The sequence below is a fragment of the Manacus candei genome, unplaced genomic scaffold (genome assembly GCF_025592945.1).
Source record: "Manacus candei isolate 608988 ecotype Guabito, Panama unplaced genomic scaffold, ASM2559294v1 h1tg000046l, whole genome shotgun sequence".
NCBI lineage: Eukaryota > Metazoa > Chordata > Aves > Passeriformes > Pipridae > Manacus > Manacus candei.
Genome location: NW_026138094.1, coordinates 3,235,839 through 3,290,535, shown reverse-complemented (window position 1 = coordinate 3,290,535; position 54,697 = coordinate 3,235,839). Strand labels below are relative to the sequence as shown.

At 40.2% G+C, this 54,697-nt stretch overlaps 2 protein-coding genes across 2 annotated transcripts; one reads left to right on the top strand and one right to left on the bottom strand.

Annotated features, from left to right (window-relative positions):
* The first annotated feature begins 21,603 nt into the window (after positions 1 to 21,603).
* On the top strand, positions 21,604 to 46,994 carry TEX9 (testis expressed 9). Its single transcript, XM_051797056.1, is given in 13 exon segments — positions 21,604 to 21,777; positions 21,779 to 21,836; positions 21,919 to 22,004; positions 22,791 to 22,854; positions 24,012 to 24,082; positions 27,779 to 27,836; positions 28,838 to 28,923; positions 30,389 to 30,567; positions 34,399 to 34,481; positions 36,822 to 36,995; positions 40,815 to 40,949; positions 41,414 to 41,548; positions 44,472 to 46,994. Coding segments are annotated over 13 exon segments (1,278 nt in total). The 5' UTR covers positions 21,604 to 21,706; the 3' UTR covers positions 44,550 to 46,994.
* MNS1 (meiosis specific nuclear structural 1) lies at positions 45,910 to 52,837 on the bottom strand. The gene is made up of 10 exons (XM_051797055.1): positions 52,748 to 52,837; positions 52,579 to 52,668; positions 52,267 to 52,394; positions 51,661 to 51,763; positions 50,620 to 50,849; positions 49,784 to 50,000; positions 49,597 to 49,704; positions 48,536 to 48,793; positions 47,662 to 47,787; positions 45,910 to 46,046 (listed from the first exon to the last, which is right to left on the bottom strand). The coding sequence occupies exons 1-10, from the start codon at positions 52,748 to 52,750 to the stop codon at positions 45,948 to 45,950; spliced, it is 1,362 nt and encodes a 453-aa protein (XP_051653015.1). The 5' UTR covers positions 52,751 to 52,837; the 3' UTR covers positions 45,910 to 45,947.
* Between the last annotated feature and the right edge of the window lie 1,860 nt (positions 52,838 to 54,697).

The following is a 54,697-nucleotide window of genomic DNA, read 5'->3' as shown; positions in this document are numbered from 1 at the left end:
TTCTTGGCAACCACAGCTCCAGTTCTCTGCTTTGCCATCCCACCAACCTTGCATGGCAGTTTTAGGGTGCTAATGGAGAGGTGTGCAGCCCTTTCTCTGGGCAGATGGGGATGATCATCAGGTGCAATGGCCCAGGCTCCCATCCTGGCTATAGCTCACCATGCCTGGTCAGATGAGGATAATGGCATTTTGTTGGGGTAAGACACAGGTCATTTGCATTCCATATGTCACGATAACGAGATTAAATTCCCAAGGTCCATCCATGTTCTTTGATGACACAGATAGTTTGAAACTTCATTTCTGTAGATTGCCTTCTCTGAACAGTACAGTAAATCTTTGTCTCAAAGTAATGTTGAATGGGCTCAGCTGCTGAGCTTGAAAAACTGGAGTATCGTGTTCCTAGATACTGCATGCTTGTCTTCAAGCTGGAAAAAGTCAATAAGGTAGAAAAAGGCACCAACTACTAGAGCCTAAGAAACCTACTTAGAAGGAGACAGTGGGTCATGAAAGTGGTGATTCAGACTGTCCTGTACAAGTCTAATGAATAGGAAGGAAGGGCTGTCACTGAAAGAAATACCAGTTTGGTACTTGACTGAATGAGGTTTTAAACAGAGACATCCTTCAGTTTTCAGGGTTGTTGAATATTTGATGCTCCTGCAGGTAGAAGCTAGGGGGGAAAATATTTACAGTCAGACCCCTATGCAGATGCCTGATCTTGTCAGTTGTATCTTGTACTGACTCAGAGACTTGGTTTTGATGAGATTCTGACAGAATCATGGCCAAAGAGGGAGAAATATATGCAAGTGTCATGTAACAAAGCAATCAACCCTTTGGTCTTTTTGTGATTCTCTTCCCTTTTGAGATCCAGTAGTAAACTGGAAATGCACAAGCATTCAGAATCCAACATTGCCTACCTGCAGAATGGCTTGAATGCAAGGAAGGGGCCAGCCGCAGTTTGCAGGGGCCTTGCCACCTGCACAAAATCATGACCCAAACAAGCCTGACATGGTAATGCAGTGGCTCCAGGTATCTGATAGCAGGGGGTGGGAGAGCACCAAATTCCCAAACGCAGAGCCACATGGCACAGGAACCATGAATTTTAGCTACATTGGTCCAAGTTCTGGATCCCCAGATAAACTATGGGTGTCCTTAATCTTACTGCTGCCTGAAGGAATTCTGGAAGATTTCCAAGTCATAGAGCCTCTTGAGAAATTTGTTTACATTTTCTCCTGTATGCAAATTGGCGAGGCAGCAGCAATACACAAGCGTTTGCAATTGTGGCATTGCTCCTGTTTCATTCCCATCTTGGGAGCAGGCAGCATCTTGAAAGATCAAACACCTGATCAAAGCCTCAGGACACATTAAGGATTTTTGTTCTCAGAGAAGTTTCCCCCAGAAATGGGGGAAAGGAAAATGCTACCTGCACATGGTGACTGTAGAGCAGACAGTTAAATACACACAACAGCATGATGCTATAGGCTTCCACTTTGTCTTCTTTCAACTCTCTATCCCTCATAAGACAGTGGGGTGTGCTGTCAAAGACCAAAGCAATCACAGAATCAACCAGGTTGGGAAAGACCTCTGAGATCATCAAGTCCAACCCATGACCCAACACCACCCTGAATCACATCTCCTCACTACTGGTTTATGCCCATGTGGCTTTAACCCTTCAGTTCCTCTTGGTCAAAACTCCAGTCCTTCCCCTGCTCATCTTCTGGCTGGCAGCTCCACCACCCCTGAGCACCGCCTCAGGACCCTCCTTTCCACAAAGGCTTTTGCCCCAACGGCTGCTGCATGGACTCTCCACAACCCTTCTGCCAGCAGTGCCTGCCCCTCCAGCCTGGGTGGCTGCTGGAGGCATCACTGCCGTGCCTGGGAGCAGTGCTATCAGTGCCTCATCAGGACGCAGCAGGAAGCGTCTGGCCTCCGCTCCACGACCATCTGCTAAAACCAGGCCTCCTCTGGCGGGAGTCCAATGCAAAGTAAACAGAGTTTCACAGCCAGATTTCAAACAGCAAAATAACTGAGAAATGTGGCTCACTGCTTCTGGTTTTCAAATTCAAAACATGGAAGTCCCTAGAAGCACAAATCCTTTATGGATCCTAAGACCTCTTGGTTGCCAAATGGATCCACTGCAGCTAACACTGGGGAGAAAGTGCAGTGATGTAGCAGTATTAGTTAGCTACACCTAATTAGTTCAATTTATGCATTTGGTAATTTTTAAGATGATTTCTTTCTCAAGATCAGTGATGGAGAAAAATAAATTTGTTAAACTGCAGATTTCAGCTTGCAATATTTGTGTGGGTAACAGTACAGAGAGAAGAATTCTGAATCTTGCTACTGTACAATATTTTTCATGGTATAGGAGAGAGAGAGAGAAGGACTCAATGAAGTGTGAAGGATTTTTTAAAAGAACAGATTGCCATGTCTTTTAAAATAGGTCAAGTTTTTGGCCTAGTTTCCTTTAGAGTATCCCTTAAAGCAATGGGCTTTGAATATCCATGATGGTGCTGTTGCTTTTTTGTTTTTAGCCATGTCTATGTGTGGCTGTAGTTGTAAGGCAGAAATGTTCCAGCGTAAACTGCAATGGCACAGATCACGTGTCTGAAGCAGTATTTGTGAACAAGTTACAATGAACAGTAAAATTTCAGCAGTGGCTGCATTTCATCCTTATGTGTAATATTATTCTGAAAGAAGTGACTGAGAAAAAACAATTAAAAAAGGTGATGGCCAGTGAAGCCAACACCTGCAAACCCAAATCCTGTCAAACGTGACCTATTAACTCTCCAAATTTCAGGAAGGTTTGCACCATTGTTTGTTTTCCATCTTTAAATTGATTAAATCAATTGATTAACTTGATTTAAGTAGAAAGAAGAAATATAATAATGACGTTTAGATTGAAGATACACAAGATAGCACTTATAAGAACAACCAAGGCCACCTATGTTGACTGGAGATAAAATACATCAATCAGTTGTGTCAAAGCAAAAAGAATCTGTATGTGTATATTTAGATTCTGAAAAAGGATGCTCAAGATATTTAAAGAGGGAGGAAATTCTGCATGCAAAATTAATTAATATAGAATAAATACCATCTGTCTTCCATGCACAGAGCAGTCTGGTGCGTATATTTATGGGAGCATCTTTGCTCTGTGAACACAACAGGTATAATACACATGTATTCATGATGTTACACAGACTTCATTATTCCACACAACACAGATACCAGTAATTGCAGCTGACCTTCATGCAGCTATATGGAGTGAAGCAGGCCATGAGGATTTCCTCTATCCCAGAGCCCTGGAAGAAGGCCAGGTACAAATCAAGGGTGGTTGTGTTTGGGGAATACAAGGACAGGACTTGTCACTTTACCTACTCTCCCCTGAGGCTGAGGTGGGAGCTCAGCACATCCCTATTAAGATGCAGGTTCCTCTTCCCACTAAGCTGATCCATAAGGACAGTGCCTCTCAGGCACAGCCCTTGAGAACATGCCTTGTGATGAAACTGTGGACTGACCTATTGCACAGCCAATAATAAACGTCAGCTGGCTTACAGCGCTGTACAGTAATAAACACACTGAGGAGCTTGCCAGTGCACACTTTGGGAAAGCAGTACAGCCTGGGACAACATACACCATACACTAGGAATACAAATCTTCTGCAGGCTGTACACTTTATTATGAAAACTTTGTGATTCCAATTAAGCTGTGAGTGAAGGCAATGCAAAGGCTTTGTGTGGTATTCATCTCACTGTAGTGTGGAAAGATAAATCAGCCTTTAACAGTGGAAAGAGTTTTAAGAATACCTTTGTTTTAACGATTATCATTATTTTGCACTGAGATTTGTAGTTGTAACCACCATCAGGGCTGGAACCTTTGTTTGGTACCTGATCCTACTCTACATCCTTTGCTGAATGAACAGTGTGAGCTGCTACACACATGGCTTTGTGTGCACACTTTGTGTCATAAAAAGGCTCAAGAAGGGGAAAGAGGAAGTTTCTTTTTGCAGAATATCAAAAAGTGCAGGAAAAGTCATCTAGAGAGCTCCTAAGGATACTGATTTGTGAACAACTCTTTTTCACATATTACCCCCACTACTTCCTGCGAGACAAGAATATTACATACACAGGTCTGGTTTGACTTTTCACACTGGCAGTTCCTCCCAATGCTGCTCAAGTATCAAAACCACTTTCACTTCATAAGAGATCATAAATTCTTCCAGTTATAATTCTAAGAATATAATCTTTGTCTGCTACACTTTAAATAATTAACAAAGATACTAGGCAGATTTGTGATGCATTTGATAAGTAGCAAGAAAATGTTAGTGTCTCTGCAATGATCGTAATTCCAATAGCTGGTAAACACTTATCCTGCAAACAATCTCACTGACAAGTTTTCCTCAGCATGGATATGTGATTGCAGAATTCCTCAGTAAGGAGTGGTGGACTAAATCTCATTAATTTATAGTCTGAATCAAGGTGGTAAAAAGTAATTTTAATCTATTTGCATGAATTTATAAGCTTCACACAGAATTTTAGTCACCAGCACAGAGCTGGAGCACAGACATTTTCTCTTATCAGGGTGAAATATAAGAAAAGAAAGATTTGTTTATTTATGATAGGTACAAAGGTCCAGATTCCTAATGCCTTCATCTGCCTTTGTAAGGCACTGTGTGGTCCTGATGTCAGCAGCACATTCAGATCCCAGGGGCAAAACAGAAGCCCTGGGTGGAATGCCTGCTCTGTGGAACATACAGAACAATTACACTGAAGGCAAAGTAAGGCAACTGGCTCAGCTGCCTGAAGGATGGGACTTTGTTCTGTTGGGCTGAAGCAATCTTCTGTGGGGTTGAAGCCAAGAATGTTGAAAAGAAAATGTTCAAAATTCCATCTAGCTGAAATCTTACACTTATCCTATCTAGGTACTGGATGTAGCTCAGAGCCAAAATTGGGCTATCAAGAGAGGTTCCCCACTGAGAGAGGGATGAAGCCAGAGAGCTGTTGAGGGAACCTGGTCCATGGGCAGATAACAACACGTGAATAGGGGTGGGAGGGAAAGGCTGGTTTGCAGTTTCCATGTCAGATGACATGGCAGTGACTGAGTTAGCACTGGTGGTTACAGCCTTCTCAGCACCCACAGGCATCTTTGTGGTCTTAACCAGTGTTTGGGTTGGATGCTCAACCTAGCAAAAAACCCAGTATCAAGTTTAGATAGGAGAAGAATGGCATGCTTTATTAAGATGCTTTATCAATGTCTTAATTAGCTGAACAGTTACAGTATCACTACTCTTACAAATCAATACCATGTACAGCCAAAAACCAGCTGTTCCCACACTGTCATGTTTCTAACATTGCTCTAATAATTCAAAGGAAAAAGAAACTAAGGTATGAACCTCAGTACAGGAGAGCACTTCACATCCTCTGCTGTTTTGAAATGAACCTAAGAGATTACTTGTATTTAAATAGCTTTTTAATATATATAATGTGTGAAATTATGGAAATTTAGATAAAAGATGCCATTTTAGAACTGGTATGATCTGGGAATAGAAGGAAAGTGGGGGGCTTATAAGTAATAAAATCCTAGACTTTACTATTTGGGATGGTGCTCATGGTTTTTCAGCAGTTTTAATGTGAACAGCCTCTAGTAGAGCAGCTCTGTTTACAAACCAGAGCACTTTGCATCTGGATGTTTTATACCACCATGCAAAGAGTAAAACTAATAAATTGGTAGGTCACCTTCCTAACTTGATGTTCCTGAGACAGATAATTTTCTTTCCTTCATGAAGCAAGGAAAGCATCAGGAAGAAGGGAAGTAGAGGCAGATTTCACTCTACTCGTTCACTTTAAATCCTAGAATGAGTTGATCGCATTTTGTTCATACAAATTTCCCATGTTGAGGAATTTCTTCATTTGCTTATCTTAGTTTCTCCCCTTTCAGTTTTTAAAAAGTCGAATTCGAGCAGAACCCAAGCTCAAAAATCCGACTGTCTAACCCCAGTTTCAGAATATTGCTTTTTACACGATGTTGTAAGGGCCAATTACCCAAATGTCATATCAACCCAGGAGAAAGGCTTGTCTCAGACACAGGCTGTGTTCTGTCCACATGCAAGAGGTAGGAGAAGTAATGTTTAGTCCTTTTATTAACTTACCAGGCACCCAACTTAGAGCTGTGCCTGTTTAGGCTTCTAAAAACAGTTTGCACTGAACATGCCCTCTGGCTTCCTGGAAGGGCTACTCCCATACCAGTAACTTGATATACTCACTCATGGTCACCATAACACCAGCCAAGCACATGGAAAGAAAAGCATCTTTAGAAAATACTTCAATGGGTTAAAAAAGCCAGCAGGGCACAGCTACCAAAGCCATGTCTGGGATTGTTCCCTCTGCAACACAGGGAGGGGGCTTGGTACCTTCTGGTTGTTTGCTGCTTGAAGAGGAAAAAGATGATTGTGCAGATGGCAACTTCTTACACAGAAAATCTGTTTTCAGAATTGCAGCAATTGGCTAGTTTGAGTTGCTTTATTTCTCCAGCATCAAGCTAAGGGAGGGGGTAGAAAGGTATCAGCTCTGCTAATGGCACACAGTGTGATTAACTAAATGTTACAGGCCCAGATTCTGCCCTCACTGTGCTGGTGATGCAGTTGCACAGCCATGTTAGAGGACAAACACAGCCACAGCTGAGTTACAGAGCTTTATTGCTAGTAATTTAACTGTCAAAAAGGAAACAATATACTGCATAAATGCCTGGTAAATGGTTAGAAAAGATTTTTTTTTTAACCTTATCCACAGTGTATTTAATCTCAAATCACAGATGCAGATAGAACATGCTGCTATTACTTTTAAGCATGCAAGACCTGCCTCTCTGTAAGACAGAGTGGGGATTTTTTCTGATTTTGTTTTCATTCTGAGGGATTTCTTGAATAGAAATTTCAACAATCACAGTACACAGTTGTCTGTTGTAAAAAATACTACTATGCTTTTCAGCAATTTCCTCCCTTTCTGAAAGCATAGACAAATTAATGAAGGATAATCATAGCTTAGTCATGAAAACAATCTGTCAATATTTACATGGTGCTCTTTCATTTCTTGGTCTTTCTTTGCTGGTTTGATACTTCCACTAAGCCCAGTAAGCATCATCAAACCCCGGATCTAATAACTTGGGAAGGTGATATTTTGAGATGCATTTGCATTAGCAAGTGAAAATCCAAAGGCAGTGAGTAAAACTGTCCTCAGCATGAATCAAAATAATTGCTGAATGAGGGGTCAGGATATAATAGGATGGAAAAAAAAAGCAAAGAAAAAAAAAAGCAGGCGACCACACTGCAACTAGTGAGTCTGGTGAGTCGAGCTGAGTGTGCAGCAACGAGGTCTGTGGTGCACTGTGACCTTCCTCAGATGCTGACTGTAAAAATTTAGATTAATTTATACTTCTGTCCAAATAAAGATGCAGCTAATACATAGTTATGTCAGGTCCATTTTAAATTCTTTTGCTTACCTCAGGTTTTGATATCACTTTTTTAGAGGTCTAAGGAGATTCTTCTGAGAAACAGAATTGGGCCTTGAAAACTCCCATCTACAACAGCTGGTGCCCCAGGCACCGTCTGGAAGAAAGAGCAGTTTAAGAGCTATCAGATTGCTTTTCCATCTCACTGGCATTACAGCTTCATAGTTCTGACTTACTGGGGATCAAACATGGATATTGATAGCTATTTCAGCATCAATGTGATTTCTCACCTCAGAAATGGGGGCTGTTAGTGCAGCAGGAGCAGGTCAAAGCTTTCGCAGGGGCATTGAACACTTTGTTTTGTGGCAAGTCCGTAGGAGCTGCTGCTTCTGAAACCCAACTGCTCTTGTATTGCAAAGAATAACTCAGAGCGAGTCTGAAACCAAAAGTACTGCCACATAGACACAGCACATTTCTTTCAGAAGGGTTTTACCCAAAAGCATGACTGTCAGCTATAAAAGTCTCTCATTCATGCTTTTTGGGTTTGTCTTTTTTTTTATCATTCTTGCAAAACTGCAGCCTGGGGACTAAGCGAACAAATTTTATACCTGGACCAGCTTTATCTCAACTGATTAAATGAGCATCCACTCTATTTTTCCAAATTGAAAATCTCTCAAGAAGTTTACAGGTATTTGGGCTGGCAATAATGCACAGTCAGAGAAGGTACCTGGAACACAGCATGATGGAGGTGCTTTCAGGGGCAGCACACCTGAAATCACCCACTGAACTGGTGTCTGAATCTTCCAGTTCAGGGAGCAAAAATATGACACACAGTATCCCAAATCCCACAATTGGTTCCAAATAGTTTGTTTCCCAAACATTTCCAAGCGGTTTACTTGTTTTGAATTTCTCAGACACTTATGGATGACACAATCTTAGCATCAAATTATTGCCAAGTGTGCACAAGCCTCTTCCCAGAAGATCTGGCCCGGGGGTGAATAATGTACTTGGTGCATTTACAACACAATTACAAGGCAGAGCACAGAGCATGCACTGCCCTGCTCTGCCTGTCTGCCTCAGTTCAGACACTCTCACTCAAGCTACTCGGGTAAAAGCAGCAGCTTTACAATTTTTCCCACAGTACACTTCCCTCCTAAAAATCTCCCACACATGCATTCTTACTCCTGCAGCTCCACCAGTGCTAGCACGTGTGGGAGGGCTGGCATTTTTGGTACAAGAACATTTGGACCCCCTCTATAGTGTCTGCTCTGCTCCCTTGAATACATTTGCAATTAATCAGAGGAACGTATGACAAAGGGTGGGCTGCTGTGAAAGGTGCCCAGTGCACTTGGACTTAATAACCCCTCATTTCATGCGGATAATGACGCTCTCTTCCCCCCCAGACTTCCTTTTTTTCCTCCAAACTGAAAAACAATAAAAGTTCTGATCTGCTTAGGAAAAGTGCTGTAAGAGAGCCAGGCTCTATATTATTATATTGTCTAATATACTGTAATAAAACATTATTAAAATTGAAGCAGTTGAGTTCATTTTGAAATAGATGATGTCTGCAGATAAGTGTTCTTCAGATTATTCTCATTAATATTTTCACATATGTTATACTGGTTTTCATATAAACATTGTATGATCTTATGTGGTATGGAGTCAAATAGCTGGAATCCATTAAAACCATGCTCCAGCTGTGCAATCACTGTCCTCACAAAGATACATTTTTACATGTGGTTAATGCCAGGAAGAATCCACAGCTTCAATTATGGGAACATCAAAATATGTTGTTTATTGCAGAAAAAAAAGCATTTGCAGCAATTTAAAATATCCAGTCAACACCACACTGCTAAATCTAGATAATAGAAATCCCAGAGAAATTTGAGCTAAATCTGTCTGGATTATAGCAGTGGGATTATCTGAATGCTAAATTACTGTATATGTTTTACTCACAAACATGAGCACAGGCACTATAGGAAGATGGATGACTATGCAGATCGCAATAAAACCCATCCCCAAGAGACTTTTTCATATACTAGGTAAACAACCCCTCTCAATTTATCAAGCATTCTGGATTGAATTAATGCTGTCATTTACTTTGCTGTTGCTGTGTAGAGGAATATGGTTTAACGTGAACAGCTCCTTTAGCACCAGACAAATAACAAAGGTTTTCTCTGTGCACCCTTCACAACACATAGTGTGCAGGAATATGAATTGGCTGCCGTGTTTGTATAACTGAATTAAAGAAAATACAACTGCAGTTTAGTGTGTAATCAGAAAACCGAGTTATAGGCAATATTGAAAGAAAAGATTAACGCTGGTTGTCTTGTTAAACCTTCCCTTCCCCTCCCCCCTTGTTTACACACCAGTGTCTCTGGCTTTCTAAGGACATACAGTGGATGAACCTGGACTGACCTGACACATAGCATCTCTCAAACTTTCCCCTTGAATGATTCACAAATGTGTGAGCTGGGACCAAAAAAAGCAAAGAGGAAAAACACAGGGTACTGCACAGGCTGAGCGAATCTGAAAGAGGTGAGACTGTCCAAGTGTGCCACAGAGCCCCTCCCCTGCCACAAGTGCACAGCTACTGACTGCAAACACACACTCCTGACCTCGCCATTTAGCTCCATTTGACAACTGCAAGAGAAATCACCTTCAGTTCTGTTCATGCAGGAATTATTCTAATTCTTATTAATCTATTCAAAAACTAGTTTCTATTGCTCTCTGATGCTTTTCTTGATATTCTGTGTGCCCCTGCACTGCACAGTTACGTGGCATGGGAAGCAGTTGGGAGGGCTTTCCCGGGAAGAAGGCTAGACAGTAATTGCTGCTTCCTGTGAACAGCTACCAGCTGATGTAGATATGGCCACTTTCGTTTCCCTCTTTCTCATTCAAATAATATACGTAGCTCTGTAAACAGATTAAACACAATTCTGGATCCTGGGAAACTGTCAGTGTAATCCTTTGGTCAAAGTACAAACAAACAAACGGACCAGCCAGGGAGTTCGGCCGAATCCAAATTTTAAGATACATAGTTTTTGGCAGAAAACAAATTTAGAAAGGTCACCAAAACCTTGCTTTTTTACTGAGAAGGAGGGATTATTATGAATAAATGCCATAGAAATTTGGGCATGATAGCTGTTACTGTCAAACGTGTGCATGTGCCAACAGACTCGCAATGTCAGCACTCTCTGGTGTCTGAGATAACGAAACGCCCCTTCCATTCTTCAGTTTTTCTCCCTCAACCAAAGGAGCAATTTCTCACTACTTCTGCCACTGTTTCATCTGCTTTTGTGATGAATGTCTGAACACTTGTTGACCTAGAACACAGAAGTTTAGTTGTTACATGCACTGTCTGTAGCCCGGTGCTCTCACGGAGCTGAACCAGCGCTGGCAACAAGAAGCTATTTTAAGAGTGAAAGGTTAAAGTCACCTAGACACAAATATCACAGCATGAGTGGAAAGCTGAGTTAGTGAGCTCAGGTCTACTCTGTGTCAATGACTGCAATTCCCATTGCAGAGACCCCAGATCACACAGCACCCATCCCAAGGTGGGTCTCTGCATCTTAGTCTCTGCCACAAAAATAAGGTACAGAATAGAAAAACTTGAAAGATAGGTAAGGCAAGCAAAGAAGTGAAGGTTGGAAACTGCTAACAGGAACACTTTTTTTAAAAATGGAGATAAAGCATGAACAAAAGCAAATTCTAAAAGAACTTGGCAAGACCCAGTATTGTTTCATGCCATGTTACTAATTTAAAGGATAAACATTTTGATGGACTGAAACATTACAAACAGATTTAAAGCAAAAGAAGAAATATTCTGATTTCAAACAGTGCAGCACAGCCATAGTTAAAACAATAAAACAGGGTACCTCACATTACTTGCAGGAACTAGATATGCTTCTTCCATCTCTTTTATATTCATTATGAATTTTTTTTCTACTGTAGCCCAGACACAATTTAAACTATTCCCTCTGTCAGGAGAAACCAAACTATAAAGGCAAATATTAACTCACATAGCATGTCATTCAGGAAAAATAAATATGTTTTGATTAGCATGAGCAATATTTCAGGAGATGGATTGATTCCCACTCAAATGGAGATTAAAAAAATTGAGAAATTTCATTCAGCAATGTAGTTAGATAACAGCTAACATGCTTATTACTATATATGAGCTTAACCACTTTCCTGAAACAGAATTCCAACATTAGAATGAATCTCCAACAAAACTCAAATCTCTGTAAAACACTGAATGCTCAGACACACAAGTACTTGGCACTTATCTAACAGTTGTTCAATGCAACCCAGAAAGGAGGTAGTTAATTTTCATTTCCTGTTGGACAGCTGACCACATAAGGAAAAACAACATTGTACATGGCATGGAACAACATTCCATGCAGCTTCACGGCTAATGTCAACACAGTTGGATAGGCTGCATGAAAATAAACCACAACCTTACTGGAGGTGGTTTCTCTACTACAGGCCAGCACTTGGTCATGGTGCCAGAGGAGCACAGGGGAAGGATGCATGATTGCTGTTCATGCTGTACTGACTTCAAAAATAAAAAGGAAAAATGAACTTATTTTCCCTGCCATTACCTACTTTTTTCCTCTTTCACAAGCGATATGTTACAAAGATTTTTCCAGTCCTTATTTTCCCATTGTATGCCAGTTAAGTGATGTCTTCTCTACAGCCTTCTATATTTTTGACTTTAAAGAGTCCTCAGAAAAACCTCCACTAACTCTGCTCATTGCACTCACAACTTAATGTGCTGAACTCTTAATAGCTCTTTCTTCACTGTCCCAGTCTGGCTTGGGAGACCCTTTCCTTAGATCATTCACCAAGGTTAAATGAGCTCTGACAAAGCTTTCTGGGGATGTTTTCCTTTTGCTCACTTTGTGTGATCTCCAGCATCATCTCCCAGATCAGTCAGCGAAAGTTCCTTCTCTGATTTCCTCTGCACATGGGACAGACTGTGTTGTTCTGTGCCTCAGGCCAAGGAATGGAGCAGAAGAACATGAGTAACTCAGGCCTACTGCAAAGTTGTTACACAGCAAGAGAACAGACACCAGGGATGCTGTGAGCAAACCCCTGAGAGTCTGACACTCAGAAACCCATGCTGCTCTGCTAAGTTAGCTTGCTAGGAAATATGAAGATGATTTTATTGTATTCAGTATCTCCTTAACCTGATTTTAGTTTAAAACTATTCCGCTTCTAATTGAACTAATTCACCTTCTAATATTTAAAACAAGGAGAAAGACTAATTAAGAGACTTCAGCAACCTTACATGACCAGCATCACCCATTCCTTTTAACTAGATGGTTCCTAAGAAAAGCCTCGATGTTTGTTGCCACTGAATGCATTAAAATTCACATCAGAGGTAATGCCTTCCTGTATAAACAGTGCCTTTACAGTGAGTGCAGCAGCTTTTCATGCCTCACAGTGTCAGCTGTGGGGGGGTTCAGTGCATTTTTGGACTAAGTTTGCACTAAGGCTATCTCCTGCAGTACAGCTGTTAGTTCAGCCTGGTTAAGCAGTGATAGGCAGGTGATCCTCACAGAAGTGAAGCCACTGTTCTGGAAGTGTGACATCAGTTTATGACAATCTCAGTCCAGAATTTATTACTTTAAGTTTTAATTCTATTTAAGTACATTTTAAGACTCAATTTACAACGTAAAGAGGCACAACCTAATTATGCTTATAACCAGAGCTTTTACAGGTTTATTCTTGCATCAAAAAAATTATCAAATGCAACTTTACACTTATGTGTAAATTTTTCAATTTACTGATACCAGCATAATTCTACAATTAATATTTTCACACTTCAAGTTATCTTTTTACAGTGAGAATTCTTTGATGAAAACATTTGCTTTTATCTCTACATTCAACTTGCTGCTTTTTATGCAGTGGCACGATCTTACAGAATCTGAGTTGCCAGCACTGAAGGAGAATGTCCAAATCTAAGTAAACAAAATAGCTGTTCCAACGGATCTTTTTCTTTTCATCAGGTTCTAGTGAAAAGAACCCACAACCTAGTCTTTGAACTTAAATGCCTTTGGAGTGCTCTTTTTACTCAGGACAGCCAAAGGCATAAAAGCTGATCTGTTCAAAATTAACTTCAGCCAGTTTTTTCTTCTTTCCTACCTTGTTAACGAAAGGTTCAGAACATTTGAACACAGAAATTCACTTAAAAATGCTAATAAGCCAGTTGACAAGAAATTTTAAATGATTGAAGAGCCTTTAACCTGTCACTGCATCGCTTGTACATCTGTTCTGTAACACTCAATGAATATACAATACCTAAATTAAGTAGTGATTAAACTTTGTTTAGGAAAGAGAACAGTAAGGGGCAATGGGAAGGAAGCAAGGGCATTTTACTTTGTCTATACATGCAACTAATACATTTTGTATTTATGTACTTGTTTTTGTTAGGGAGTTGACATCTTAGGTGTTTTGGTATTGTTAACTGTTGCCTGATGAGGCATGAATCCTAGCAAAACCTTAGCTGCAATAAGGGAAAAAACCCACTTTGACCACGCAACAGAAACCTTTAAACCTCTCTCAGATGGGCCTGGCCTGGGAACTGAGCTCAGTGTCTGGGGTTATTTTTGCATAGAGAGTTTCTTCAATAGACAGATGTTTCCCTGTCCCCAAGTGTCCCACAGCAGCTATGTCCAATCTTACCTCTGCATTCCCTCTCACAAAGTGATTCCCATTACAGACACCCTGCTTTAGTTTAGGCTGACTTGCACCTTACTACTAAGGCTGATTGCAGAGGTGGAAGTTTGGCAAAGTTTAAGAACATATTCAACATATGCACCTTCCAAAAGACTCAGTCCAATTTGTGTTGGAGTATAGAAAACAAGGCCTCTGTGCTTTTCCTGGTGATTGTGCTCACATCAGAGATGTTCCTTAATGTTGTTGGGATCTTGAATGTGAGGGACTCCTCAGAGTGCTGTGGGGCATCTGCAGCAAGAGGTGACTTCAAGAGAAATTATGGGGGCTCAGCATGCCTAAAAATGGGGCTTTGTATTTTTAAAAGCTATCAAACATTCTGTTGTTAAAATAACATCTCTTTTTTGTGTGGCAGAACAACAAAAAGAAACCCCCTATGAATTTCTGCTGGCTCTGCAAAAACAACAATTGCTGTTGGCATTTGTTTATGAAAACAGGCGAGAGATAACAAACCAGAGTTTTCCCCCAGCTGACTCAGAGCTACACATCTTTTACTGCAGCGAGAAAAACTTCATACCTCCTCTAAGCTGGAGCAATTTTCCAGTGCAGTTTAATGCACAAACAGGTGTGTTCATACTGGTGGTTTACACAGGGGCACAGAGCTTGACTTTTAATTCCTTTTCTTACACTGGCACAAGTTTTCTAACAGAGAGCAGGCATTATCAGGGAAGCCAAGGGCTGAACTGACACTACAAACTCAATTAGCATTTCTTTTATCAAGTAACACAGAATATGCAAAAGCATGTGTTATATTAGGTTAAGGCTACCATTGAATGCCAACACTGACATTTTAAAATATTATAACTTGTTTGTACTTGTTACATCATATTAATTTGCTTGGTGATAGCACACTATAGTCACTGAATATTTCAAAACCAATATGCCTTACTCTGCACTGAATGAAAAATTAATAAAAATATGCAATTGGATAGTAAAGACCAGACCTGTTGTGGTGCTGTCAACACAGCAAAGTAACTCTGAAAGCCCTCACCTGCATTCACCCTTGCTATGCACACTCAAATATATAATGTGGCAAAGCCCACATAAAAAAGTGTTTTCCTAATGACTTTTATGCTCTGTAGCAGAACATAATCTTCCAGGTGAAGAGGAACTGGTTGCAAGTGCTGACACATCTACGCAAATGAAATATTCATGATGAGCAGAAGAGTATTTGGCTGTTTCTGGCTCTGGGGTTCTGGTTCTAAACACTGGACTGGATTTCTTACTGACAACAGCAGGGACACGAACAACAAATGCAGCCCAGTGATGCAGGCTGGGATGAACAGGAGCAGAATGGAGAGATTTGCACTTGCTCCCGTTATAACTGCAGGGCCCTGCATTTTGGTGACAAGATTGTTCCTTTTCCCAAATCTGCCTTGTCAATAGAATGCCTCTCTGTTGGAAATGAGTGCCTTTTTAGCTCTCTTTAATAGAAGTGAGGTGGAGTTGTCTTCCTGAGATGGAGATCTAACACGTAAAGTGACAGTCTTTTGGAGTCCCAGTGCTCAAATATAGAGGAATATATTCAGCTCAATTTTATTTCTAGTTTGCAATAAGTAAAATAAAAATTGTGAAGGAGGAGTCACTGATTTGTTTCAACTTATGCTGCCTTTGTTTAAAACAGGATGAGGAAATTATTTCTTTTAGGAAAAAACTGTATACTTCCAGAGCAGACCAATGAACATTGAACAAAACTGTCTGGTAGGAGGGCCTAAGGGACTGATTTTGGTCCATGGATGACATGTAAAACTCTTTCCTTTTTTTCTCATTTAACTTCACACAGTATTTCAGGCAGGAAGTGGCATAAGATTTCCAGCTGCAGTAAAATGAATTATCCCTCTGTAGCTTTGGGAACAAGCTAGGAGACAGCACTTGTATATCTTACAGCAGCCCTTTAAGGGTACCCTCCATTAGAAATGTTGCATCTTACACAGTAGGAGGAATTTCCATCATCAGTGAAAGGTATTTCTCCTTTACTTCAACATTGCCGTGTTCTCAAATCCTCTGACTGTCTGTACTGGAGGACCATGTGCTTTTTTATTAATTTTCAATGCGAGATAAACTAATTCCTCTGCTTTTTCCAAAAATACCAGCTACCACTACAACAAAACAATCATACAATTGTCATAACAACCTGGTAATATTACAGTGGCCACTTTGAAGAGTGGTCTGAAGAGTATTTGCCAAACCTTTTGATCCCTAGTAATCAGAACAGAAGTGCCCAAAATCCACAGATTAAAGGATTAGGCCTCAAGAAAGACTTGTGGTATTTCAAGAAAATGTGACTGATGCTCACCACTTATTTTTTACAGTGCTGATGAGATTTAGTGTTTAAGGTCCTTTCCTGTTCAGACATAAAAGCTGCTGTAATCAGAGTATTACTAGGGAAAACTACTCTGGTTGGGGATTCAATATGTTTAAATTGTTGAGCCAAGGTTATTGTTTGGATTAGGTTAGGAGGGATGACACTGAAATAAGTAAGCCCCAATAGTGCAGTGAAGCAGAGAAGAACAAAGAAAAATGTTTGTATTTTTAAATAGGAATCTGGATAGCCCAAGTATGCTGGTTATAGCTATATAAAAAAATAACTTAGATCAGCCTAGAAACTAGGTATTGTATATGTCTACACAGCTACTAGAAACAAAATAAACATTTCCATGGCACTGAAATCCATATGAAAGCAAAACTGGAGACACTGGAGATGGAAGAGACTTAATAGGTCAGCTTGCCCATCCCCCAGCCCTGTTGTCCCTCAAAATCTGTGGGCCTGGTTCCCACACACCTTCTGCCACACAGAAGTTGGCACAAGCACTAACATCCATCAGGGTCATTCTGCTAGGAAACAAGAGATACCAGGTCATACTGGTGGTAAACCAGTTTAGGGTTATCTGTCAGTAAGGGCTAAAGATCTTGCACAGACTTCATAGATCCAAACAGCAGCTTTTTCACAGGACATTCATGGCTATGAATAATACTTGGTCTTCTTTGTATTTTAGGGAGTCATTGAGATGCATGAGAAAATATCAGCACAAAAAAACAGTCCAATTTACAATCATGCCATTTCAAACACCATTGGATTATTATTACTGATTAGGGGGAAAAATCCAACAGCTGTCTGAGGAATTCCCTTCAATGTCTGGATTATTGATTTAATACCTACATATTGTCTAGATCCTACCATTCCACTAATGTTTGAAAATGCTGTACATGAGTTTACATTATTTTTGTCCTGTGATTGCACAATAATAATGTATTTTAGCCTGATTTTTAGGTGAATTTGTTAGCTGTTATACATGCCACACAACAGGAGTATGAAATAGCAATTGCATCTTTTAAAGTAAAAACCAAGATGAGTATTTAAAGCTAAAAAAAAAAATAAAATCCAGGTTTTCAGACAGCTGCTAAGTATTAAATTCCACTTACAATTCATTCCAAAATTCTGCTGTTCCTTCTCTCCCCTCCAGAAAATTGGAACTAGAAAAAGGAAGGAGAAATTTAAGGTAGAGAAACTATTCAAGTGTGAAGAGGCTGTAATGGTTACAGTTGCTCAGGTTACAGTGATATGCTTTGGATTTAAGTTTTGACATCCTCTCTAGCACATTTAGAATAAATAAGTAAACAAACAACTGCCTGGGAGCTTTAAATTATTTGCCTTCATCTGCTAGTGCTGCCTGTCTCTGGTTTACTTCCACCTGGCTGGGCTGAGCCTGCCCAGGCTGTGGGGTTTGTTCTGTGCATGCCCTGCTCCCTGGGGCAACACACACCTCCTGCAAGGGTGCAGGGCACTGCTGCAGAGCCCTGTGCCTACAAACAGGGGTGCTGACCGAGAAAAGTACCTGTGTTCAGGCCTGGGAGTGTAAACGTGGGGCGGGAAACGCTCCCTCGGTGACCGCTTGACCCGGAGCAGGGTAATCTGAGCAGCACAGATGGGCCTGGGCAAACAACCTCGCTGACAAGGGAGAATGAAACACTTTGTGTCACGTTGCCTCAGCGAAGCATCCCTCTTTCCTAGGATGGAGGTATGGCAGGCAGCAACAAGTCCTGTAAAAGGTTTTTTCTTCCAGAGGTGGAATCAACAGAGGAAATACAGATAAATGAGAGGCCTGTAGTAACAGAATTTTAATTGACTTTAGCTCTACCACACACTGAAGACAATATATGGCTCTTAACATGATTCTTGGTCTAAAAATGGTAAGCATTTGTGCATCAATATGATGCTTTTTATTTGTTTACAGTGGGCCTTACAAAAAAACCAAAGAGAACAAAAGCTTGAGCCAGCATATCAGCTGTTGTCTCTTTGGTCTGATACATTTGCAATGATTTTTATGGAAGAAAACAATGTGCCAAACCACTACTGTTCCCCTGTTCCTGACAAGTAATGTGATATACAGTGAAATCCTGTCCTGTACTACAGTGTTGGCTGTTGACAGTATATGAGGTCTCTACTAAATATCACAACTTTCATGAGAAGAGCAGAAAATTCTGCATAATGAATCTTTAAGCCAATAAGAAGTTATTATGAACAAAAAATGTGTCTAGAAGTGTAGAGATAATAGCTTCATACTAAAATCTCATGTTTTTATATTTTTATTGGGGGAGGAAACAGAGATCACACAAAAATTTGTGCCTATAGAAGGAAGAGGGCCATAGGAAAAAACTAAATAACACATGTGCTTTGGTCTAATCAAAGTTAAACACTGTATATTGACTCTGAGCAATCTTCTGCACTAACTACTGTAACAGCTCAGCAGCCACACACATCCCTCTGTCCCAACCACTCCTGCCAGCTGTACTGATCAAGCTCTTCTGTTCTGTGATCTACCTCCTCCTTTGCTGGAAGAGAAACAAAGGCAACACAGTGAACAATTTCGTTTTGAGTCTAACATTTCTGTTAGGGTAATTCAATTCTGGGATCTTATGATCCTCAGAAAACAAAAATTGAAACACTTGAAAAATACTGCTCTAATCACAGAGGTCCCAAGCAATAGGTCCCAATACAGCTCATTATGGTCATAAACACTGATGTGGTTAAAACCTGCACCTAACCTACTGTACACCTCAAAGCAACAAAAACATTTTCATTTTACAGTCATGATGTTTGAGTCAATTTTAAAAAATATTTGAATGGAAAATGGAAATCTGCTAACAAATATTATTGGCTAAATCTTATACCATACCAATGCTATGCTTTCAAATGCTTTTCTTTTTTTCCAGATAAATACTGATATACATTTTCCTGTCTCCTTATGTATCTTGCCATTGGTTGTTGTCTCTAATATAAGCCTATTCTCTACCCAGTTACAAACTATGTATTAGAGAATTAACCACATCAGGTCACATCAGGTCAACTTTAAAGTGATAAAACCTTAATGGATCAAGAAAGTAACAAAATCTCTTATTTCTGTTTTCAGCATCTCTGGAGAAATACTTTAACGTTCACTAAGAAATACTTATCCAAACATACTAATATTTTCATATTATTTCAAATATAGGTACTTGAATTCTAAATCCAGTTGATATAATATTTCAATAAAATAAATAATATTAAATACACCATGTTGTGGATCTTAGAAATATTGTGCAAATCTGCAATCCTAATATATACATGTTATTATTCCCAGAAGGCTCTAAAGAAAAAGAACCTTGTGTTCCTGTGTTTGTTAACATATTTAATAATTTATGATATAATAAATTACCCCTCTTTTGTTTATTAAGACTTAGATAAAAGCTGGCTAGAAAACCAGTGGCTCTAATCTCTCTAATCTCAACCAGTGATTTTGTTGCCTCAGTATCTAACTAGTAGAGATCCTGTAGCTAATACTTTTGGCATTTTGGCTCTTATAGCTATATTGTACAAGAACTTTTAAAACAGTAAAATTATTACAAAGATCATATTTTAGTTCTGCAAAAAGAAATAGTATTTTTGGGGAAAAAAAGTTGCTGTTTGGAAAGAGCATCTTTCTCCTCATAGCTTTCATCCTGCCAACCTCGTTTCCCTTCTCTAGTTCCTCTGTTTCTCTTAAAAACCCCCAGAACCTCACTAGAGGAGTTTTTAAAACACGGCTTTGGTTATGATGTGTTAACATCTCATGGAATCTACAACATAATCTATCTTTTCCCCTGTGGAGGTTATATTTCTACTACTGACCTCGCCTTTCTTGTTTCTCTAATCCAAAGGCATAACTGATGGAGTTAAATTCTGATTTTTTTTTTTTTTTTGAAAGGTCACCATTAACCTCCTTTTTTGTTAGTAAAAATCCAAAAGTTATCGAAACGGATGGACTTCTTGATAGACAATTTTTTTCAACATCTCCATGTGTCTCACAGGCTCAGTCTTTTCCTCCTTTGTGTCAATACCTTTGTATCAACATTAGTGTTAAGAACTTCAGTTTTCTATATTGATATTTCTATTTTTTGTCTCCCACTAATCACATTTGTCTTGTCTTTCATTTCACCTCCATTTATCTCATTATGCTGCCTGTCTCAGTGCTCAAAATCTCCAAGCATTTCTTCTGTTTTGAAACTAATACTTCAGCAGAAATCCTTCAGCTAGGCACAGACCTTCTACTTCCAGCCAGCTAAGCCCTTCTGATTTCCCTTGTGCAAATCTCTTAATTAAAATCATATAGAGCCCATGTAACTCACTATAGAACTATGTTATCCTTGCTCTCTAGATACCTGGCAATCCATGTGGGTGCAGGACAGTGGGGCTGTTGTCACACAGAGGGTCACCATCCATTAGAAACCTGGGAAAGGAGATTGGAGTGAATGAGCAAGTGAGTGGGTAAGTAATCTACAATCTTCTTGTGGTGCCAAGCAACAGGACAAGAGGCAATGGGCAAAAACTGATGGCCGGGAAGTTCCACCCGAGCATGAGGAAGAACTTCTTTACTGTGCAGGTGACTGAGCACTGGCACAGTTTGCCCAGAGAGGGTGTGGTGTCTCCCTCGGTGGAGATATTCCGGAACAATCTGGATGCAATCCTGTGCCATGTGCTCTGCGATGACCCTGCCTGGGCGGGGAGGTCGGACCAGATGGTCCCACTGTGGTCCCTTCCAACCCGACCCATCCTGTGACTCTCAGACTCCATGAGGGACGAGAGGGGAAACGGGCTCGTGGGTGACTGGAAGGAGAAATGTGGCAAAATCACTGTGTAGGGGTGAGGGACAAAAATAATGGAGGGATTCAAACGCGTGGTGGAGAACAAGGGTAAAACCAGGTGACAATCACAGAGATCTGGGAATGGGCAATGCAGAGGGACAACAGCACCGAAGGGCTGCACACCGGGTGGCACAGCTGCTGTTAGGCTGAAACTAAGGGACGGTGGCAGGACAACACCTATCAAGGTCAAGAGGCTCTAACAGAAGGGCTGAAACAAATAATTATGACAATGATAAACGAAATGCCACCTCAGGCCTTACCACTCGCCCCGACCCTGTGGCAGCCCCGCGCCACGCCGGGAGCCAGCCGGTCCCTGCTCAGGGTCCCGTTCCCGCGGCTGTCGCTGGGGCCCTGACACGGAGGGATGGAGGGTGGGACGGAGGGCGGGCGGCCGCCGGTTGCCCTGGCGAAGGCGACGCCACAGCGGCCTCCGCGCGGACAAAATGTCGGCGGGCGGCAGCGGCGGGGCCCGGCCGGCCGGGGACACGCCCGGGGTAAGGCGGCGGCGGCGGCTCGGGCTCGGGGCAGCGCGGCCGTGCCGAGCCCGCCCCGCTCACTAACGCGTCCCCCCCGCAGGTGCGGAGAGCGGCCGGCGGCCCCCCGCCATCCGCGGGGCCCGGCGCGCTGAGCGGAGCCTGGCTGGCCAAGGAGGAGCAGTACAAGTAAGGAGGCGGCCCCGCTCGGGCCCGGCGAGCAGTCGGTCCCCTGGGCCCGGGTCCCGCGGGTCGGGCCCCGCAGGGGGCTGAGGGCACCGCCCGGGGCCGCGGGACACCGCTGCCTCAGGCGGGCTCTAGGCCCGGCCATGAGGGCTCTCTGCACCTCCAACACTGCCTCTAAATTATGACTATATAAGAGCTTAAGCCAGTTAAAAACAGCTTAAAAGCTGTAAAGCTTTTAAATGGAAGCCCTCGCTCTGTTACCTGTCGGCGCTCGGCCCCTGTGAGTGTTGAGGGGCACAGAGAGCCATGTCTGAAACTGTACCGTGAACCATGCAAGGACACCAGCTCACTGCAACCCGTGCAGATACATAGCAACACATCTTTGATTAGGTGGTTAAGCGATATAGTCATACATCACTGCTTCCCCAAACTCTGCTGCTGGGTATGCTGAAGGTAAGGACTCTGGTGAACGCACAAAACGCCAAGGAAATAAAGACATAAAATGTGTATTAAGCAGTGACATGTCCAAAACCAGGGACACCCTTCACATCTCAGAATTACAGCCTAAACCTTGCTGCTCGATGGGTATAGGTGTTTTATCACTGTCAATTGGCAGAAACCCGGGAAATGGTTGAAACATAACTTTCTTAAAACCCTGAAGTATATTTCAGTGTTCCTTTATAGGAATTGTTAAAATATCACCTAGTTTAGGCAGAAATACTGTCATGCTTACATTTATTTCTCTTAAACCTTTCAAAAACTCAGTGACAAGCATTCTTACTCTTTCAGGCGACTGAATGCAGAATTAGAAGCCAAAACAGAAAAACTGGTGCGTCAGGCTGAAGAGCTGATGGTGAGTATGTTATACAGACTGCTACGTGATTTAGCCTTGATTCACATGCACACAGGGTCAAGTTTAAAAGAAATTATTTAGACCATGGGTACTAAATCTATTTTGCTTTCAAATGCAACGTAAGCTTTATTTTTTTTCAAAGTTGTAAACTTCTACTAAAAACACATGCAAAACTAGTTTTAATATCATTTCATCAGGTAGGTATTCACACAGATGCATAGAGCATTTGTGCAGATATAGACATAAAACCACATAAAAAACTTTAAGAAAAGGATCTGTAGGTGGTCTTCTGTATTAAATGCTAAATAAAATTTAGTATTTGAAAACCAGATCATGTTGCAATAACCTCCTAGTGAAATAGGATACACATTGTTCAATCTGAAAGAAATACAAAGAATAAGCAACATAAATAGAAAACATGAATTTAGTAAGAAGGAAACTTTCTTAAAACAGAAAAAGCTCCTGTTTATTGTCAGTATTATCTTTTAAGATTGGTGTGGCTGTATGCCAGGTAAGAGTCAAGATTTATACAAAAATGGGACAAAGGAATAAAAAGGGAATGGGGCAGGTATGGGTTATACCCAAACCAGTCTGGAGAAGGTGTTCTGCATATTACATATATTCACTGTAAATGCACTCATTCAAATAAATAAGGCTTAAAAAGCAAATTATTAATTCTTCTGGAAATCTATACTTGTATGCACTTTTCCTACTGTTGAAACTTCATTTTTATGGCCTGTGAACATACTCTTCTTTTGAGCAGTGACAAGCTGAGGGTAGCTGCTTGGCATTTGAACAGAAGCAGTTGAAACAGCCAAAATAGCATCTAGTCTCTTTCCTTTAGAAAACAGCAACAACAAAACCACTTTTTTTTCCCCTTCTCTAAATACAGCAGAAAATGAAATATTCTTAGGACACTTAATATACCACATGGCGGTACCAGATTGCAGAGATATACATTTAACAACAAAATAGCAACGACATTTTCATTTTTAGCCATCTTTTCCTATGTTTGGAAAGTTCTTTTCAACAGTAGAGTATAGTTTACATTCTTTTCCATAGTAGGCTGTAGTTATTGTGATCTACAAATGGGTAATTTGTCTTTAATGGATTATATTCCCCCCAAATTGACTACTTTTTTTCTTTTTTTAATAAAGAAAGGCCAACAGAAGATACTATCTCAACCGGTTTCAGTACAGTCTAAGTCATCTGAAGATGACAGACAGAGGTATGTGCTTTACAACTGCTGCACATATATACTGCACAATATATATCTGCACAATATAATTGGTGGGGAACCCCACACTGCTCCTGCACACCCTGACTTGTGCCCTAGTCATGCTCCTGTTTTATCTGTCTTTATGGCATACTGCATTGGTAGAGTCTAAATTTTTTCCTATCATTTGAAAAAAAAATGATACCAAGCAAGTGTTGTTCCTTGTTATTTCAAGGAAGCCTAAATTTTGCTGGAATGTTCTTTCTAGGGTACTAAGTTTGCTGACCTCTGTAAAGAAGCAAGGTACAGTAACAGGTTTCTTTGTGGTACCAAACAGCAGACACTCAGCAGTGGATGGTTTTTAACAGTTTGGCTGAGAAAGCAAAGAAACAGATACTGGTTCGCATTTAACTCGGCCCAAATGTTCCTGGGACAGGAAGTGCTTGATAAAAACAAACACAAAACCCTAAGACAGGCAAACATTGAGCTGCCACCCTCTGGAACGTGGGTACCATTGCACTGCTGGGGCCCACGTGCCTTTGGCCTGGATGAGCACACATGGAGCTGTGGGTGTTCAGACCCCTTGGATCAGGAGTGGGAACATGGCTTGTGTTCACTTAATTGTTCAGGGGCATACTACTTATTCAGTTCTTGAAGGGGTTGTGTACTCATAGTGTGGGAAGTGGGTGAATTTAGGATAGACTGATACACAGTTTATCAAGGATCCAGTCAGTAGGTTCCTAAATTTATGATGCCACTAATCTGAAAAAGAAAGATACAGGGACAGACTAAAAGATGCCTCAACTGTTAAGCTGCAATTGGGAAACTTTTGAAATAGTGTATATGAAAGTCTGAGAGAGATGATCCAATAGTTATTTTTGTGCAGGATAAAAGCAGTGACATCATTAAGGAGTTTTTATGAAAGCAAAAGGGGTTTTCAGTACACAAAAAGGTGTGACAGCAAGTCACAGCTTCTGTGATAGAAGCCTGTCTACCAGAAAAAGTTAACTGCAGTTAAAATTATTCCTGAGCTATTTTAAAGCCATATCTGACAGCTGGGGGATCAGGGGGCAAGAAACTTAATGTGTTATCAGTATAATCATGCTTTGCAAACAAATTCTGGATCTCACTTTAGGTTTCTGTTCTGTTAGATGGATTTTGAAGATTAGACGGAAGATTTTTAAAAACTTCAAACTGGAGTTGAGTTTTAGGGCTTTTTTATGAAGTAATGTGATCAGAGGATCCAGCTCCACAAAGGGAGTGTAAATAGCTTTGATGATGTGCATTAGAAATAAATGAGGGAGTGTTGGAAGAATTAAAAAAAAATACAATTAGCCTGTTAGAGTAGCATCTGATCTAACAATTACCTACATAAATTAAAACACCTTAAAGCAACCACAGCCTGTGTTCTGGTAAACACTTATGTGAATGTGAGGGAAGATCTGAAATCCCATGCTGTAGTGAAAAAAATGAGAAATGTGTGCTAGGAATTAGGCACACTGATTATCCATGAGTGAACATTGAGGCCATTCAATTAGATTAGTTCCGAGTACTTAATATTTAATTAAAAATTCTTTTCTTTCTAAATTGTGCAAGCACATAGGTCATAAATCTAAAGGAAGCACTTGAGATATATTTTTTAAATACCTCTTTGAAATTTCTATTGATTCCTTATAAGCAGAATGAACACTAAAGCAACTGGAAAGAAAGGGAGGAATTGGAGCAAAGAAAGAGGTAGTATCATGGGGGAAAAAAAAAAAGAAAAGTTAAAAGGAAAAACAAATATGTAGGAAAAAACCCAACAAATATTTAAGTCACTCTCCGAGTCAGTGTGTATTTTAAAATAAGTTGTTCCGGAGTTCTTGCAGCATATTTTTCTCAGGGAAACTTGAATTACTTAGCAACAAAGCAGCTCCAGTGACACCGCATTGAAATCAGCTTTTGTTTACACTTTCCCTCTCCAGCCATTGCCAGGCTGAAGGCGCTGGGAAGGGCCCGCGCATGGGCAGGCAGGGCCAGGGCTGGGCTGGGATTAGCAGCACAAAGGGGTTGCTCATGCACACAGCGCCTGTTTACACGCAGCGATGGAATTGTTCAACGCCAGCTTCTGTTTCAGGGCTGCCACCGTGCTCTGCCCACTCATTTGTGCACCTTTTCGGGATTTACACACTAATTTCACTTATCATACCACCACAGAACCCTATTACAGCTTCTGAAAATGGGTTGTCAGGTGTGGGGAAGAGGAAAGAAACCCTGGGAGAATTTGAGAGATACCATGATGTTGAGTTTTTTGTTTTGCTTTGTTCGTTTGTAGGGTTTTGTGATTTTGGTTTTTTCTTTTTTTTTGAAGAAGGCCGTAAGACAACAGATACAGTAGGAACAAGTTAGCCTATTGATGGAAAGAACATCATTGTTTTCCTGAGTATAAAGAGTGTTGTATTTTCCTATTTTTGAGAATAACACATAACTGCTATTTCTGTGGCAGCAAATCCTCACCTTCTGCATGCTCCTAGAGCGAGCCAATAGGAAGGAAGCATGAGGAAAATAGGGTAAATAGACAAAAACTAATCATCCTATTCTTGAAGTCTGTTGCCAACCACACACAGATGATTTCTCCAGGTTTTTTTTTCTTTTTTTGATTAATAAAATACAGAGCTTTGTGCAGATAATTCTTGTTGATGAATGTCTGTGAAATTTTTAAAGGCAAGATCTAAACATTTGCTCAAATCAGCCTGGCAAAAAAATTAGGTGACTTGATGAGCCAGAAATTTAAATTTTATTCTAAATCTTTTATAAGCCAGCATTTTAATTGAAGTAAAAAAATTATAAAGGGTAGTAAAAAAGTAGCCTTTTAGTGCAATAATACACATTCATATAGCTCATTTTGTAAGCAAAAACATTATATATATATATATGACAAGAAACTTGACCTGAATATTACACAGCATGCTAAAACTACTGGCTTGTTTTCAACAGACTTGAAGAATAATCATTTAACCTGAAATTCAGTTGTACTAAGAAGCACAGTTTTCAGCCAAATAAGCAGATAAGAAAGCTGCTTTTTTAATTCCTGGGTTTTTTTTCCCCCATCTGTAGAACAGATACAATACTTGTAATACTTATTTCAGAGAAAATTCTGTGAGGCTTAATTTATATATTGCTCCACCTCATTCTCATTTGATAGTCCCTGTCAATGGACTTGGGGATAGGTGAGCTACCTCCTCTTGGGAATGTAGAGGACACTGGTTTGTATCTTCATTTTCTGTGTGTGAACTCTGGGATTTGTCTGTCTGGTGTGTGTTACCCAGGGAGCTGGTGGTGAGCTTTGGGAAGGGATTGTCAGTGTCCCTTGCTGAGGCTGATAACTGCACACTGGCTGAGCACTCCCTGGGGCAGGGAATCATGGATCTAAGAAGCCAGTAGCCTGCATTCCAAGAGATAAGATCAAGTGGCTGGTAGATAAGTAAACTGTTGCATTCTATATCATAGACTCACCAGGTGATTTAAGTGGCAAATGAGGTAGAATGGAAAGACAGCATCAGACTGAATTTATGCTTGAACTTAGGATATGTTCCCCCCTTAGCTATATTGTTTATTCTGGACATGTAAAATGTTATTCTCCTTATTCTGACAGAGAGGTTGAATTTTAATTGTGAAGTGTTTATTATATATGTTCAGTGATTTTTTTTTAATTATTTTTTTCTGCAGAGATCCACTCTTCTACTCCAGTCCTGAAGTTTCATCTCCTACACACTCACATGCCAAGGTATCAAAGCCAAAACTATCCTGGTTAAATTTTACTCTAGTATAATTTCCACATACAACTTTTGGTTTTGTGGCTGTGCTTCACTGGGGAATTCCATGGGTGGGAAACCAAAAGGAAGTGGTGCCCAAAGCAGTGCTCCAGGGACAGTGTTACCAGGGTTTCTCAGTGCCACTATGGTTAAGTGGACTTACATCATGTTTGATTTTTGTACCCTAAGTTTCCTCTCCTATAAACTCTTGATAGAAGTGTTCAGTGCTTAGAACATCAAATTAAGAATTCCAAGTGCAGAATATTAGAATATAATTATTTTCCTACTTTCTTCCCTTCCCTCCCTCAGCTGTATAATAGTAAAGGCAGTACTAGTGTCTTCTACATGTAATAGGAAACAATGGAAAAATGAGATTGAGATTAGGAGCAAACTCAATAGTCTCTAATTACAACTATATTGAATCTTTTAGAAGGTGAGCTAAAGCTTCCAAAATACCATCTGCAGTTATTTATCAAAATGCAGTAGAAACCCCTCTAATTTTCGAAGGATATTTGGGTGAAAGTAACAGAAATATTGTTAGAACTTCCTTCTACAGGGAATTTATAAGATGAAAATAGTGCATAAAATAGCATATTTTTTAAGGTATGATAAGCATTTTTCAAATAAATGCACTCTGATGACAGTGCAATAATTAATACCTTGATAACAGCTCAGAGCCTTGCTTGTGCATAGATTTTTTCTGAGTATGTGTGCAAAAACTCCCACAAGCCAATGACTACTGCATATATTACAATTAGGGCATACAGATATAAAAGTTGCAAGATAAAGATGAGTGCAAATAAAACTGAAAAGTTGTTCTTTTGGAAGTCTGAAAAGCACCCTTTGAAAAATATCCTTGATTCTGGATATATGAAAAAGAAAGAAAAAGAAACCACCAAAAAAAATCCACACTAGAAAAAATAATTCCTATCAAATTAAAAAAATAAATCACTCCTTTCTGAAAAATTTGTAGGTAGCAAGCAAGAAGAAATGTGCTGCTGCACCCACAGATCAGAACAGACAGTACTCTGGAAGTAAGGGAAAAAGAACAACTTCAAGGTATATCAGACATCTCTTTTGGTTTTCTAAAATCCTTTCGTTGCTATTTTTGTCTATCAGGTTATCTTATTCATGTATGCTTCTATATTTATATAAATAAATGTATCAAACTTTTGGTCCTCCTCAGTCAGCTCCACCACGTGGCTGTCTCTGTTTACTTGCACCAGAAATTATCAGTAAACATATGTGATTAATATTACAGCAGTGAAACTGCTGCTTTCTACTTCATCACCTCTCAAGGCTGACAGCTCAAGTCTCTAAACCCTTTTGGTGAAAGGAGGCCCAGTGAGCTGACAAGGGAGAAATACAGAAATGCAGCACCTGAGGCAGCCTGAGAGAGCACACTTAGGTCTGCAGGCTGGTGTGGGAAACATGAGGCCCTCAGGGGTCTCCTCTGCTCTGGTTAATCTTGGGATCTCAGGACAGGAGAGGGTCAGTAACATACCACAGCTTCCAGGGGCTTTAGGCTGAGAAGCTTCAGCTCTGCAGATTGCAAATTCAAGGTTGTAAAACCAAGAAATGGAGATCTGGTTGAGGGAGAAGAGTCAAGAAATGCATGAGATCCTTGGGAGCAAATGTGAACTGCCACAAGATATGGCACAATACCAAAACAGGGTGAAGACTGACTGCAAGGTGGCAGAACATGGACCTGACAGAGGCCAAGGCTGTCCTTCAGGACTTGGAAGTCAGTGTAGACCCTCGGGACCTCCCTTGGGCAGGTCAAGGCAGGGCTGTCATGCTGGTACTTCATGAGATTTGGAGTGGAACTGTGCAGATACAGACCCTGTGTGATGAACCCAGAGCTGTGGGAGAAAGGAGCTAGAAGGAGTTTGGAGGCTTCACTGGGATGAAGATATATTAGAATAATAACTTAAGAGCTTCAGATCCTGGGAGAACTAATGTCACCTTTGCAAAAAAGAAAGCTGAGGAGATACCCTGTGTAGGTGATGTGTTACCTTGTGTTTTGGTTTTATGAAAACTTTGATATGCAACTACTAGGATCAGTGATGTTCCCTAGGCCAGGCATCATGATGCAGAAATTGTAGCAAAGTAGGAGTAGAGCCACAGAGGACAGAATTCTACAAATTGGCAGGGGAGAATAGCAGAAATGAAAACAGGATAGTATCTAAAGCCAATAGAACATTCCTCTGTTTCTTTCTTTTACTCTGATCTAGTTATGAATTTGTTGCATGAGAAGACCATGCCACAATCTTGTCAGTAGAAAACAGAAGTGGTTTCTTTGCCTTCTACATTACAGTATGTAAAATCCTGTAATTTGTTTATGTGGAATATGGTAAAGGTGAGATTCACAAGAAGAAAGAAATTGCCATCAAAGCATCTTTCATGCAAGTAATGAAATTGCATTAGGTAAATAACTGTACACTCTTAAAAACAGCAAATACATTATATTTTTGTTAATTTTTTTGTATTATAAATTTAAAATCTAGGGTTATCTTTTTTTTAGTTCAAAAATAAGAAACTTGGAAGTGCAAAGTGCTGATGGTGTTGCAGTACTGGAAGATTGCATAGGTTTTTCTTTAACAAAAGCAATAAGCAAAGTTGAAGAAAAACTAAAGAAAGGAGTCTTACCAGATTGTCCAGATGATGATATTATTCCAAGTGTTGGAAACGAAATGGGAGCAGGTAAGTTTCCTTCCATGGTTAGTACTTTTAATCTTACTTTGTGACTGTTGGAAATGGGTTTTCCTGGGAAAAAAAAAAAAAAAGGAGTTTCTGTAAAAATTACAGGGAAAATTCTAAAGCCCTTAAGTTAAAGGAAACAGGAAAGAAGGTTTTTCCTCTTTGCATAGTCCTAGAGGAAGATCAGATCACATATCAATGTGGAACTTTTGTTGTGGAAAAGTGAATTTGTATCTTCATTTCCACCTTTGTAGGGAGATGTTTGGATAGTTACATGTGTTGAAATGTGGGGAAACAGAAGTACACGATGCTAAGCTTGTATTTCCAGTAAGATGAGATTCAGGCCGTGCACAGACTCTGCCTTTAGAGGACAAAGCCTTTCCTCAGACCAGTGCTGTGGATCTTAGAAAGTGGCTTAAACAAGGTAATGTTTCAGCTACAGTGCCAGAATGAGAAGCCTCCAGATCCTTTCCCACTTGAAATGGTGTGGGTTTGTCTGTCCTAGAAACAGAACAGTAAAGGGGATTGCCAGAGAGGCTAAAGGAACAATGTGCATCTATCTTTTTGGCTCTGGTGAGATAAAAGTGAGTTTCTGTGGTTCCTTACAATGCTAAAGCAAGGAAGAAGTCAGAGATTCACCACAGTACCACAAAGTGCCTGAGCCCTCTCCTTTTAATCTAATGGCTTGATGTCTACAACATTCCAACACAGGAATTGTTAGATTTCTAACCTCATGTAATTCTGTGCACATCTGCAGTTACCAAGTCTCCCTATACACACCCTCAGCTGTCTTTTTTATAGTTCCTTCTCCTTGAACTAAAAAGAAATTGCTTTGGCTTGCACTGGAAGCTTACACCAAATCAATTCAAGGTAACTCAATAAGAGTTATTACTGGTGCCAAGTAATCAGGTCTCGCTGACCAAGGCCATATATTTGAGTATTGAGAGTTGTCTCTGTAACTTTAATGATGAAATGAAAATACTCTGGATTGATTTTTGCTTTTTACATGTGATATTGGCTGTTTATCACACTCTGAATGCCTCCTTAGTATACTAAATAAGCTATTGCAGAGCATTCCAGCATTGTCAGACTCACAGAACAGTTATGGTGTTCACAAGGAACAGATATAGATATTAAGCAGTTCCTGTTACAGAGAGGGCTGATCCCTCAGTGGGAATCTCCTGTAAGAGATTCCTTAGGCCAACATGCCTTTGCTTGGCTACTTAGGCCAGTGAGGTGATAAGGTTCTAGAGCATTGTCCTTTCCCTGAGCTTCTTGCAGTGCTCTTCCTGGGCTTGGGCTCCACATCTTTATTTCATGATTACAGGTTAGCACAGTGCAGCCATTTTGCTGCCAACACAGTAGCTTACACCTTATTTTTCTCAGGGGCTTACACCTTATTTTTCTCAGGTTATAACTCAACTCTGTGGTAACAAGCAATGACAGAAGCACACAGACATACAGAAGGCTGAAGATGAAGCTCTATTTTTATCTAATATACCCACACACATAGGAACAAAATACCTGAATGTATTGTTGCACTTCATGTTAATCTTCAGATTATCCCAGGAATTCAAAAGGTCCATTCTTTCTTGTAGGGCATCACAGTCTCTCAAACATCCTTTTCTTGTTTTCAAATTCTCCCCTCACTTCCCAAGGCTGTTGGTTACTTTATAACCTAAGACCATCCTATAAAGGGATACTCCTCCCTCTTATCAGCTTCATCAGGTGACTAAAATTGACCAGTTAGGAAGCTAATTGTTTAATTATCTTTACCTCTTCTGAGAATTCAAGCCTATTTGGATCACAGGCATTTCCCAAAACTGATCTGGTTCTAGTTGTGCACTTGAATTTTCACAGGTTTTACTACTAAGTGCTCTTAATGACACACAGCTGACTAAGACAGAAGTTGTCTGTGGACTAATAGCTGAGTAAAAGAGGAAACAAAATGGTAAAAAGCAGCAGTTTTGACAGGTAATGGTATAGCCCTAGAGTGATCTGTCATGGAGCTTACATTGTTCACAACAGCTAAATGACAGCTGGTAAAGAAATTTATGTATGAAACAGTGATTTTAGAATAGTTAAAACTGGTGTTGAAGTATTGCACAATAATCTCATGGTACTGAATGAGGTGACAGAGTGCAAGTTTATATTCTGTACTAAAGAGTGCAAAGGAACACTGTTAGAAAACACAACTCTCCAATTACACCTACTTCACAATAAATACACTTGAGGCATAACTCCAATTACACCTGCTATGGCTAATTATGACATTTCCAAAAGCGTAAACTTACTGCATGTTCACACTGGAAAAGGCAAATTAATTGTTACAAATCCTTCAGAAGATAACAAAACCAAAATACTGTACTGTTACCATGCTGCTGTTATATAATGGATGCTGCCCCATGGTGAGTATGGAACATAGTTCTGCACACCCCATCTCAAATCCTGGATGTAGAACCAGCAAAGATACAGCTAATTGTGTACAGAGGCAATTAGAAGTGTGGAACAGCTTGAACTTGAATCTTCAGTTTGAAAACAAAACAATTAAAGGCACTATGAAAGATCTGTAATGAAAACAGTAATGGTAAAGGGAAAGCTGTCTTTCTGTAATGCAAACACTAGTAAATGCCACATTAAACTGGATTTAAAGCAAGCTATATGAAGTGTTTCTCTTTCCCATAATGCAAAATTAAATTAGCCACAGGATATTGTGAATGCCAAACTACAGTGTGTCTTATGAAGAAAATCAAACAACAATAGTGTAGAAGTACCTGAGAGGGGATTAAATGCAAGGGCTTTGATATGGTCTCCATCTTGATAGCCACCAGTTACCAGAAGCTGGCAAGGATATAACAGGAGGAATAAAAATCAGTCTGTATCTTATTTTTTCATGGAGTTTTCCCTAAATCCTACTTACTATTGGCCTCTGCAGAGTTACAGCTTAAGCTGCATTTGACAGCTCTTAAGGGAAGGTGGGTGAAATTAAAAGAACTCCTGTTGCAGCAAATGAACACATGTACCCATCCACTCTGCTCCAGATACTCCTCCTCCACTTTATTCTTTTCCCCTTATAACCACTGTGAATAATGGTTATTCCTGTGTTACTCAACTTGATCCTCAAACTGTTCCCATACTGCACGCCCGTGGAAGTCCAGGGAGAGTTCCTTGTGCATGATCTGGGGAATTGGAAGTGAAAGAACAAACTGTTCACACACAGCTTGTTTTGTCATAACAGTCCATTTCTAGCTGTCCAAGAGCAAGAAAGTACTTCATTTGGAAAAAACACCTGATTAAATGGATTTAATTTTAAATACTGTGCTTTAAGAAAGCATAGACTACTGTGTGGGAGGGGTATTTACCTATTAGTGGGCTTTGCAGTCGACATTGAATTCTTCTTGTGCTCAGTTTAAAATTACTTTGGCTGTAACTACACAAGTTGCAGCTACAGATGGATTGCAGTGCAAACATGCCCTCCAGTACAGTTTTCTTGACTTCAGACTCAAAAAATGCTGTAATGTACAGCATAGTATGATGCAAGTTTTCAATAAGTTTCAATTTTGAGAATTATGCATCTTTTGCTGTTTAAAGATGTCAAGTTCAGTCATCAAAAGAAAAAAATCTATACAAAGCTTTGCCTGAGAATGAGAAACCTGCAAAATCTTTTTAGAAATCTGAGTTTTCATTTGCCTATTTCTCTTTAATAATTGTAAACAATGTCGAGTGTTTCTAAAAATAAGAACATGAAAGTGAGTTCTAACATCAGTCTTGCTTCTTTTCTGCATTGAATAATGAGTACTTGTGGATATTAAATGTAACTTTTTATGTACACAGAAGCTCAAATCAGATTTCTGAAGGCAAAGTTACGTGTTACACAGGAAGACCTGGCAAGTGTAGTGTTTGAATGCAAGAAAAAGGTAAGAGCTGAATTTTCTTATCTATAAAAATGGAGTAGGTTCCCCTTCAACAAATAATCACAGAATCAGAAATAATCACAAAAACAGAATTCTCTCAACCTTTCCTTTTTAAGTATTAAGAGCTGAGGTTTTATTTTTTTAAAATATACTAAGAACTTAGTATCAAGGGTAGTAATTTCTGTATAAATGTGATCTTGGGCTAAAAGCTTGTGAAATACACTTAATGAAAAAGAATTTGAGGTAGGAAAGAACCACTGGGAATGAAGACATGCCCCAGCTGCAGGAACACTGGTGCTGCAGAGTGCCCAAACCACCACTGCTGGAAGGGCAGTGTTACCAGAGCCTGAGAAAAAGGAGGAGGAAACAGTAGCAGTGAAATACAGATTTTGGTGTACAGACAAGAGAAGCGGTGCCCAGAGGCAGGTGATGGGATGAGAGGGATGTTTAGGGCAGAGTGAGAAACAAAAAGCTTGAGGAATATAGTTGGGTGCTTTTGGTGTTATCAGTGGATAGAAGTGTGGAAACAGCTGATCTGTGGATCCACTTTAAGTGGAATGTTGTAATCAAAACAGCAGTTAGGCTTTCTTGGTTCTCAAGAGTACAGTTGATGCAGAGAACAATATTTGGAATTATGCATTTGGGCAGATCAGGCTGAACTTAATGCATAGTGACGCTACACTGGTATTTCACTGTTAAGAGTTTTATGATCTGCACTGTCTGGCAATCTATTTTCAAGTGATGCTCAAACATCTCTTGAACTGTAAAACCTTAAATAGCTTGTATTTGTCTGCCAGAGGGATCCCCTCTGATTCATGCACTTGTAATCAAGCAAGGGTTTTGAACTAACTTTCAATTTTCCATAACTGGATTATTTAGTTGTGGGCTCTTGACTTCAGAATGCTTTTTTCCACCTATTCCTCAGGCCCAGATGTGATGATGACATTCAGAACATATGGCAAAACACCTATATGTTTTCTCTCAAGCTTTTAATTTAGAGTTAAGGAGCAGGATAATACTAAATGAGTCTTTTGAGATAAGATGAAGAAAATCTTTAGAAGTAATTATATTTTGATATTTTAAATCTGTACTTTATTTCATTTTTACCAACACAGGTGCTTCTGCATTTCAATACTTTTCTGCTGTGAGCAGAAGGAAGTTGTTACATTTGATTTTAAAGACATTTTCATTTTCAAATCAAATACAATTCTGTCAGTAGCTATTGAACTTCATCATTCCATGCCAAAACCACTACAAACTTCAGTTACTGTAGCAGATGACAGAAGACGACCTTGTACTTGTTCTTGTGCTGCTCCCATAGCACTCTGTGTGTATCATTCTGGGCATTAGTTTCTCTGGTGTGAAAATAACTTTATTACGTTCATAAGGGCACAAAAATTTCATTTAGGCAAAGCCTTGAGGTAGATTCTGGGTTTGGTTCCAATTCACAGTCCAGTTGTTAAAAGGAAAGAGTAAACCTGTTTTAAATGTAAAGAAGTGGGAGTTTCTGAGGTGCAAGTGGTCCCAGGAAGCTTAGATAAAGCACATGGATTTCCCAGGTGAGAAGCTGGTATTCCAAGGGGCTGAGGGAACAACAGGGAGAGACTTGTTTTCACAGACTCCATTTCTGTGTGTGTGCCCTGATTTCTTTTTTGTAAAGAAATGAAGGGCATAATGTGTCTCTGAAATAAACTGCATTAGTATTCACTTATAAAGTTTCAAAGGTTATAAAAGAAAAATGCCTTGAATTATAATGTTTAATGTGGGATGTAATTGCCAGTAGGTCATGAATCGAATACGGGATTCACTGGATGTTAAGAGAATCTTAAATTTGAATACTTGATGTATCCTGGATCATTAGCTTGCTTTTAAGTCAAAACCAGATAATCTCCTAAAACATAATGGACTGGTTTATCAGTAATTATATTCTCTTCTTTTTCCCATAATTTTTCCTAATGTGTGCATTTAACTATTCTCACAAAAATGTCACAAAATATCTATGTCCCACTGTTGTTCATATTATTCCATAACACCTTGATATTTCTCAAAACCTTTGAGCTATGAGAAATTAAATGTTTTACATACTGTTACAAGACAGTTTCAAGTAAAAGACTGTAGAAAATTAAATGAAAGAAGTGTTACTGTTTTTTGAAGTATTATGCTGGTAAAATAGTGTTTTGTTTTCTTAGCTGTTGCCATGTAATTTTTAAAAACTTATCTCTATATCTATAGTGTGTATATTTTTACTGCCTTTTATTTACAAGACATTATTACTGCATTATCCTCCTGCTTCCTTGCAATGATTTAGTTGTGGGGGTTTTTTTGCTGTTGACTGCCAAACAGGATGATCAAAATCAGAATTTAGAAACTCGGCTTAAAGACACTGAAGAGGAAAACACGAGACTGCAGCGAACGATCAGTGTGCAGCAGAGTCAGACTGAGAAGTACAAAATGTTGTCACAGGAAGCAAACAAAAAAAGTGAAGGGTTACAACAAGAAGTCATTGCACTAGAAAAGGTATTGCAGATGTTACTCTCATTTATCTCACAAAAGGGAACAAACCCCACATCAAATCACCCCTTGCACCCTAGTTTGGTATGAATGATCCCAGTAGTGTTTGAATCTCTGTTAGTAGTTTTAGAAATGGTATTTTTAAATGGTCTAATCAATTTTTTTAAAGGAAGAAATAATATATTTTGCTAACTGCTTTTCTTCTGCTTCTACAATCACATATTCCTGTATTTTAAAATTAAATTCCTGTATAAAAAACCCACAAGAGACAAAACAACCTTTTTCAGAAACTGCTGTCAAAGTCACAAAGGAATCCTAAAAAATACAAGAAAGTTTTATTTTTCTGGTTTTAATTATGACTGTTAAAAAATTACTTCTGTAATAGGAGTTCTACTGTAAACTGTAGAACCTAGTGAACATTTTTTTTAGAAAGCACCTGCAGCTTATATTAGCATGTCCTGCAGGTAGAGGAAGGGACGTGTCTTTGTTCTTGAAAATGGACTGTTGGAAAAGCAGGCACTGCAGTGTGGCTGAGTCCCAGTTACCCTGGCTGCTGCTGCACCCACACTGGCACAGTGGTGTCGGTGCCTGGGGCAGCAGATGGCTGCACACACAGCTTTGTTTGTTTGGAACTTAATCTTAAGGGCAGCATGTGTTTTTCCTTAATTACTCAGAGCTACAGAGGTTGACTTCAAAATCATGCAATACACAGAGTATTGTGTAGCACACGCAATGAGAATGTTTCACTTAAGAATTTGGGCAAAATGGAGCACAACTTAGCCTAACAAAGTCTCATTATACCTCTGTTAGGCTTGCTTGTGTCTTAATGCTTTGTAGTTCTGGCATTTTACAACTCAAATGGTCTTCGTGGGCTTTTTGTGCAGATACCTGGAAGTTTTAAGTTTCCTTAAATAAGTACCCTGATGGTGATTCTGTCAGGGAAAATATTCAGTAGCAGTACTCACACTACTCATCAGCTCACAGTAAATAGGACCAAGAGATTTACAAAGTCATTTAGTCCCTTCTCTTAAAGCATGACAGGACAGGTTATATCCACACCATCCTGGAGTTGGTTTGACCTGCACTTACAGCCTTCTTAAAACAAAAGTTTTAAATTGGTGGCAATTTCCAGCATTTCCTTAGACAGTCAATGCTGGTTCTTGCACACAGTCACAGTTAGAAAGTATTTAGGAAATGTCTGTTGGGATGAAAAGTTTATTCACTTCTGCTGTATCCAGAATGTGGTCACTTCCCTCACTTGTCTTTATTCTGGATTTACCATTCTCAGTTGCTCCAATTATTCCTCATAGGTTGTTTTCTAGAATTCATCAAGGTTCCCAACCAGATCATGAAAAATAGTGGTAGTCCTTTAAAATACTAAAGCAGCAAAAAAAGGCAAGTATATGTAATGAATGGTTCCCTGCTAACTCAGAAGTTACTTTACATATTTTTTCTGCTATAAGAAATTATTTAACTGCAAAAGCCATGCATGTAAAAATAATTTTGCAGTAACTGCTTAATTCTCCTGTGGACTTGGGAGTCTGAAAACTGTTCTAATTTTTAGGTATGAAGTATTACTCAACACTATATAATTAATGTAGTGTAGATTAATTCTAGACACGTTTAAAAGCAATTTCCTGTGAACACAGGCCTGAACTGGTGCTACTGTGCTGCTAAACTCTCAAGACTCATACTTTCAGTCCAGAGAAAGTTTTCTGTGTAGTTGAGATAGCACAAATGTAACTTCTGATTAGGGGGCTTTGATTGCTTTTGTTGTGATTTCTGTTCCAACACAGATGATAGGAGACTTTGGCTGTGACACAAGTTTCCCCAAACTTCCTTATCAACCATTTGTGCAATTTCCTTAATCCCTCAGGTCCTTTTTTTGTATGTGCCTAGGCAAAGAGTCTCACCTGCTTTTCACAATTCACCTGAAACATGGTAACTACTTTGTTATTTTTACATTTAATTCTTTTGGTCTTTGGTCTCTGAACATTCTGCTGCAACACTCACCTCAGGCAGCAGCTGAATTCTGATGCTCCCAGAAACTTCCATCCTTTTCTTTCCAGGATTCCTCTCTTTTTATCTATCTAATTGATCTAATAAATGTTATCACCTTTCCTGTCTTTTTTTCACCACCAGGCTACAGGAACATTCCTTCCTCTGTGTTCTCTCACTCATGAATTCAGTCTAAGCTATAATGTTAGATAATGGTCAGGGAGACACCAAAGCTGTACTCTTACTCCTTTTAAGGCTTTGTGCAGGGAGTTTATAATTTGCTTTAAGAAGGGCTTGATGTTAAGTAAAAGTTCCCTCTCCAATGTCTTTTGGGGAGGACAGGTGCTGCAGAGCCTTCCTAAAGGTAGAGGTGCTGTGGATGCTGCTACTGGGAGGGCAGAAGGCCACTGGGAGGGTTCCTCCTGGGTGAGCTCTGTGCCATCACAGCCCCTGCTGGCACTCAAGTGCCTCAGCCATGGCAGAGCAGTGGAGAAAATCCAGAAATTGAAATGGGATGCATTTTTCAAACATAGTAGTTTAACCCCAGCTCTTAGAGAAACAGTATATGAGAAAATTAATCCTGCTTTTACTTTAAGTATTGAAGAATTGGCAGAAACCTTGCTTAGTTACAAAATAAAACACTTATTTCAGGTATTTTTAGGATTAATACATTTAACAATATACCCTCACTGGATGACTTGCAAAAAAATCCTTGATAAGGTATTATGTGTGACAGTAAATGTCAAAAAGCCCTAAGAGAATTCTTAGAATTCTTTCATTAAATGATATGATTAGCTGATAAGTAATTTGCATTGCATGCAGACTATTTTTTTGGTCATTAAATGCTTGAAAGACTGTATTTCAAAGCTTTTCATATTAATGCAGAATGAAATACATAGCATGAAAGATTTAGTTGACTTTATTCACAGCTCCATCATCTTGATACAAGACAAAGAGGTCAATTAGTATGTATTTCTTGGATAAATGATGTGGAAGTCTTAAATAACCACCATAGAGCAGGTGTGGAATTGAGAAAATAGAACAATTACTGAGGCAGTCTGAGGTTAAAAGGTTAACAACAAGGCCCCTCTCTCCCTTGATTTGGTTAAAAAAAGTCCTTCTGTGCCCATTACTAAATATTTGATACTTTAAAAAAAAAAAGTCTATTTCTTTTTCTGCCAGAATTGCTCATTTCTCTTACCTTGGCTGTTCTCTGTATTCCCTGATCTTTAATCTGACTATTCTGTTCCTCAACCTGGTCTCTTTTTCTCGTTTCCCCACTTACAGCCCTATGAAACAGTCAGCAGAGTCAAGAGGGAACTGTTTTGCTTGGTGCCATAAACACTCGATGAACTCTTTTCTGCCAGGTGACAAAGTTACTGCCCTCAGCCATCTTCAGTGGGCTGCTTTAACTTCTTGGTGGTAACTGTATGTAGGAATCTCTGGGGGAAAAGAGGTAAAAGGAACAGGTGGGAAGAAGCATCTGGGAACATGGACCACCATTCCAAAATCTGCCCCAGAGTGGACATGGCAACATTTTTTTCCTCTTTCTGAGCATACAAGGTTTTTCAGTCAGTCCTGTGGTCTTACCTGCTCAGCTCCATGATCAATCCAAGATCAGAAAGATCCTTTTTCAAGATTTCAAAGGAGAAGGGGATGTTTTAACAGTAGAATTGTCTTTGAGACAGATTCTCTCTGCAGGCCAAAGAACTCCACAGACACTTCAGCTTTCAAGGGTGAGCCTTGTTGTACATGTGCTGTTGGTAGGAGATTCATTAAAACCCCCTTTATTCACCATGTTTGGTTTTATCTTTGCTTCTTAATTAGGAGCTGGAGAACCTAAAGCGGGTACAAAAGCAGGCCACAGCCAGTCAGAGTGCCACAGAGGTTCGACTGAACAGGGCCCTGGAGGAAGTGGAAAGGTATAAAGTGGAGCTGAACAAACTGAAGCAAAGCAACAAGGTACAGTGGCTTAGGAAAACAATCTGTGATCACTCAGTAAAGGTAGAGTGAGACTAAAAGCTTGATCAGCTTTGGAAGCATCATATCTCTTCCAGGCAGTCCCAAATTAACTTGGAGCAAGTCACCAAAGGCCTGGATAAGTTATCTTGGATGATGCTACTGCAAGAAACATACAGAATAAAGTTAAAGCCTTTCTGATTTTCCTCATTTGTGTGAAAATAAGATGTGTTTAGAAAGAGGGGGAAGTACACATACACACTAATACATACACAAGCAAACCAGGGCTGTTATCTTTGAGATTTTTTTTTTCAAGTTTTAATGTGGGAATATTTTGATTAATCCCATTTCTTTTCAGAAATGTCATGGGTGGCTACTGTTCCTCACTTTCTTATGTAATGCCAGGTTTCACTGGCAAAAGCACCACTTTCATAAATAATACATTTTTCCTTTTCTTCCCTTGGCAGGATGTAGCTAACCAAGAACTCAAAACAATTGAAGAATTAAAAACAGAAAACAAGAAACTGCAGAAACAAAAAGGAGAGCTAATTACAGGTTTTAAAAAGCAGTTAAAGCTAATTGATATTTTGAAGAGACAAAAGGTAAGGACCAGAGTACAGGTGTATTTCAGTAAACAACCTCTAGCTAAATGTGTCTGTTGTCAAGTCAGGTAATCCTGGAACTGGAGCCCCAGGACTGAGAAGTTTCAATGCAAGAGAGCAGCAGCCTCACTTTTCCCAGAGCCTATTGGTAACATTTTGCATTCTAGCAAAGGCTGGTCTGCTTTTGAACTGACCCCATTCCTAACTAGGAATGCATCCTGTCATGGTTAAAGGTTATTACTGACTGAGGATATCTGTTTGTTCAAGAACAAACACTGTGCAGGTAGTAACAGCAACTCCCTTTGTGCTGTGTCAGTAGGACCCATTTGAGCAGGTGAGATTTTTTTAGTTTTTCCCCACACATACATTATTTGTTGGATCAGCAGCTCTAACAGTGCCACCCCTCAGGAGTGAGCACTGCATTTTAGACCTGCATTCTTCCAGGGTTCTCAAAGTGTGTCCCTCTCTATGAACATTTGTTTCTTCTTATTTAAATTCTGAGATGTTCTGGCCATGTACAGTTGTGTCCAGGTGCAGATGTCCTTGTGTGTCAGACAAAAAAAAAAAAAGAAGAAGAAAAGAAAAAATTAAAAGACAGAGCACTTAACCTAGGTGTGTATTTACTCAACTGAAAGAGGGGAGTTGAGCTCCATCCTTTGGTAATACCTGGAATATCCTGCATACTTTGAATCACACACAATGCAGTAACATTGGCTGCAAGGGTGTACCCATCCACACTGCACTTGCAGCCTTACTCTGAAAGTCATTTGATTCTACATCCATTTCACATCTCCCTCAGGGCATGGAAGGGGGGGCAGAGTCTTTAGCAGCTGAAGCTGAGACTGAAGAGAGGAGAGGTGGTAGAATAAGTGCTGCCAGTTCATGCTGAATGACTGGTGATCCAGCTTCCATAGAAAGCTGCTATAGTGAGAAGGAGATTAATACTGCAGATGGAATACAGCTCAAAGTGTTATTTAACTATCATATCCAATAAAGCTGTATTGAATGTTCCCAAAAGGAGGGGTGTTTTACTTGAAAAGAAAAACCTCTGACATTGCAGAGTGGGTAAATATATTTCTCAAAATATATTTTCAATATATTTCTCAAAATATATTTTCAGCATAGACCAGTCAAATGAGCTTTGATGGTGCAAACTGAAAGAAATTGTGAGTTTACATGAAAGGAAATTAAAGTGAGAGGACTGTATACTAGGAGATGTTACCCAAATCAAACAATTTTCCACTTACTAGCTCCATCAAACCTTTCACTTACAAATACTTGGGATGTGTGCAATCATTTGTATCAGTTTCCCTTCCAAGGTTGCATGAGACATGTAGAGCTGTGGGCTGCAGAGCTGTCTGGACAGGATCTAAACACCACAGAGTGGGTCACCTCCAAACCCTACTCTGCTGAAACTCATGTCATTAATTTTGCCATAAAGTCAGTGCAGTTTTTGTGCTCTCAAACCAAAGCTGTAAGAGAGCTAAAGCAAGCACTGTGTGGTGGATTTTTGAGCAGAATCCCCTTTAAGAAGGGCCAGCCTTAGAGATAAGAAAATAGAACATTTTATTTACCCTTTGAGCACTGTAGTGATCACCAGACAATTTGTAAACACTTTCGAAGCTGTTGAGCCCCTAGAGGAAGAATAGTTCAGTATGAAATGGCAGCTTGAGAGAACAAAATACACACACTTATCCCAAGAACTGGGAATTGCAATATGGAAATACACCCTTGAATCTGGAATACCTGCCCAACATAGGGCAAAGGAGGACAGGTAACTGGATTAAGAGGAAGTGAGGCTGCTCATGCATTTCCAGTGCAAGAGAATTTTCCTGGCAGTAACAGGATGCTGAGGAGATACCAGGATTCACCCTTCTAGCTCTACAAGTTTATTTTGAGAAGAAAAACAATACAGCATTCACTCAACATATGTTCTATATGTGAGGCAGCTCACTGTCCCCTGGAATGTGAATTCACTGAAATGGTGTCACAGAGCAGCATTTGTTTGACTGGGAACCAAACCCAGAGTCTCAGACAAACATCACAAAACTGCACCAAATATATTTTTAAACAACTGCAAATGCTGTGCCAGAGCTGCAGACAGGTGAGGAAGCCACTTACCTTGTCTTCCAAACAAATGTCATTTACTCAGAGCAGAGGGATCCTGTTTGTTGTCCTTTCCAAACAGACTGGGACTGGAAGAACCTGAAGGAGATGGGGGCAGCCCCTGCCCCGGCAGCTTCTGGCAGGAGGCACCAGGGCAGGGCAGCTCAAGGTCCTGTGTGCTCAATATTCACAGTCAGTGGAAGGGCTTCGAGTTTGCTTCACACAGGCCTTTTGTTGAATGAATGAGGAAAACCTGATCTGGGCTATTTGTGTCATATTTGTGTGGCAGGTTCAGATGCACAAAGCAGAGAGAGCCTGAAGAATGACAGAGGGGGAGAAATTCCTCAAAGATATTAAGTATCAGGAGGAGGAGGATTTGGTTTGGAATAACTTTAATGTTAAGCTGTGATCAATACACATATTGATCAGCTTGAGAGAACGTGGACCAGTTTCCTTATGTGTTCTTCAGAGGTCACAAGTTGTTAGATTTTCAGGCATTTCCATGCCTCAGTAAACCTGAGATATTTTTAAAGCAATATAAGGAACTAGGAAAAGCTATTAGTCCTATTTTACTAGGGCTGAACTTAGTGTTTAGCATAAAATTTATCACATCTCTACACAACAAATTTTTGCAGAAAAATATGAGTAGCAGCTTCAGCTGGAACAAGTGAACATCCATCAGACCACAGTACCAAAAAAAAAAAAATCAAATTATAGATCTGAAGCCCCTTTGAGCTATCCCAGGTATCCAAGATTTTGTATTGGTCACTCACACTCTTTTACCTCTGCTCCTAATTGGTTTTTGTTTTTTCTTAAGATGCACATTGAAGCTGCCAAGATGCTTTCTTTTACTGAAGAGGAATTCATGAAAGCTCTTCAGTGGGGAAATTATTGATTCCATTAAAAAACAGCTTCTGTTTGAAAGACAACTCAGATGGTACATTATTTTGGGACTGTATATGAATCCTTGTTAATAGTCAATAACTGTATATCCCAGCGAATTGATTTTGTTGATTTTGCTTATGTTTAAATTGTTTAACTTTTGTAAGCCTGACAGCTTGGGTTGTAATGTTGTATGAAATACAAATTTCTACTGCAGTGTCAGGCTAAACTGTCCATTCTGTAACTAGCAGAGACGCACAGACCGTGCAAGGAATAGTCCAACAAGTGAACTTTGTTAATCAGTTTGCTCTGGTTTAGCATTTAAAACAATACCTTATCTATGGTAATATTCAGTCCAAAGAAGGCAGGATTTAGTCTCAGAAAATTTCTCATTGCAACAGAAATAAATTAACCAGTGATCCAGTTGAGAAGAAAATGTCACGTCCTTTTTAAAACACGTGGTTGGAAAATTGGCCTTGTCTGTTCTCTGTAACAGATCTCCCCTCAAAGCTGGTTGGTCTGGCATCTAATTTAAGCACCAACAGCTCTTTTATAGAAATGATCATAACTTGTTTTAGTCATTACATCTTCCCCCCTGGCTGGCACAACCACACATGAGACTTGCCCCTCACTGCCCAGACAGACTCCTTTAGTCAAGGTGAAAATATTAAACCTTTCCCTGGCCATCAGCTGCTGCCTGGGGATAAGTCAGGAGCTGTGACTATTCACAGGTGCTCTACAAGCACTAGTCATCATTGTCATCAAGAACTAGGTAAAAGATTAAGGGTAGATGAGCTGAGCATACCATGTGTACAGTAATGAACACGAGCAACACAGGCCTGTGCTGCTTCCATGAACCTCTGTGATTCCAATGGATTCCTCCCTTAGAGGAAGTGAATAGGAACATGGCACAGAAAGTCAGTTTATCTACTGAAAGGTACAAACAGTGGTTCTGACCTCAGAATGGAACAATGTCTCTGCCTTAGATCTACCAGCAAAGTACCTCACATCTACCACTTTGAGGAGGATTAGGATCATAGTAGTGTAGTGCCAGTACAGCCAAATCTTCCCATTCCCCCCACAACTAGTGCATGAAGAGAATCCTGTAGTCCATATTGGAATACATGTGTGCATTTACACCAGCTTGGTTTCTGCTGTGCTGCTGGAGAAGACATTTCTAACATTGCTACACCACTGAGAAGAACTGAGAACTCAGGACAGTTTATTGATGAAAAATGTGCAGCACACATCTATATAAAACTAACTGCTCATCAGCTGAGAACTTTGGTCTTAAAATGGAGACTTTTAATGGTGTTAAAAAGGAGTTCCTCACTGTTAACAGCAAATGGAAGTTTTCATTGGGAATCAGCTGACACCTAGTGGCAAAGCAGGAGCTGAGCTGGGGAAAGGTTCAGCTTTCTTCTGATAATTCATTACCTCTTCTCTGCTGGTAAGCCAACCTAAAATCTTCTCCAAGCATGTTAATGTCATTTTCATCTTTGAGTATCCCCTGCAGTAATGGGAAAGAAACACACATTAGAAGGGAAAACAAAGTAGAGAGATTTCTGTGGATCTCTGCAATTTTCCATCAAGAGAATGGATAGTTTGTATCCATAATACCATTGTTACCTTTAAAACAAACCTGAAACTCAAGCCTGAAAGCCATCACAAAACTTGAACAGATGACTTACAAAGTGGTGTAGCTGGTGCCAACCTAAAGCCACTCTTTTTGTTCTGCATGCACAAGCACTACCAGAAGACAACACTGAGCTGCATTCTCTTTCTCACAGAAGTGGTAACACCCAGCACAGCAGGTGCAGCTTTAGTAAAAATCAAGAAACTGCAGTGAAAAGAGGCCCTGGCTGGGCTGGGGCTCTGTCTTCCCCTTTAGCTGTGTTGAATTAGCTCCTACAAAGGAATAACTTGGGAAATAAACTGATACTGGACAACTTAATCAAAAACTATTTTTTTGGGAAGGGAAGCAGGGGAACACAGAAATCTAAATTTATAATTAATTCTAAATTAATTTTACAGCTAAAAATATGCATGTTAATTCTAAATTAGTTTTACAGCTAAAAATATGCATGACCCACAGAGCATACCTTGCAGCATTTAGAAAAGAAAAAAAATACAAACTACATTTATATTGGAAAGTTGTAAATTTGGTAGCACTTTGCTGTTGAACCATTTTGAGTGAAGTAACGTGATGTAGGAGCACCCAAGTCAGACACAGTGAACAAAGCAGGACATCATTTGTGGCACACGGGTGAGCCTTGGACACTGACACTGCCAAGGCTTCCTACAACAGCAAATCCAAACCAGAAAAGTATATTCAAAATGTTTCCAATATGAGTTATCCTTTAATCTACATTAAAGTACAACTCACTCCAGATGTTACAAATTCCTGCACCAATTATCATATTAATGTTTGAATAAAAATTATACTCTGTTCTATTTACATTTTCCAGAATTGCAAAATTTCTTTAACTAGTGGGATAATTCCCTCCCTACTCTAAATGTAGTTTTACATCCCTATGGCAGCTCTGTTCATTTGTTTACTGTCAGGAGATCTTTCCAATTATGAAGCATAATACAAAATAAATGGTAGTTTATTCCTATTGCAATAACTGCTTCCATCCTTTTAACTTTTAAAAACACAGGGATGAACAGAGTGAGCTCTGAAATGTTTCTGTAAGCACTGCAGTTCCTTGCACTGCTGCAGAGGGGAGGCCTTGCCTCCATGCTAACTTGGAATACTTGGCAGACGAGCCAGAATTGCTCCCAAAACCCCAGCTGAGAAATGTGGTGGTAACAGGGTGTAAGATGTGGTGGACCCCTTTCTAGCTAGAAAAGCCCTGCTGTAGAGCTTAGGTTTCACATTCCAAGCACTGGATGTGCTTTCAGCAAGTCCTGCACAAGGCATCAATGCTGCCAGGGAGCCCAAAGAGCATTTCTGTACAGAGCTTCCCACTCAAAAAGCAAGAGGTGAGTGCAGGTGAGCTGACACAATAAGGACACCCACTGACTCCAGGAATTCACACAGTTCTGCAACTTCACCTTGAGCTGTCCAAGAGAAAAGTGATTTCCAGGACAGACACAAAGCATTTACAAGACACTTGACTTACTCGAGGCAGATAACCCAGCAGTTTCCAGGCGTGCTCTTTCAGGAGTTTCTGCCTCTCCTCTTCAACAATTGCACGGATGCTTTCCTGTCTTCTCTTCTCTAACTCTCTCTCTTCAACTTCACGCTCCTACAGTAAACAAGTTTTCCTAAGTTCAGTTTGTGAACATTTGTTTAAACAATGTGTGTTTGGCAACTGGAAAACAATCTCAGACAAAAGAGAGGACTGAATGGCAGGACCTGGGGTGAGTCTGCTATCCAAGTGTTTGCCCTTTTGAAAGCAGATTAAGTCTCTAGTTCTGCCTTTTTGGCTCTCAGACAAGTTAGTCTGTTCCTGTCCTACTGCTCTAATCCCAGAAAAAGAGCAATAGGCATGAATTCTCATGCTGATGACTAGAAGTCACAATTCACATTACATGTGTGATTTATACCCCATAAACAAGGTCTGAAAACTGCAGTATAGGATTCCATGTTTTCAGCTTACACCTTTTCTTCCTCAGATCAGAATTCAAGAGACTTAATCTAAAAGCAAGGCTGGGACTTCCCCTCCTCACACAGTGCAGCTGACCAGGGACAGGGAACTGGCCAGCAGTTGTTCCACTGCTCCCATGGCTCCTGAGGAGGTATTTGCAGAGCATGTCAGGTACACAGGGGTCCAGGCATGTTGTTGACCCCAACCTCTCAAGCTACAGAAACAGTTGGCTCTAAAAACTTTTCCTTGTCATCAAACCAAAGCAAAGGCCTGCTTCCCCCCACATTTGTCTACAATTCCCCTGTCACCTCTCCCTAATGACAGCAGCCACGTCCCTCAGGACAGCACAAGTGTTCCCACACCGAAACACTGTGGCTCAAACCAAAGGCATGTGTGAAACTCTTACTTTGTCTGCAATGAACTGTCTGCGACGCTCCTCCAGGATTTCTTCCACAGCCTTTTTGTGCTCCAGCTGCCTCATCCTGCGTTTCTGAGCGTTCAGCTCCTCGATCCGATCCTCCTCTGCCAGCCTGGCCAACATCTGCTGCCGGAAGGCTTCCTCCTCCTCCCGCAGAGCCCGCTGTGCTGCTGCCTTCAGAGCAAACTGCTCTTCGTAGGTTTGCCTTAACTCCAGGCGCTGCCTTATTCTCTTCTCAATTTCTGCCTGTAAAGGGAATTTAGTAAAATGCTGTGTTACTGAACAGACTTGGAAAAAATTACCATCATCAGCCAATCTACTGGATTTTTCTTGGAATGAATTTACTGTAGCTGTTAACTTCTAGCATAACTAACTGGAGCAAACATTCCATATCTGACAGGGTTCTCCAGTATTAATCAGTTTGGCAAATGTCACAAGATTCTCAAAATTCAGTCCAAAACAAAAGGAGATATTTTTTTCCCCCCTACTAGCACGAAGTGACTCAACAACCACTTTGGTATCTCAACCTGTGCTACATTTTGTCACCCACAGCAAGGTAAGACAAGAGTGTGGGCAGGCCCACAGGAAAAGCAAATAGACATGCAGAAAAAAAGCAGTTAATTAACCTCCTTAGCTTAAACCTGAACTTGAAAGCTACTCCTTCACAAGATAAACAAATGTATAAAGGGGTATAAGGGTATTCAAAACCTTCACTTGTCTTCCTGCTTGAAAATAAAACATAAATACATTAGGAATGGAAAAGGAAACTCAAAACCTAAACTAATGTACAAACTGCTTGTTTGATTAAGAACATTTAGGAAATAGTGCTGGAAATTAATACTTTGTGCCAAAACAGAATTGAAAACAATTCAAATTCATCTAATACTCCTAAAACCATGTCAGAATTAAGCCTTTTGCTTTGAGACAGCTAATAGTTGAAAATGGGCTCAAGGAGTCCCTCAAAACCATCCCAAAGCCACAAATAACACTGCAGACTTAGCAAATCCAAAGTGTGAGATAAAGCCCTTCATCTACCTGCCAGCACTTACCATCTCCTTCTTCCTTTCCATCTCCTCTTGTTCTTCCAGATACAGCTCTTGGCGGATTTGTTCCTGTTCTTGACGCTTCTGTTGTTCTCTTTCCATAGTCTCAGCAACCTGTTACAGGAAGGAAAGGTTTCTAAATGAAAGACAAAAACATACAACACTTTTTTTCTACAATTTCAATTTTTAATACCATGTTTTGAACTTTCTGTTTTTTCTCCTCAGTGTCTCGAACTTTAGCCATCCAATCATCTTCTCTTTGTCGCTGCATGTTGGCAAACTCCATAATTTTCCTATTTTCTTCTTCCATCTCTTCCTTTTTCTTTCTCCTCCACATAGCTTGTTCTTTTATATATTCTTCAATATATGTCTGAGTTTCTCTCACTTTATCTAACTTTCGTTGTTTTTCCCTGTAGAAGATGGAAAAAAAAATGTTCAAATAGTTTATTGTTACTGTAGAGTAACATTAAACTGACCTCACTGTTAATATATCCCAGAGACTAAGATTTAAATGACTCTCCTTAAACATTAAGCTAGAAACTAGACACCTAAATTTAAAATACCTATTACTGAGCTGCTGCTCAGGGAATCTCATGTCTAACATCTTTCAGGAGTGCAGACTGTTCACACAGGTCCTCACTACTACTGCATTTTACACACACTCCACCAAAGAAGAGAAGAAAGTCCACACAACCCCCAAACTTTTTATTTACACTAAACTCTCTCTCACACACCCCCACACACCCCCCTGCCCTCAGAAACCTCGTTCCCTGTCCCAGTCCATAGGGCAGGAAAACAGAGAGGTGGCAAAAGGTGGCAGGGTAGGGACACGAGACTGACTGGAGCATTCTGATGTTTCAACAGGAAAATTCACACAAGTCAGTCTCTTGTTAGCAAAATGTTGCCAAGGAAAACTAAAACGGGCCTTAGTCTCTATGGAATAGATGCATACAAATCAGCTTCCTATACAGAATGATAGAAGTTGTTTTGTTTTAAATTAACAAATAATAAAAATTCATAGTAACTAACATTTGGTCTTCTTCATAGATCTTTCTTACAATCTCATCAATCATGAGCTTCTCTCTCAGAAACTCTTCATAGGCCTTCTGCTTCTTCCTCTCCTGTTCCTCAAGCTGTTTGTCCAGTTCCTGGTGGTACATTATCTTCTCCTGGTTGCGCCTCATTTCTGCAGCAAGTTCTTCTTGCATTAACCTGTCGTGCTCTTCCTTCATCTCTTGGGCTATTTCATCCTCCCATTTCTGTGAGCGGAAACCAAAGCAAGATTCCTTTTTACTCCCACTTCTACAACAGGTAGTGAAGAAGCACACAGTATGGAAAGGAATTGTGCTGCATTACAAAAGGAAGGTTTTCCACCGCAATCTATAAATACAGAGCCTTAACATGCTGAACAGCTTAATGCAGTCAGTGGTACCCTTGAAGGGAAGCCTCAGGATCTAACTTGAGGAGCAGTAAAAGTGCAGCCTTGAGCACCAGTGGGACTTGCTCACATCAGAAAAATGAGCAGAATGAGGTTGGACTGCAGAGAATATCCTCCCTACAGCATGTTCTTTACCTGCCTACACTAAACTCTGCATAAGACATTAACATAACCAGAATCACCTGCCTGATCACCCATATTATTCTGTACATCAATAAAAATTCACAATTCTTTCTGAAGTTATCCAGATACCTGTTTAACAATAGTAAATGTTTTCAACAGCTGGACTCTGAGGTAAGGATTCACCACAGTAAGCATTAAGCACTTACTGTACAAAGGGTACCTAGTTTTAACTTGAACAAATACTACAAATCTAGCAAAATAACAACTACAACCAGTCATACAGCTTAATTCATTACTCCTTTCACTGAAATGGCAAAGCAAACCTTTTTCTTGTAGTTAGTTATTACTGGTTAATTAATCCTCCATAGCACAAAATGTATTTTCAATAAAACTGAATGCCTAACCATTATTTTAGCTAAAAAGGTCAGCTTTGAAGGAAAAGTTTTCAGCACAATTCATACAAGGAGTTGCAGGAGTTGGGTGCTGGGATTCACTATGGAGCTAATTACCAGTTTCTCATCGTAAAAAGCTTTTTTTTCAGCCATCTGTGCATCTCGTTCTTTATTCATATAGGCATATTTTAGCTTTCTTTCTAACTCTCGAAGTTCAAGACTGGAAAGGGAAAAAAAAAAAAATTGATCCTATCACAAGGAGGTAAGTACCTAGGGGGACAAAATTAAATTTCCATCATTATTAAACACAATTTAAAAAAACCCAACCATTGCTCTAGTTAAAGAATAGAAAAAGAAAAAAAATTAATTTTAAAACAAAAGTTACCTATACTTCTATACATCTATCAGCAGTTCTGCACACTTCTCATCTAACTATATAAGCACAGGTATACAGACATACACGTGTGCTCACAGATATGCCTAAGAGCATGTAACATATATGACATATATATACATATAGACATAGACATGTATGCAAAACGAACACTTTGTGGATCAGAGTTTTTTCTCGTGTTGAGAAAAAATTTGCTTAACATTAACTTTTATCATACCTTGACCTCAAAATAACTTTCCCTTCCAGGTCCTACTCATTTCCGATTCTGCTACAACTTCCCCAAACCACGGTACCAGTTCGATACAGTCGGGAGGTTTCCGAAGCGATACCTGTTGGCTCTGACTTGCTGCCTGAGCTTCTCGTCCTTCATCTTCTCGAGGTCCCTCCTGGCCATCTCCGCCGCCAGCTTCTGCTCTCGCTCCAGCTGCAGCGCCCTCTGCTTTCTGTTCTCCTCTGCCTAATCAGAACAAACCACCCCGTAACAAATCTCAGCACAGACATTCGGGAGGCAGGGACTGTGCACTTAAAGGCTACACCAGTCAGCAAACGCCTGCTGAAGGAGAAGGCCTTTGGCGGGTGAAGGTAAAGCCAGATGAACGCCCGTCCTCGGCCTCCCCGAGCGCCGCCCCCGCTGCTCTTACCGCCCGCAGCGCCTCATCCAGCCGCCGCTCCCGCTCCAGCTCGGCCCGCAGCCGGGCGGCCCGTTTGTTCCACTCCCGCTCCTCGGACGCCTGCGGGCGACAAGGGAAAGGCTCGCCATCCCGCTCGCTCCCTGTCCCGGTCCCGCTCCCGCTCCCCTCCCGCTCTCACCATCCCGCCGCCGTTGCCGTGGTAACGCGCGGCGCTGCCGGGGAACGGGTTCAACTTCCGGGGTGAATCGCCCCCGCTGATTGGCCCAGAGGGCGACCCGACCTGCACGTGACTCGGGGTGGGCGGGGCCAGAGCCGCATGACGTCACCGCGAGACGTTTAGAAGTTGATATTTAAGAGCATTTCTTGAATCGTTAAATTAATGCACTGGACTCACCTATAATCCCCACAAATCCCAGGTGGCGGCGTTTAGTTAAGAACTACTCTAACTCAGTTTAAGCCCCTGTTACGGTGGGTCCCCAACAGGTGTGGGAGGTACAGGCACAGGCAGAACATCAACCATGGGCATGAACCACGAACATCACCAGGACAGACACTGTACACGATTCTGTAACGGCGCTTGGCATACGGTATGCTTTATTCAAACCTGGATAACCCAACCAGGAAAACCCAGCCCTTAATTCTTCTAGAGAGAGATCTTGCCTGGAGCATAACTGTTCACTCCAGAGTTTCCTGGACTGACTCTGCCCCAGGAAGAAAACCAACATTGAGGACTCCAATTCCCCAAGCTCTGCCCACCCACTTTCCTCACCTTTATTTTCCTTTCTACATAGTTATGTGAAACTAAAGACATTTAAGCAGTATTTCAAATTCATTACTGTCACCCACTTTATAAAATTAATTAAAATTAATGAATCTTAAGAGAAGAACACCTCTGAGAATTAGGTAAAAAGTCTGCTTGTTTGTACTGATGCAGTGTGATGTGCCTATATCTTATATATGTGGGATAAGAACACTCATTTATTTTTACCAGTTCCTGATCTTTTACAGATTTTCCCCAATTGGTGGAATTCTTTCTGATGTGTTGGTTACTCTTCGCCCTTTTAATGAGAAAAGTGTTTTCCCACAAGGGGGAGTAAACTACAGGAGACCAAGCCTTTAATAAGATGATACAAGCAGAGAGAGAAGAGTTAGAAAATGATAATAAAGTTTCCCTACTTGTTCTTTTCAAGTGGTGTTACCACTACAGCTCTCTTCCTTAGGAAAAAATAAATAAATAAATTCAACAGTTTCTTCAACAGTAGGCAAGGAAACACATAAATGTCAAAAAACCCTATCCCCCAATGATTCCAAGCTGTTGACTGAGAAAGAAGGAAGCTTTTAACTACTCTGGCACAGCAGTGACTTTCAGTGCTCAAGGTCTGGAGGTGGCAAGGCTGGGTGGGATAAAGGTGCAAAAGATGCTTTTGCTGCCCTTTCTCCCCAGTAAACAGCTGTGTGCCTCACTGGAAATAAATGGAATTTTCCTTCTTACCAAACAAAAGAACAAAATGAAGTCCACTCACCTCACTTCTGGAAATAACAGCAAACAGCCTTCAGATGTAAAATGCCATCTTTGCTTGCATGATGTGCTCATTTTGGAACAGCAACACTCTAAAATGAGAGCACAAGCAAACCTTGGTTCAGTCTCCAGGACAGCAAGGCACTCAGACAGAAAAGTGGGAGTAAAAATGCTTGAACAAAATACATACCAGAGACCAAGGAGTCAGTTCACAAAAAATTAAGAGATGGCTTGTATTTGCATATAAACTATTTGTGAGCAGTGTACCTGTCACAGAAGAGACAAAACACAGAACAATATCCAGAAAGATTCCCAGTGGAAAAATATGTTGAGGTTTTTTCTAGTCCTTGGAGCCTCATTGTTCTTTAATTTCCTGTATATTCTACATTTTCTGCAGTGTACTTAAAATACAAAACAGGAAAAAAAATGCAACCAGAGAATTCTTTTATCCTCAACACCTTATGGCAGTTTGTGGTCAGAAACTCTTACCTTTAATGCCCTGATGGTTTTCCCCAACACAAATTAAGCCCCAGGGACAGCTCAGGAAACAAACTGTGCCTGCAGATTTCCAAAGAAAGGGAAGTAACCTTTCAGCACATACAGTCAGCC

Coding starts and splice junctions, on each gene's coding strand:
- MNS1 (XM_051797055.1), bottom strand. Junction 51,764..52,266: donor CAGCAAGTCAGAGCCAACAG/GTATCGCTTCGG, acceptor TTCCCTTTCCAG/TCTTGAACTTCGAGAGTTAG. Junction 46,047..47,661: donor TGCTGGGTTATCTGCCTCGA/GTAAGTCAAGTG, acceptor CCATTACTGCAG/GGGATACTCAAAGATGAAAA.